This window comes from Lampris incognitus, chromosome 10 (genome assembly GCF_029633865.1).
Source record: "Lampris incognitus isolate fLamInc1 chromosome 10, fLamInc1.hap2, whole genome shotgun sequence".
In the NCBI taxonomy this organism is placed as follows: Eukaryota; Metazoa; Chordata; class Actinopteri; order Lampriformes; family Lampridae; genus Lampris; species Lampris incognitus.
Window position 1 is genome coordinate 22,130,485 of NC_079220.1, and position 68,361 is coordinate 22,198,845.

The window sequence follows — 68,361 nt, forward strand, 5'->3', positions numbered from 1 at the left end:
GGTGTTGTGTGTTTGATTTTTTTTTTCTACATCATGTTTACAGGAGTGTGTCTCACCTCTCCCCCATTCTGATTGCCAACTTACCTGATAACTTCTTCCTCGTTGTCGTTCGAGCTCAGTTCTCTCACAAAAACACACCCATAACACACACACACACACACACACACACACACACACACACACACACACACACCTGTGCAGCAACACTAACCAGTGCAACAGGCTCTGTTTACTGACAGTTTGTTTGGACAGAAAGGGAATAATATCTCAGGAGAGACGAGACGAGTCTGAGAGCTGGGGTAAGTCATATGTGGCTCTCATACTTTACTTTTCAGATGGATGGACGCCTTATTTACTGAAAACACGCTTCCCGCCCCCCCCTTTTTTTCTTTTTTTTTCTTTTCTTTTTTTTTTTGAGGGGGTATTCAACCTTTCCATCCATCCATCTGTACTGTCTGTTTTGGTACACAAGCTGAAGTCCATAAAATGTCTTTAACAAAGTTTAGTTACAGTTTATTTTGTAAAATTTCCTTCACAACTTTTGCGTTTCATCTTTCTTTGTGTTTTAATTTCATTTTTATCCAGAGAGACTTACAAGGTGGGGGGGGGGTGCGTGCGTGCGTTTGTGTGTCATCGTACATGATGTAAGAAGAGCCTGTTTCCCACGGTCCGAGGCATTTAGTCCACTAATAAGTGAGAGTTGGATAGGGCTGCAGTCAGATGATTAGAGAGATTTTCCTGTTGTGTTTATTGGTTCAACCCCTGTGTGCCACGTGCCTTCGTGCATCTCCAGATGTGCTCACACTCATCGATGTCCTCAACCTGCACACATCCAAAGCATAATCTCTATCTGACACGTTTTAACTGGACACTAAGTTACACAAACACGTGTTTTGGGTTCTGTGCCTTGGTGTGCACAGAAGTCGGTGTGTGTGAGTACTTGATAATGCGGAAGGGTTGCGCGTGCAGCTAGCAGAGAGGCGGCTCTGCGGGGTGAAAACACGTCCATGAGGATGGAAATGGGGAAAACGACACAGGCTCGTTTCCACGAAAAATAACGCCAGCTGGGTTCAGTGACAACTGCGCGCGCGCGCGCGTGAGAGAGTTGGGTAGAGACCGCTTGCATTCTGCATGTTTGCATACATGCCAAATAAGGCTCCAGCCTAATTGACCCTGTAGATTGAACAGGTTTGTTGCTCGGAAGAAAACGTAAATGTGTTTACCAACATTTCAAAGGACGACGGATGAAGCGGGTTAAATCTCGAGAAGCAAAATGTTTTGTTTCTCTGAATGTGTTCACGGCGCTTACTCTCCGGTGCGGTTGCCTTGAGCGTTACATGGAATACGCGAAGGTGTACTGGTTGTAGTAAAATGAACCAAAACCTGAATCATACCAGAGCATCGAGATGGTGCTGAGACTGGTCCGACCAGACCAGGCTGCAGGAAAACCACTAACCACTACACCTGGTGTGAAACTGACAGGGCTCGGAGCATTACGGTTAAAGACAGTGGGTATGTTAACTTTGAAGTGACTAATGAATTATAGTGTAATCACACACCGTTTATAGAGATCCTTACACTGCCATGCACCACTACCATTATATTGGGGGGGGGGGCCCTCTGGAGTGAAGGCAGCGGGATGCTCCATAGCTATAAGCGATCCCAAAGTCTCCAGATAACCTAACACATGCATGTCTTTAGACTGTGGTGGGACCAGGCAAAGGGGGGCAAGACATAGAAAATCAAACCCAGGACGCAACACCCCCCCCCCCGCATCCTAGACAGTTGCGGCAAACGTCTACAGACCATCTTTAATCCCTGCATTTGAGGGAACCGAGTACGTGACTGTTTGTCCCGTGGACACAAAGGCAGATGCAGCTCACGACAAAGCGTTATAAGGACTCAAACTTGCAGAAAGCGAGACCTCACTGGATTTCATCATCGCTCTTCAAGCCGTTTACAACCCTGTCGGCCCACCAGCCTGTGTTTTAGCAACGGGCGAACAAATTTAGACTCATTTTCATGTGTAGTCTTAAGGACTCGACCTTTTTCCGGGAAAAACAAATCTGAACGGTGGAAGTTGCCCATGTGAATCATTGCCTTAATTTTAGTCCGGGTCACGTTGCTCCAACTGGTCTGCGCGGGAGCACGCCGTGTTTGTGTGTGGATGCGGTCGGTATGACTGTGTTGGTATTGTGTGTCTGCAGGAGAGCTCAGACGCAGGGGAGGTGAAACCATTCATGGCATGCACATCAACATCCAGTGTTGTCGGCCTCCCAGTCATGCTTGGCTCGGTTACGATCGATCTGCCGCTTTGTTCCTTGTTCCTGAACACACATGCGCACACGCACGCGCGCACACACACACACACACATACTTTACATACCATCCTCCACTGATAAGGTGTTTTTCTGTCTCCTACACGGACTCTGTAAACTGTACAAAAGCCATTGGCTCAGAGTGATCTGACGAGTTCATGACAGGCAGGTGCAAAGCTATTTATAAAAGCTGTCAATATGTCACGTCCATCTATTATTAGACTCGTGTGATCAAGTTTACGCGATATTCTGTCAGCAAATATAAGGTAGTAAGTTGCCCCACAGAGCGCAAGATTTGGGCAAATATTTATTGCAAAGGTTTCATAAGGAAATCCAACTTTTGGTTGTCAGTCCTCCTGAAGAAACAAAGCTGGCTTTTGCTGTCAAACACAGGGCAAGGATTTAGGTGCCTTGCTCAAGGGCAACCTAGCGGTAGTTGTTTAGAGAAGGCATCATTTGTTTCAAAGGTGGCTCGGGGATTCTAACTTACAGCCAGCATATATACAGTCCTCCTGATGTGTGACCTGACTGTAGCAAGTCCCCCCCTTTTTTTCCCCCTCCCCAGTTGCACTTGGCCAATTACCCTGTTTCACCGAGCCGTCCCGGTCGCTGCTCCATCCCTCCCCCCCCCTGCAGATCCGGGGAGGGCGGGAGACTACCACATGCCTCCTCCGGTACATGTAGAGTCGCCAGCCGCTTCTTTTCACCTGACAGTGAGGAGTTTCACCAGGGGGGCGTAGCGCGTGGAAGGATCACGCCATTCATTCCCCCAGTCCCCCCCCCCCGAAAAGGCGCCCCGACCGACGAAGCGCTAGTGTAGCGACCAGGACACATACCCACATCCGGCTTCCCACCCGCAGACACGGCCAATTGTGTCTGTAGGGACACCCGACCAAGCCGGGGGTAACACGGGGATTCGAACCGGCGATCCCCGTGTTGAATGTAGCAAGTTCAGCACAAAGACTAACAGGGAGTGTTTCGGCAGGGAAATTAACGAGATGAATCCTCCACCATGACCGTAGGGTTACTGTTGAACCCTTCATTGATGTAGTCAAGTTGGCCAATGGCCTTAATAGCAGCGTGGTGGTGCTTCTAATTGTGAGCTCTAGGTGTTAATTAAGTCCATCATGGACTGTGTAACGTGCACGGGTTAAGTAGTCACGTTAGCCAGAGCTAACGGGTCGGACCCTTTAGTCGACTGCGCTCAAGTTGTCGCCCGCGGTGCAAGATGCACGGGTTCGCGTCCCGGCTGTGGCGGTTCCCGGACTGCCTTCCTCATTCGCTATATTATACAGGTTAAATGATCCAAAACTATCTTGCCTTTGAGCTTTTAGCATGATCCTTCCACGCGCTACGTCCCCCTGGGGAAACTTCTCACTGTCAGGTAAAAAGAAGCGGCTGGCGACTCCACATGCATCGAGGAGACATATGGTAGTCTCCAGCCCTCACCGGATTGGCAGAGGGGGTGGAGCAGTGACCGGGACAGCTCGGAAGAGTGGGGTAATTGGCTTAGTACAATTGGGGAGAAAATGGGGGGGGGGGGGTCAAAAAAGAAATAAAGGGGCTGGCTGTGTACTTCTGACATCACTTCAGGTGAAGAATGTGGCAACCTTTTTGTAATGATCTGTGCCCTCTGGCTATGTTAACTTATAACATTAATGAAGCAAGGACGACTTCTCTCGTGCTGGGTGTTTATTCACCGACCGGATTCCGACTGACGTTGTTACGTACATCACGTGACTTTGTTGTGGCGCTACGGAAAGCCGTAAGGGACATTAGCAAATCAAATATTACTAGCAAATATTACATCTCCCTTTTTCTGAAAAGTGCTGCTTTCTCTGCAGAGATACAGACCACGTTGAGCACGTTTATAAGCGAATACAATCTTAATAAGAAAGAATATGAAAGTGGAAATCTTATATAACTGGACTGCAACAAAGTAGTGTGAAACATTTCCTTCACTGTCTAAATGTGACACCGTAATAACATTTCATCTTTATTATTTTTTTTCATTACTGGTAACTGCAAACAGCAGGTAGGTACACAAGGTAAGTGAACGCTGTAAATATTTCTTTTCAAAACATAGCAGGTATAGTACAGGTTGGTGTAAAATTCTCTCTTTTTTTTAACATTCATAAGTCAAGGATTTGTCTTGGTTTGATCGTGCGACCTGACCTCGTGGTGTAACCAGGCTGTGTGTCTGGTTGTCGCTGATTGTTCGTGTCTGGAGGTTCAGCATGCTCTTGCTGATGGGCTTGTGTGTTGTTGTTAGCGCTGGTAACAGTCTCCTGTGAAGTGTGTGTGTGTGTAGTGTGAGTGTTCACTCTGCTTTGTCGCAGGTGTTGACGGTTGCGTTGGTAGATCTGACCTTCTTTGGTTTGGATGTGGTAGCTCCTGTCTGTGTTCGCTGGTCTTTCCACAGTTGCAGGTCTCCAGGATCCATCCTCCTGCTGGAAGCGGATTGGTGTGCCTGTGGGCAGGTGGGGCAGAGGTTTGGCTGTTCGGTTGTAGTATGCCTGCTGGCGCTGTTGACATACCTTTCTCCTTTTGTGAACATCCTCCTGACTGGCGATCTGTGGCTGCAGGTGTTTTGCTGTTGATGGGAGAATGGACCGCAGCCTCCGACTCATCAGTAGCTGTGCCGGTGATTTCAGGTTGTCCACCGGTGTGTTGCGATACTCCAGTAAGCTCATGTAGGGGTCTTTGTTCTCAGCTTTGGCTTTGTCCAGGATGCGTTTGGCCGTCTGGACAGTCTTCTCGGAGAGGCCGTTGCTCTGTGGGTAGTGGGGGCTTGTGGTGGTGTGTGAGAAACCCCATGTCTGTGAGAAGTTGCGGAACCCACCAGAGCTGTAGCACGGACCGTTGTCGCTGATGATAGTCTCGGGGATTCCGTGTCGAGCCATTGCTGCTTTCAGCTTCATGATGACGGCAGATGAGGTGCAGCTGTAAAGTCTCTCTAGCTCGAAGAATCTGGAGTAGTAGTCCACAGTGACTATGAAGTCCTGTGAGTTCCATGTGAATAGGTCTGTGCCTATCACTTGCCACGGCCGCTCGGGTATGGCGTGTGACATCATTGGTTCCTTTGCATTTGCGCTGCGCCGTTCTTGGCATATGCTGCAGTCTGCTACCGCATTCTCGATCTGTTTCCCCATGCCAGGCCAGAACAGTAAGTCTCTTGCTCGGCATTTGCTTTTTTCCACGCCAAGGTGGCTGGCATGGATGCGCTGTATCATGTCCTTGCGAAGCTTTTGGGGGACAATGATTCTCTCACCTTTGAACAGGATACCGTCCATTTCTGAGATTTCTGCTCTGTGGTTCCAGTATTCCTGGATGCTGGGCGGGCACTTTTTCTTTGTGTCTGGCCAGCCAGTGAGTGTGGCTCGTCTGAGTGCGGTGAGCTGTGGATCTTGCGCTGTTTCCTGCTTGATTTCTGTGAGTCTTGTGTCGCTCACAGGGATGTTGCTGAGGACTGTGTGCACTTGGGCCTCCATCCCTTCCTGTAGGTCACTGTCGTGGTGTTCTATTGACTTGCGTGACAGTGTGTCGGCCACCGGTATGTCCTTACCGGGGCGGTGGATGATTTTGATGTCGTATTTTTGGAGCACCAGGATCATCCGTTGCAGCCGGGGTGGTGCTGCTGCCAGTGGCTTTTTTAGTATTGCCTCCAGAGGCTTGTGGTCTGACTCCACAATCACTTTTCGTCCGTACATGTACTCGTGGAACCTCTTGCAGCCGAAGACCACAGCGTAGAGCTCCTTCTCTATCTGTGCGTAGTTTTCTTCAGTGCTGTTGAGTGACTTGGACGCATAGGCAATTGGTTTGCCATCTTGGAGCATGACAGCCCCAAGGCCACTTTTGGATGCATCCACTTGGAGTCGCAGCTCTTTCTGCGGGTCGAAATATGAGAGTACTGGATCTGGGTGCTGTGTAATGAGATTCTTCCTCTCTTGGAACGCCTTGTCGTGGACTGCATCCCACACAAACTCACTGTCCTGTTTCAGAAGCTGTCTGAGGGGTGAGTTTATCTGTGAGAGGTGTGGAGCGAATCTGGCGAGGTAGTTGATCATGCCGAGGACTGTCTCCAGCTCTGCTTTGTTCTGTGGGGGTTGCATGTCCTTGACCGCCTTCACCTTGTGTGGGTCTGGTTTGATGCCTTCGTGTGAGAGCATGTGGCCGAAGTAGCGTACCTCGGACACGCATATGTGACACTTGTCGGGGTTGAGCCTCACCCCTCGCTCCCTTGTGCGCTTCAGCATCGCTCTGAGACGCTGGTCATGTTCCTCTTTAGTCTTGCCGAACACTACTATGTCGTCCACTATGGCCGTCACACCGTCCAATCCTTCATATGTTTCATCCACGCGTCTCTGGAACTCGTCTTGAGCGGACACGATTCCGAATGGCAGTCTGAGGAAACGATACCTGCCAAACACTGTGTTAAATGTCGTCAACATTGAGGATTCAGTGCTCAGTTTGATGGCCCAATAGCCTGACCGCGCGTCTAACACGCTAAAGTACTCAGCTCCAGCGAGCTTTGTGGTGGCGTCCTCCAGCGTGGGGAGGGGTTAGTGAGGTCGTTGTATCACTTTGTTAAGAGCTCTGGGGTCTAAACACACTCTAAGTTTGCCTGTCTTTGGCTTCTCAACAATAACGAGTGCGTTCACCCATTCTGTGGGTTCTGTTACCTTACAGATTATGCCGCCTTTCTCCATGCTGTCAAGCTCGTCCCTCAGTTTGCTGCGTAGGGCGATGGGGATTCTGCGTGGCGGGCAGACGACCGGCGTTGCATCTGGTGTGACGCGGAAGGTGCACTCGCCTGGGAACTCTCCTATTCCCTGGAAAACATCTGCATACTCATCCATTATGCTCTGTGATGTGACATTGTTTTCCTCGCTCACAGCCATCACTATTTTTACCAAGTTTAGGTCACGGCATGTTTTCATTGCCATGACTGGTGGGGCGTTTGTGTCAATGACGTAAAAGTCCAGCATCATTGCATTGTCTCTGTACTTACATTTGAGTTTGCATGTGCCTTTCACGCTCAGCGCGCCTCCTCCATATTCAGTGAGTCTGTGTATTGCTGGTTTCAGTGTCACATTTTTGAACAGCGCCTGGAACAGGTTGGTGGGAATAGTATTGGCCTGTGCCCCAGTGTCTAGTTTAAACTTTACCTTCTGTGGAGGTGTGCCAATTCCAACCTCTACGTACGCCTGCTCATTGCTTTTTCCGTTGTTCTCTATTGAGATGCAGTCTATGTACAGCTCTGTCTGTTCTCCCACAGCGGTGCTCTCCACTGTAATGTTGTCGAAGTACAGTTCTTCCTGCTCTCTGTCAGTGGTGTACTCTTCTGGGTTCTCTCCGACGGCATGTACTGTGCCGCGGTAGTACTTTGTCTGTCCCTGGGAGCTAGACTTGCATACTTTAGCAAAATGATTGAGCTTCTTGCATTTAATGCATTGTTTACCCTTAGCTGGGCAAGTGGCTTTAGCGCCGTGTAGCCCTCCACAATAGCTACACGCCCTGGCGGCGGTGCTAACGTTACCCTCCCTTTGTCTGAAGTTAGCGTTAGCTGCTTTGGGTGCGTTCGGTTTGTAAGTCTTTCTGCCTATTGCGTGCACCGTTTCACGTGTGCTGCCCTGGCCCATAAACTTTAGCTGTTGCTTTGCTAGCTCGTGTGAGCGGGCTACATCTATGGCTTTTTCTAGCGTTAGCTCAGCTCCCTGGCTAAGTAGCTTTTCTCTCACTCTGGGTGAGTTGGTGGCAAACACGATGCGGTCCCTGACCATCTCGTCGGCATTTGGGTAGCCACAGTCTTTGACTAGGAGCTTTAGCTCAGTTACAAATTGTTCGAAGGATTCACTCTCTCCCTGCATCTTTTCATGAAATGTATATCTGGCATAAATCGGGTTTGCTTTGGGGGTGATGTACTCAGTGTACTTATCGTAGTACGTTTCTAGCTTCTTGGCCTGTTCTCCGCTGAACGTCCAAGTGTTGTGCACATCGCGCCCTTCTTCCCCTATCCAGAGCAGGAGGTAGCTGCATTTCTCCTCTTCGTTCTTCCCGCGCAGGGGGCCCTTGAACATTAGCTCCGTTGTTTGTCGAAATCGTCTCCATGCTTCAGGTAAGTTCGCCGATTCCCAGTCCATCCGTGGAGCTGGAACGCCGTACGAATCCATATTGGGTATTTAAACTCCGCTACTCTGACACCATGTAATGATCTGTGCCCTCTGGCTATGTTAACTTATAAAATTAATGAAGCAAGGACGACTTCTCTCGTGCTGGGTGTTTATTCACCGACCGGATTCCGACTGACGTTGTTACGTACATCACGTGACTTTGCTGTGGCGCTACGGAAAGCCGTAAGGGACATTAGCAAATCAAATATTACACTTTTGTGAGGCAAAATGACGTTCAACAGTGGTTTTGACATGTAACTAACCTATTTAAGGTTCAAACCGAAGGAGGACTGGGGTGGTCCAAAACCCCCCATGAGAGTTAATGGACTCCCCCCTATTTTATTGCATAAAACCTGCACTTTCTGTCAAAATACACAGCCTGATACTTACCCCCAGTAATGAATGAATGAAGAAATCATGTAAGTAAAGAAGAAGCCACTTTCAATGAAGGTTCAATCAGTTCATCTGAATGCAACGTTTATTGACAGATACGTTTCATCACTCATCTAAGCGACTTCTTCAGTCTAAACTGACTGCAGGTATCTCCACCCATTATAAACAATACAGTGGCATAACGACCGAAACTGAATTGCCCTTCTGGGATAAATAAAGTTGTCTGAATCTGAATAAAGTTGTCTGAAACCAACGATCAGTTTCATAAGCAAATATGAGCGTGACCATTAACTGGAGTTTCAATGGCCATGTGTACTATTCACAGAGGATCTGGGAATGCTTGCAATCAGAGCATTGTAAGATAGTGACAGATGTACTTTTAAACCCCCCCCCCCCCCCCCCCGGTTCAGGGATGGTCGTTCGCTCTTAACATAGATAGATGGCCTATTTGACTCCCCGTTCAAACCAGCGTTCCTCCCTATCAAGGATGTGCACATCCTCATCCCTTTTTTCTCCTTTTTTTTTTATTTCCCCCTTTTTCTCTCCAGTTGTACTTGGCCAGTTACCCCCATTCTTCTTCGCTACTCCACCCCCTCTGCCGACCCGGGGAGGGCTGCAGACTACCACATGCCTCCTCTGATACATATGGAGTCGCCAGCCACTTCTTTTCACCTGACAGTGAAGGGTTTCACCTGGGAGACATAGCACGTGGGAAGATCAAGCTATTCCCCCAGTTCTCCCTCCCCCCAGAACAGGTGCCCCGACCGACCAGAGGAGGCGCTAGTTCAGCGACCAAGACACATACCCACATCCGGCTTCCCACCCGCAGACATGGCCAAAGGTGTCTGTAGGGACACACAACCAAGCCAGAGGTAACACCGAGATCTACCCCGTGTTGGTAGGCAACAGAATAGACTGCTACGCTACCCGGACGCCACATCCTCATCCTTGAAGAGGCCATCTATGTGAAGAGGGAATGACCCTCCCTGAACCGGGGGGGACAAAGAGTACATCTGTCGCCATTGTACAAGGCTGTGATTGCAAACATTCCCAAATCCTCTGTGAATAGTACACATGGCCATAGAAACTCTAGTTAATGGTCACACCCATATTTGCATGTGAAACTGCACAGTGAGATCCTGAGTGTTACTTTAGCTTCCTGAGTGTTAATTTAACTCTGAGAGTGTACAAATGGACCCGAAAGGATCCATTTTTACACTTTCGGGGTTAAATTAGCACTCAGTTTTTAACTGTGTGGTCGTTGGTTTTGGTCGTTATGCAACTGTATTGTTATAAGGGTGGGGATACCTGCAGTCAGTTTAGACTGAAGAGGTCACTTAGTTGAGTGATGAAACCTATCTGTCAGTAAACATTGTATCCAGTTGAAGTGGTTCAACCTTCTTTGATTTTTTTTAGCTGGATTATTGAACATGAGTCAAGACAAGAAGCCACTTTATTTTGTCATTGTACGTTTGTTTGGTTACAATGAATGTGTTCTCTGCATGTAACCCATCCTATTGTATAGGAGCAGTGGGCAGCTGCAGCACCCAGGGACCAACTGCAGTTCTTCTTTCCATTGCCTTGCTCAGGGGCACAGGCAGGAGTATTAACCCTGACCTACATGTCTTTGGACTGTGGGAGGAAACCGGAGCACCCAGAGGAAACCCGCGCATACACGAGGAGAACACGCAAACTCCACACAGACAGGACCTGGGACGGCCTGGGGCTCAAACCCAGGACCTTCTTGCTCTGAGGCAACAGTGGCCCACCGTACTGAATCTGTTGCGTTGATATCGTCACAAATATCTTTCTTATCGTCCATAACCCTCTCCCCTCTCCCAGGGGACTCCTCCAGCACCTCTGACTCGTTTGAACCTAAATTGAGTCAATGGTTGATTTCAAAATCACAGTTTAATCAGTGTCTAATGATTTGAAAGTACAGTATACGAGAATATAATGCATTGTCCATTAACAAATTCTTTCACACACACACACACACACACACACACACACACACACACACACACACACACACACACACACACACACACACACACACGGGAGGCGGCTGAATGTGTCATGGAATGTTGCAGGTCCAGCCACATGGTGCAGAGTGGAAGAACCTGTCACGTCCTGCTGAGACAGGAAGCGTGTTAACACACGCGCGCACGCGCACATGTGATATGATGCAATATGAAACTCGGTGACTCAAAACCTTGGAAACCTGTGCCTATATATCTGTGAGGTTCGGCGAGGCTGGGACACCTTTAAACTAGCTATCAGAAATGGATGGACAGTGCGGATATCTTTAGCTACGTTTAACATCTTAATCCAAAAAAAAAAGTTTGAAATGCCATTTGGCTGTTTCCCCACAAGGATATCTTGTCATTACCCCCCCCCCAATTGTGCAGTGCTTGACCCGTTTCGTTATAACATTTGGATCAGTGTCTGCTGTGTGCAGGTTCCGCCAAGCTCTTCAAACGTTGTTTAAGCTCTAGTTCCCGCCCTCTCGCTTCTCGCGTGGGTGGACCGATCACCTTGATGGGTTTCAGGTGATTTGGCCACGCCCACTCAGTGCCTGACAGCGGAGCAGGTAGTCTCTGCCGATTACGTCATCTGGCCAGAGCCGAGCACACGCCGGAGCCACAGGCGCACAACACGGGAAGACGGTCACAGCTGTCCACAGACCGATCAACCAGACTCTTCTGAACCTCTACGACATGTTTTCACTCAGAGATGACTCAGAGACATGTGTAGAAGTAGAAATAGAGGTAGGATCACTTTATCTGCCGAGTAACTACATTTCACACCTGTGGTCCTCTGCATTTAAGCCGTCCTAAGCATTAGGAGCAGAGAGCAACCATTTCTCCAGGTCTGCAGCCCATATCTTGGTCGAGGGCAATGGCAGGAGTATGTACTTCGCATCCATGTCCTTGGTCTTAGAAACCACATATTAACTATGGATTTGGTGACGGTTTGCTGAAGGAAGCTAAGTTGTTTTTTTTCTCCCTCTGTGACTGGTACATACCACAGTTGTCCTTTGTCATTTAGCAAACCAGAGCTGCAGAATAGCGCAGGATCTCCCCAGCTGATAAAAGAGGTTGTGGATGAGTGGCTATGTACCTTCTGTCGGGGTATCGTTCGCTATCCCCTCATCCGAGTCCGTTAATGTGAAGAAAAGACAGTCGAGACGTTTCTGGAGATAATTCCGCAGTTTATTATTTTGACAGATATCTGGAGACACAAACAGCCAATCCTCCCTATGTGTCTGTCTTTCTTTGTGTGTGAGCTTCTTTATATGCTAAACCTCCCTTGTTCATTCGTCACACATGGCCTTGAGCTTTCTTACCGACTTGTTTTACTTCTCTACAATATCCCTTCCGTCTGCATAACCTCCCCTCTCTGTTTGCTATCCCCCGTTTGGGTAGGGAGGGTTCATCTTGTTTTGACGTGTCGTGCCTGCCTCAAGGGTCTCTCTGTTCCAGACTTCTTACCTCCTCTCGCTGGCCTTGGCTACACAAGCATTCCTATCTACATGTAGCAAGTAATATAATTCACATAATGACATTTAGTTAACCCACCATCGTTTGATATATATGGTTTATGGTTCCAATAATATTTTAAGTATTGCATTTCCCCCTTTTGATCTCCTACCGGAGATCACCAACGTTTAATATCTTCATCTAGGTCCCTTTCCACAGGTGTCGGTACCAGAAGGGGCATCATGGGAGGTGGAAAGTCCCCCTCTCGACGTTCAGTTGCTGTAACTATTAGTCGGTTAATGGGAGAGCTAAAGCATGGTATGAAACAACAGCCACAGGTAACCAAAATTCCCATAAAAACGGCTAGGGATACAAATAATGACATGATCAGTCCCTTATATAGGTCCCTGACCTTATCCCTTATCCCTTATATTCTGCTAGGCCTTCCCCATTTGACAAGCAAACACATTGGTTTCGGAGCCTGGTGTGTGTGTGTGTTTTTTTTTTTAAACTTCCACACAGGCAAAAAAGTCTCATAAACCAGGAAACCACCCCACAGTTTGTGAAAAACAACAAATCTTTCCCTGTGTCCTTATTCTTTCTCTTACTTATTTCTTCCTAAATTTGCAACAACTCTCCGTTTTTACAGGAAAGAAAAAGACGGTCCCAGACTCATACTTTTAATTACGTCTTATTTTGTCCAAATGGTTTTGCTGTACTAAACTAGGACACTTATTTTCTTTCCCTTGTGGTGTTTCTCTATGTGTTTTAAACATTACATGTGAAACACATTCATTGCATGGTATGCCACAATCAATTGTATTTTCTCATACTTTTTAGTAGGGACTTTTCTCCTCCATCTCCCCCTTTTTTCTGGAACAGAATGCCATTTACCACACCTTCTGTTTCAGAAACATCTAAAAAGAATGGCAGGGTGTGATCTTTGCTCCCTTCTAGCTTTGGAACATGTCCCCTATTGGGCGGGGGGAATTTGTCTCTGACTGCAGTATTTATCCCAGCCACTTCCCTAATCAGAGGTACATCATCCGGCTCATATTCTATGTCAGCCTCTTTCTCTATATCCCTCAACTCGGGACCTGACATGCTGCGGGCAGCCACCGCCCTCCAGTCGCCAAGAGCTAACGTTTTTCCTTGTGTTAATTTATCCAATTCATTCAACCATGCTCCCCCTCCCTCCAAAATGGGTGGGAGCTTATCTACTCATGCCTGCACGTCCCCCAGGTTCCAGGGTTTATATCTCTGTCCATGCCCCTTGTGTGACTGCACCAGGGGGCATTGTAACCGGGTACTGGCGCATGTTTGGGGAGGGGATACAATTGCCCCCCGCTTTTTTCCCTTGGAGAGCAACAACTCTACTTCCCTCATTTGTTTAGCCGCTGAGGCCAGCAGCGCCTCCGCCGCTTGGTCGTCCTCCCCCGTGTCTATTATCTCTTCGTCTAAACGGGACCTCTCCGTCCCGGTCCTCCTCCTCTGGGGAGCTGTCCCTCCCCCGGGTTGTCCCAACTCGGTCCTTTGACCGGGCCGCCAATCTGGGGGCGCTTGGCACCAGGGCCGTCTCGATCAGAAATTTTCCATCCGTTACGTTCAGTACCGGATATACGTAAACCTCCCTCCTGCGACCCCGGGACTCCACTGCCCGTGTACCCGCCTCATACGGCGGGGGGCCACTTTTTCCTTTCTTATCTTCCTCCGTTTTTTTCTCCTCTGGTTCTTTCATACAATGGGTGAGCCCTTGCCACATAATAGCATAATTATACCACCTCACCCTATCTTCCTCAGCTTTCCGAATAACCTTATTCCACTTCCGCTGAGACATCAATCCACACGATTGTTTCTTTTTTTTTTCTGCATCCAACCCCATCTCTCTGCTTTTTTTCGCTTGTTTCCACAATATTTTTCCCAAAGGGACAACATCCTCCACTCTCCTTTCCCCTAACATAATAACCTCCTCTATTCTCCCCTGCACCTCAGCTCTTATTCTCACTTTCTCTTTCTTACTCTCATTTTTCCGAGTATTCAACATTATTCTGACCAATACATCTATTTGTTCCCGTAAGGACTTCCACCGGGGCTTCTCTTCGCCCTTTTCACCCGTATTCAATTCCATTTTGAAGAACACGTCTCCCCTTTTTTTCTTCTAGGGACTCCAACCCTTACTGAGCTCTAAGCTCCTTTTCCTTGGGACTCTAACCCTTACCTAACCTTAGTTTTCCTCCTTTGGGGGTCCTCAATTCCCCGGGAAAGTTTTCCCTTCCTTAACCTCACTCCCTCGTCAAGGGGTGAGTGGGTTTGCCACAACCTAGGAACTAACGGGGACTCTAACCCCTTTTTTCTTTATCACTTTTCACAGGGACTCTAACCCCTTTTTTCTTTTCCTCTCTTTTTTTTAATTTTTATTTTTTTTATTATTTTTTTCCCCTTTTTTCTTTTTCTTGGTCTGCCCACTTCCCCTCCTTATGAGCTCATATCATTTTTGGCATTTTGGTCAATATGCAGAGTTCGATAAAACAGGTTCTGCTTACCTTTTTATTGCAGGTCGACCTTGAGCTCTCGGAAAGTCAGCGGGCGGCCGTAATGTCCAATTCTAGATTTTTCTTCACATCCTGGACGAAGCCCCCATAAATTGTCGGGGTATCGTTCACTATCCCCTCATCCGAGTCCGTTAATGTGAAGAAAAGACAGTCGAGACGTTTCTGGAGATAATTCCGCAGTTTATTATTTTGACAGATATCTGGAGACACAAACAGCCAATCCTCCCTATGTGTCTGTCTTTCTTTGTGTGTGAGCTTCTTTATATGCTAAACCTCCCTTGTTCATTCGTCACACATGGCCTTGAGCTTTCTTACCGACTTGTTTTACTTCTCTACAATATCCCTTCCGTCTGCATAACCTCCCCTCTCTGTTTGCTATCCCCCGTTTGGGTAGGGAGGGTTCATCTTGTTTTGACGTGTCGTGCCTGCCTCAAGGGTCTCTCTGTTCCAGACTTCTTACCTCCTCTCGCTGGCCTTGGCTACACAAGCATTCCTATCTACATGTAGCAAGTAATATAATTCACATAATGACATTTAGTTAACCCACCATCGTTTGATATATATGGTTTATGGTTCCAATAATATTTTAAGTATTGCACTTCCTCACTCAACGCAAACCAGCATTACTCTGGTGGCTAGTCATTTCCCAGCCACATTTTTCTGATGTTTGCGTTGAGGGACTTTGAAACAGCCTTGCTGTTAACCGGCTGATTGTGCTTTTGAGTGAACTGAATGTGTTGGGCTGCTTATCTTGATTATATACATACCCCACCCCTTTGTCAGGCTGGAAGGCTGTTTTAACAATGTATTCAATGGCACCTTTTGTGTTAAAGGTTGTATTTTAAAATACAAGGTTGTAGGTGGAATGTGGTCTTGCCTGACGGTTCTTAAGCTACAGAGCTGCCTATAAGGCCCCTAACTCACCAGGCAGTGTTTGAAAATGGTGATATTTCACCAAGCAGCTAGAATTTGAGGATCTGCCTTGTTTGTTCTAATTCAGATTATACATGGCCATTTTGGTGTTAGTGGTCTTTGTGACCCTTAGGTCCTTGGTGCCTGTTAACGGCATGATTTCAGAACTACAGAGGTGTCCCAAACATAATCTTTTTCTCCTTTCCTCCGTGAAGAGCTATTTTTTGGGGGGTGGGGGGTGGTTCTTCCCCCTCTTTTTCTCCCCAATTGTACATGGCCAACTACCCCACTCTTCCGAGCCGTCCCGGTCGCTGCTGCTCCCCCTTTGCCGATCTGGGGCGGGCTGCAGACTACCACATGCCTCCTCCAATGCATGTGGAGTTGCCAGCCGCTTTTTTTCACCTGACAGTGAGGAGTTTCACCAGGGGGACTTAGCACGTGGGAGGATCACGTTATTCCCCCAGTTGCCCCCACCCCCGAACAGGCGTCCCGACCGACCAGAGGAGGCACTAATACAGCAACCAAGACACATACCCACATCCGTTTTCCCACCCGCAGACACGGCCAATTGCGTCTTCAGGGGCGCCCAACCAAGCCGGAGGTAACACATGGATTCGAACCGGCGATCCCCGTGTTGGAAGGCAATGGAATAGACCGCTACGCTACCCGGACGCCCTGAAGAGCTTTATTTTTATACAACAGAAGAAACAAATGGATGATGGATGGAAAAATGCCCGATACACAAATTTATTTGCATGTGGTTAATACAGTAGATACCTTCCAACCTCCAGCCATGCAGCCTACACATCCTCCTGCAAACCCTGCTAGGACATGGAGATAAATCGGCAATGTCATTATAAATTCATCCTCTCGTATAATTTCCTGCATTGGATGTTGACTGGGGACAGCGCGGTCGCCTCACAGCAAGAAGGTCCTTGGTTCGAGCCCCGGGGTAGTCCAACCTTGGGGGTCGTCCTCTGTGTGGAGTTTGCATGTTCTCTCCGTGTCTGCGTGGGTTTCCTCCAGGGGCTCCAGTTTCCTCCCACAGTCCAAAGACATGTAGGTCAGGTGAATCAGCATTACTAAATTGTCCCTAGGTATGAATCTGTGTGTGTTTGTGTGTGTGTGTGTGTGTGTGTGTGTGTGTGTGTGTGGTGTGTGTGTGTCGGCCCTGTGATGAACTGGCAACCTGCCCAGGGTGTCTCTCCGCCTGCCTCCCATTGACTGCTGGGATAGACTCCAGCATCCCCGTGACCCTGAGAGCAGGATAAGTGGTTTGAATAATGGATGGATGTTGACTGGGTTGATACAGAGCATAAGCTATATAGGGGTTGAATGGTGATTGCTAGCGGTGTTGGTGGGGTGGATATTGTCCTCGGGTCAGTAGTCTGATGTTGTGTTCATAATTTAAACAGCTCAATTCCAACACAGACCAAATTATAATTCACCCGACTGCATGTCTAAGAGACCTGAATAAGGAATTTCGCCAACCTGCTTGAGTATGATGTAACTTGAGTATGTCAAAACGACTGACCAGTCTCGCTGTGATTTCTTTCTTTCTTTCTTTCTTTCTTTCTTTCTTTCTTTCTTTCTTTCTTTCTTTCTTTCTTTCTTTCTTTCTTTCTTTCTTTCTTTCTTTCTTTTTATTAAGCCTTTATTTATCCAGGTGGCTCCACTGAGATTAGGAATCTAATATCAGTAAGAGACCTGGCCAAGAGCATTGAGGTGTGTCGAAAACACACCTCAATGTTATATAGTGTACTGCAGAAAAACAAAATACCATCCAAATCGTATAAGAGAGAGAACCATATTCAGTTAATCCTTCATCAAACCGAAAGCATAAAATGCTGAAAACTTATTCCAATCTTGGGGCGGAAAAACAAGTCTGCACAAAAAAATCCTTTCACAACTCGGTCAGAAACCTCCTTTTCCAGGTTTGAATCGTGAAATTTATCAAGTCGTGCACTATCATTTGCTGCTTTTCTACAGCTTCGTCTTTGAGTTTCACATCCGTCTCTTCTAAGCCATCTCGATGGAGGAAGGAGCCGTCGCTGCGGAGCTCTTCTCTGAACAGGAACTGACCTGCTCCATCTGTCTGGACCTGTTCAGCGACCCCGTCTCCACACCCTGTGGACACAACTTTTGTCAGGTAGGGCTCCTCTGATGGAGACCGATAACCAAATATGTGAAGAATTTGTCTTGGCAGTGTACGCCTTTCGCTGTGCTAATAAAGCTTCTCAGATAAAAAGACAGAGAAATAAAGGGACAAAGAGAAATCACATGGTCTGTATCTTGCCGTGGTTTATTTAAAACGCTTTTAACGGTTTTAAAATGCTGCGACGACATCCGAACTGAATGATCGAAGCCAAGCATGTCTGCCCGTCTGGTAAAGTTGTAAGAATGAATATTGCTGTAATGTCAAAATGCACTGCTCACTGGTAATAACCTTGCCTAAAATTTTTTCACAAAATCAGTTTATATCAGGGAGGAAAAGCTGGTAATCTGGGTTTTTTTTTTAAGAAGGTAAAATGATCAGCAGTACTGAAATTTTCCTTGAGCTCTGATCCTTTTAAAGGGTAAGTTAACCCCAAAATCAAAAATACATGTTTTTCCTCTTAGCTGTAGTGCTGTTTATGCATCTACATTATTTTGGTGTGAGTTGCCGAGTTTTGGCGATATCAGCTGTAGAGATGTCTGTCTCCTCCCTAATACAATGGAACTGGATGGCACTCAGCTTGTGCTGCTCAAAACGGCAAAAAAATAAAATAAAATAAAATAAGATAAAATTTTAAAAACTCAACAGCAATGTCTCTTTCCAGAGGATCATGACCCAGTTTCTCAAGCTAATCCACGCACCTCATTGTGAGCAGGTTAATGTAGGTGTAGTTTGGTCTAAGAAAATAGTTCCTCCATGAAACTGCTCACAACAAGGTGTGTGAATTATTATTATTTATTTAATTTTGGGGGGGGGGCGTTTTGAGCAACACAAGCCGAGTGTCATCCAGTTCCATTGTATTAGGGAGAAGACATACATCGCAATGGGTGATATCTCCAAAATTCACACCAAAACGACCTAGACAGATAAATGGCACTACAGGTAAGAGGAAAAACATGTATTTTTGATTTTGGGATGAACAATCCCTTTAAGCCATGAGGTGGCCTCAAACTGACCACAGCAAGTCTCATTTTGGTAGCTACAGACGTGCCGTGATCCATTTTAGGCCACATACGAGTAGAAATTTTAAGTGTTCGACATTGATAAAGTGAAAAGAAAGTCCTTCAACTTATTTCCAGCTTATAGCAGCGTACCACTACAGTACCTATACTAAATCTCCTCTCTTTCCAGGCGTGTATCGGGGGCTACTGGGCCTCCAGCGCGGTGTGCACATGTCCGCTCTGTAAGAGACAGTTCGACGAGCGGCCGCTGCTCAGCATCAACAGAGTCTTCGCCCTCATCGCAAACAAATACAAGCTGTCCCGCTATGGCACAGCGACGGCTGGGACAGGCTTCCCCGGCACGGGTTGGGGAGCCGAGCCGCCAACGGAAACGGGTGCAGTGGGGTTAAGCACCTTCGGGGGTAACACGAACCCATTTCTGAGTGCGGAGCCAGTGGAGGAGATGGTGATGTGCGACGTGTGCACGGGGATCAAACAGCCCGCAGTCAGCTCCTGCCTCACATGCACAGCCTCGTATTGTGAGGCCCACGTCCAGCCACACCACATGACGCCCTTCTACGCCAAACACCGGCTGCTGGACCCCCTTGAGGCACTGAGGGGACGTACTTGTTCGGTACACCGCCGCCTGATGGAGGTGAGGGGATGTGCATGGTCATGTTTTGTTTTCTTCATTATAACTGAAGCAACTAACGGCCCTGCACTGTCGTCCAAATCTACAAAAGACAAGCCCTCCCAGACTAGCCCGTGGGGGAATACCCAACGCCATCTTGTAGTGCATTCAGATTAACATACAGGTTGAGGGCAGTTTATAACAACAGCCCCTTGGTCCCTCATTTGAAGAGGGGAGACTACACAACTGCCCGCATCAGACAGCACCATATCCCAACATGCTTTGCGTTTTCTCTCTTTTTTTTTTTTTTGGGGGTAACATCCTGCAGGCTCCCTCAGCACACAGCCACTTAGGCAGTTGGCATTTTTGTGATGTCACATGGGGGCAAAGTCCAGGAGGGTGAAGGCAAAGTTGACGAAGGAAAAAAACTGAAACACCGACATGGAAAAGAATTGACTCATTGACTGGACTACTCACCATTAACATGTCTGTCTCTACTGGGTACGGAGGGTGGCACAAGAGCAAAAAGTTGAGCGTTGGGCTGTAAAGTTAAAATGTGTTTTGCAGGGGCGTCCAGGTAGGTCTATTCTGTTGTCTACCAACACGGGGCTCGCCAGTTCGAATCACCGTAATACCTTTGGCTTAGTTGGGCGTCCCTGCAGATAAAGTTGGCTGTGTCTGCAGGTGGGAAGCCGGATGTGGGTATGTGTCCTGGTTGCTGCACTAGTGCCTCCTCGTGGGGGGGGGGGGGATAGCCTGATCCTCCCATGCACTACATCCCCCTGGCGAAACACCTCACTGTCGGGTGAAAAGAGGAGGCTGGTGACTCCACATGTATCGGAGGAGGCATGTGGTAGTCTCCAGCCCTCCCTGGATTGGCAGAGGGGGTGGAGCAATGACCTGAATGGTTCGGAAGAATGGGGTAATTGGCTGGATACAAATTGGGGAGGGGGGGGCAGTGTTTTGCAAGACTTTACAAAAATAAACAGCAACAGCAATTACAACTTAAATGAACAAGTTGGTGTTCAGTCCCTGCAGGTGCCCCTCAGATGAATCACTCCATTTTTTTTTATTCTTTCCCAAAAGTGTTGTTTTCCCCCCCCCCAATTTGTTGCTAAATCTTCTAACTCTAGGTGTTGTGTTCATTCCCCAGGTGTACTGTAGGACATGTCAGAGCTGTATTTGTGCCATCTGTGTCCTGGAGGTACATCGCACACATAAGACTGTCTCCGTACAAACCGAGAGACTCAGCAAACAGGTGGGTGGAGCAGCCTCTGTGTGAATGCACCAGTGGTTCTGAATCAGGTCTTCAGGTACCAGCAGTACGGCTGGTTTTCTATCTTGCCACGTAGCAAATTTCCTTCACCTGTTGTTCCAGTTATTCCAGCCTCCAGTCAGGGAGCTTTCCCATCTGGAACAAAACTACTGGTAATAGTGTGATGACTGAAACACTGGCCTCGAACTTGTGTCACCGAATTTCTTCTTTTATTCACAATGAGCAACTTCCGTTCTTGCACTTTTTGTAAATGATAGTATGAAGTAAAAGAAATAGAAGATTTTGGCATGTGAAATCATCTTTGTCGTCTTTCTTTTTTCTTAGTTGTTTTTTTTTTTTGCCCTAGCTTATGAGGAAGTCCAGGTTCCCCTTATACTTTCTTGATCCTTTTTAAAACATACTTCTTGCAACACTCTCATTCACATTTTGTCCTTTTAATACGTTGTAAGTAGAGTGGTAGCAAACACTTTGTAAACTTTTCTCTTGCTGATTTTGTTAGACGTCGAGTTGATCTCCTAGTTGCACAATTAGGCACTTGTATTTCTTAGTTCAGTGCTTTTATTAAACAGTTGAAGTTGAAGCGAAACATATTTGGCCCGGTTTGCTTAAATGGATGACAGTGTAGGTTTAGGCATTCTCACAGCATGCTAGTTTGAATCCTGCTCAGGACCATGGCTTCATGTCTTCCTCTGTCCCTGCACATGATATTTCCTATCCATCCTCACTCGCCTTTCCAATATGAATAAATGCTACTAATGAATAGAAATAAGGACATGGTGACTACAACAGTAGTTACAGTCATGTTTTTTTATGACTGCTTTGTTGTCATGCTTTTACTCATCGTTAACTCAGATACAAGCCGCCAATCTTCAGTGATGGTGGTACATGGTGTATGAAAAAGAAGAGGCTGGCAGGGAGTTTCATAGAAACTGTCCTGTTTTTTTTTTTAAAGAGCTTTTCCCCCTTTTACTCTCCAATTGTTTTTGGCCAATTACCCTATTTCCCGAGTTGTCCTAGTCACTGCTCCAGCCCCTCTGCTGATCTGGGAAGGGCTGCAGACTACCACAGGCCTCCTCCGATATATGTGGCGTCACCAGCCGCTTCTTTTCACCTGGCAGTGAGGAGTTTCGCCAGGGGGACATAGCGCATGGAAGGATCACGCTATTCCCCCCAGTTCCCCCTCCTCCCTGAACAGGCAGCCCAACCGACCAGAGGAGGCACTAGTGCAGCGACCAGGACACATACCCACATCCTGCTTTCCACCTGCAGACACAGCCAATTGTGTCTGTAGGGACGCCTGACCAAGCCAGAGGCAACATGGGGATTCGAACCGGCGAAAAACCGGCCTTTTAACCGAGCATAGAAACCGATTGAAATGTAGAAAAGGCTCTGAAATCATGTATTCTGTTATACTTGCGCATACCCTGCTAGATTTAAGGGGTAAGAAACGTATAACCCATCAAATTGATGATTGTGGTGTGGGGCAAGTTTGCCTTCTTTGAACACTGGGTAGGCCACAACTTCCCCCTCGAAAATACACTCATACGGTCCATCCTGTGTGTCCATCCATTTCTCTGTCCAGAAACTGATGGCGAAGGCAGAGCTGGATATTCTGAATTGCATTGAGGGGAGGAACGTTCGTCTGATGGAGCTGAAAGAAAGGCTGCAGGGCATCAAAGTAAAATCCCTTTTTTCTCCCTTTATTTGAACCTTTATTTATCCAGAGTATGTGTGCTTTTTGACCAACACCCTGTTTCAGAGTCATTCATCTCCATACATTTCTCCCTGGGAGCTACTCAGCACAGCCACATTCTGTGACCGATGAAATACCTTTACATATCAGTTGAAGGAGGCGTGTTTTTTGTTCACCCAACCCAGTTTACTGTTACTGTCATCCTTTCGTTCCAGAGCTATGCAGATAGGGAGCAAGGTGAGCTGGAACATCACCTGGATGAACTGTCTGGGTCACTGGAGAGGATCCGCTCTGAGCTGGTGGGCAAGGTCCAGGACAAACGAGTGGCGGTGTTGACAAAGGGGGAGGGGCTAGTGAGCAGTTTGGAGGCGGAGCTAAACCAGTTGAAAGAGAGAAGGGCCATGCTGGAGGACCAAGCCACAAGCCAAGATCATATCGGCTTCTTGCAGGTGAGGACTGAATACAACACAAACCCAATATTTACCAATGTGCTGTTTCTGTCGGAGATCTCCTGATGTGGCGTTTATGGTGAGCAGCAATGCAAAAACCCAGCTTGGACACCCAAGGTGAAACGTTATGTGTTAACAACTAACTAGTGGTACCTCCCAGCACAAAGCTATCATTACATTGAAAGACATCCGAACCAACTTGACAACATGAGCTTTCTGCATTTTAGGTGGGATCATTTAAGGGCAATATCCTACAGTTACAAAACAACTATGAACACTTGTAGTAATAGAATTTTTGTAAAGCACTTTTCATAGCGGTGTTATAAAGTGAATTTCATGGTGCAACAGATTTAAATAAATACAATATAAACATGAAAACCAAAGGCAACAGTCAATCGATTTCCACAGTCAGGTTGTTGAAGAGTATCATAGCCAAATGGTCAATGGTCTGGGTTTTTTTCTTCAGGATAAGCAAGCGGGCTTGACAAGACATCTAAATACTCATACTTGAGTTGACTTTTCACTCTTTAAAGCGGGATTGGGTAACTTTTTTTGCTTTAACACATGATCAAATTCAATTTGGTTGCCGGGGAGTAATGGGAGAAGGAAATAATCACCGCTCAGATCAGTTCCCAAGAAGTCATTCGCTAGGCATTTTGTATACCACCCTGGCACAAAAACTCCTTGGAAATATAGGAATTTCTTTATGGCACACAAAAGTATAGCAATTTTACTTTACCTCATCCTTGAACATAGCTCCTCTTCTTCCATGATAGTCTTTTTGAACTAAGGCTTGTAAATAAATGCGTTGTGGTGACCCACATCTATATATCGAGAGACATTCACCTAAGAGGACGGTGTACCTTTAAGGGAAGAGGCGAGGGGTCAGATAATGCACTTCCGCTTCCGGTTCACAGTCAGTTCAGTGTCGTTGTCGAACGTATGACATGCAAAGTTGGAGCTAGTAAACTACCTCGACTACGTCTACTCTCACGTCTCCTGTCTCGTTGTTTTCTAACTCCACAGCGTGTATGTTGTTGCTACACTATGAAGAAAAAAACAACGAAAAAAGGCCCTTGGCAGTCTTTGACAGTTGACGTACAGGATGTTTCCAAAACCCTTAACGTTATCTGGTGCTGCTTTAAAGTAAGATTCGGGGGCGTCTGGGTAGCGTGGCAGTCTATTCCATTGCCTACCAACACGAGGATCGCTGGTTCGAATCCCCGCGTTACCTCCGGCTTTGTCAAGTGTCCCTACAGACACAAATGGCTGTGCCTGCGGGTGGGAAGCCAGATGTGGGTATATGGTCAGGGTGCCTATTCAGGGGAGAGGGGGAACTGGGGGGGAATAGTGTGATCCTCCCACGCGCTGTGTCTCCCTGGCTAAAATTCTCACTGTCAGGTGAAAAGAAGCGGGTGACTCCACATGTATCAGAGGAGGCATGTGATAGTCTACAGCGCTCCCTGGATCAGCAGAGGGGGTGGAGCAGTGACCGGGACAGTTCATAAGAGGGGTGATTGGACGGGTACAATTGGGGAGAAAAAGGGAGGAAAAGTTTTTTAAAAAAAAAAGGTTCAATGCTTGAATGTACTGTCCTTGTCTTTGCACTGTTTTGGTCTTTCACTGTTGTCCTAATGTTTTATTTTTTTGTGATGTCTATTTTGTGATACTTTAGTGTTACTCCTACTGTTGCACTTGTGATATTTATAAGTCTTCTGTTTCTATCCAATAGATTTTAACTGTTGCACCATTTGTGCTATTGGAAGCATATTTAGTTTCATTTTTACACCTTTATGTGTATGATGACATTAAGCAGCTATGACATGACTGTGGACCACATCCTTTATGCCTGCCTTACTTCTCTCTCCAGAGGTTTGAGGAGGCCACCGCTCCTCTTTCCACTGACGCCAACCCACAAGAGGAGGTGGATGAGGAATCGGAGCTGACTCTCCATTTCCAACTGGGGCAGGTGAAGAGTGCGCTGGTGGAGGTGAAGGAGAAGATGGATGACATCAAGACGGGGGAAGTTCGGTCCAGAGGCTCTCGGGGCTCCAGTGAGTGCATTTTTGTGACTTCAACATCTTAAACTTTAAATTTGTGGTTTTGCTTCACACAGTACACACATGGCTACTTTTAATATGTGTATTCATGCAATGTAGTGAAGGCAGTGCAGGAGTTGGATGACCTAACTTAGAAACTTCCTTCAATTCAACATGAAAACCCATAACGTCGTGCATTTGATTCAAGAAGTTAGCAGTGATTTTTACTCTTTTATGGGTAAAACATCTTTAAAGCATAACTAAACCCTTGCCCATTTTAGTGAGTTTGCTGACAGCTACAGGTTAAAAACTGTATAGTGATTAAAAACATGGTAGGCTGGTCTTGGTACTCTGTGATGTTACCATAGAAGGATTAACACAACTGCAGATAATAACATTAATGATGGCTCTGAAGGATGCAGGTGTGTTAAAGAACCAACACTGACCGTACTGTTGACAATTATTAATGCTAGCTCTGTCAGTGCTGATAGGTGTGCTGGTACACATAAATCCAACAGATCCATCATTCATATTATTAGCTGTGGCTGTGTTTATGCTGCTATGCCAACATCACAGAGTACCAAGATCAGCCTGCTATGTTTTTAACGTTTACATGGTTTTTAACCTGTGGATGTCAGCAGACTCACTAAAATGGTCTAGGGCAGCCCAAACTTTTCAGACCATGTACCACCATGTACCAAACCAAGTTTTCCAAGTACCACTTCCTACTGCAGATACCAACTATGTAACAATGAAAGCGACACCTTGGGCATCTGGGTGGCGTGGTGGTCTATTTCCACTCATTCTGCTTTAATCATGACAGGCTAATGATGTTAGCTAAAATCAGTTACTGAAGAGTACAAACCCGACTGCGTCATGGTCAAGGTCAGTATTACTAGTCCATGCTATGTCGGCCGTGACGTCACGTCATCCTACGGGGCTATACACAGTCAAAGTTTATTTCTAAAATATTTAAATGATTAACAACTAATTTTGACATCATTGTAATGCAATGTGTGTATATGTAATAACTTGTCTGCAATAAAATGAAAAATGTTGGTTTTAAGTTAAAGACTTGGACCAGTTGGAGATCAATTGTTAGGCCTTTCAGCAGGGCTCTTGCTCACCAGTTGGATCCACTGGTCCAGGGTTAAGTTACTCTTTAAACATGGCTTAAATTTCTGTAACTAAAGAAGTTTCGGTTAAAGGATAGTCCGAGTTTAGGTGACTAAACCAGCTGTAGCTGTAGTTTAGATTAAGCTAAGGCAGCTAAAATAACTCGCCGGCAAGTGTAATGATCAGACAAACTGCCTTGTGGGTTGGAGCATTACATGATGGCTCTTTGTTGCTCACGGATGAGGCAGGCAGCAGCTTGCAGGATGATTTGTTGGGGCGTATTGGTCAGATGGGAATTGGCGATCAGATGCCCTCTTATCGAGAGTACAGCTCTGTGCGTGCATGCGTGTGTGTGTGTGTGTGTGTGTGTGTGTGTGTGTGTGTGTGTGTGTGTGTGTGTGTGTGTGTGTGTGTGTGTGTGTGTGTGTGTGTGTGTGTGTGTGTGTGAGGAATAATGTGTTGTTGTCTGTGCTCTACAGTTTCGTCTGGGGACGGTACACTGTATGAGGGCATGCTCTCTGTGAGGGGAAGCAGCGCCAATCTGAGGAAGAGTCAGTGGTCCCTGAGAGGTGGGTCAAAGTTCAAACAAGGCTCTAAGAAAAGCAAAAACAAGTTAATTTTTTCAAATATAAATTCAATCATTGTTTTAACTCCAGACAAACAAACTGTACCTTAGGCATCCAGGTAACGTAGTGGTCTATTCCGTTGCCTACCAACACAGGGATCGCCGGTTCGAATCCCAGTGTTATCTCCGGCTTGGTCGGACGTCCCTACAGACACAATTGGCCATGTCTGTGGATGGGAAGCCGGATGTGGGTATGTGTCAGTCACTGCTGCACTAACTAGCACGTCCTCTGGTCAGTCAGGGCACCTGTTCTGGGGGGACTGGGGGGAATAGCGTGATCCTCCCATGCGCTACACCCCCCCTGGCGAAACTCCTCACTGTCAGGTGAAAAGAAGCAGCTGGTGACTCCATGTGTATCAGAGGAGGCATGTGGTAGTCTGCAGCCCTCCCCGATCGGCAGAGGGGGTGGAGCAACGACCGGTATGGCTCGGAAGAGTGGGGTAATTGGCCAGATACAATTGGGGAGAATAAAAGCGGGGGCTGTACCTTTTTTTTTTAAGTTTTTAACTGTCAGAGGAAAAGATTGAACAAAAAAGAGTAGCTTTCTAAGTGAGAATCACGAGTTAAACAATCTGCAGCTGATGCACACAGAGGCTGTCCACCCTTCTGCCATTGTTTTGGTTGGACGCCGTCAACGTTGTTTGCTTTTATTACTTGTGAATGAGAAAATCAGCCAATGCTGCGTCGCTTTCAGTTCCCTTTGAGGCTTTCGCTTGTATCCATTTCTCAAACAGATGCACAAAGTTATTGACCTGATGATTAGATGTGCCATGTTTCTTGTTGTCAGCAGAGTGCCCATGTTATCACAATACAGGAAGCCCCCGGATTGCAAACGAGTTCTGTTTTTTAATCTATTCGTAAGTCAAATTTGTATGTAAGACGGAACAGTCACGTACAGTTCACATCTAGCGTCAATTAGTCAAATGTTTGTCTTAATATGTATATAGTATATCCATCCATCCATCCATTATCCAAACCGCTTATCCTGCTGTCAGGGTCGTGGGGATATTTTACCTAAAACATAATAAATATAATAATGCAGTAATAATAATAAATGTAACTACTGTACAGTATTTATAATTGAGCGAATGTGTTTATAGTTTTAATGCTTAAAAGAACATTAAAGAATCATTTCTTGAACTGTTTAGATGGAAAAGAACTCTCCCCTTGTCCTTTATCATTGATCGACCATAACCTAATGCTTTTCCAATGTTTGTTGGCGTTTCACTGCTCTCTGAACGCTTTATTGTTTCAATCGTGACCTGATCGTTTTCCTTTTCTTTGGTGCATCACAATCACTTGCATCAGATTTACGCTATGAAGCCATGATTACGAGGGTAAACACATGACAATTTTAAGTGAAAACACAATGCATACAATGTTTACGCGATCCGACTTAAAATGGCGGCGTCCGGGTGGCGTGGCAGTCTATTCCGTTGCCTACCAACACAGGGATCGCCGGTTTGAATCCCCGTGTTACCTCCGGCTTGGTTGCGCGTCCATTCAGACACAATTGGCCGTGTCTGCGGGTGGGAAGCCGGATGTGGGTATGTGTCCTGGTCACTGCACTAGCGCCTCCTCTGGTCGGTCAGGGCGCCTGTTTGGGGGAGAAATTGGGGGAATAACGTGATCCTCCCAGCGCTACGTCCCCCTGGCGAAACTCCTCACTGTCAGGTGAAAACAAGCGACTGCCGACTCCACATGTATTGGAGGAGATATGTGGTAGTCTACGTTCCTCCCCGGTTCAGCAGAGGGGGTGGAGCAGCGACCAGGACGGCTTGGAAGAGTGGGGTAATTGGCCGGATACCATTGGGGAGAAAAAGAGGGAAAATTAAAAAATTGAAATGAAAAAAAAGGGCTCCGCAAGTGGCGATTAATGGAGTCCAATCCGTATTGCAGACCCCATGTGTCCGATCTGTTTCATATTTGGTACATGGCTTCTATGTGCCACAAAGAATAAGCCTGTCAATTTTAATGAAGATTGGCCATTCACACTAGCAAATATTAGCCACTGAATTTTGATTGGCTGTTTGGCGACCATTTTGGTAATCCAGCCCATCGGCACTTTAGGCAATGTAGCCAAATGGGTCCAAGTATACGTATACCAAATTTCAGATTTTTAGCTCAAGCTGTTTTTGAAATATTGACATGTGTCAAATGTAGTACCCCCTATGGACGAAATTTAACTAAGTTTGGCATGCTTCCAAAGAATGTTGTGATGATTATGCCAGACACGTTTTGTTAAATTTGGACAATCACATCACTAGATATAGGCAATAGAATCAATATGGGCCACACCTTAAATTTTGATTGACATGTTACTTTGGAATGGAATGACATATCAAAATTCTTTCCACAACTTTTTATTAGCATTGTCTGGAGATGACGCATTCCAAACTTCATGTGAATTGGATGAACAGCATCAGACTAGTTCATTTTACTTTCACTTTCGGTTTTTTGAAAATGGCGGGAAAATTTGGCAGGCTGGAATGGGTGCGTTAGATTCAGGAGCTTCCAAGGAAGCGAAAAAGAATTTCTCAAAAAATCCATACAGAGCCTGAGATATGACCCACTGCCCAGACACTTTTAGGGAAGAATTTTGCGGAAACAACAATAATAATAATAATCCTTGGAAAAACAATAGGGTTCCGCAGCTATCGCTGCTTGGACCCCTAAAAAATAAAAATAGTGGCGACGGCGTGGCGTTTTCTCCCTCTGGCCGACTAACTGCCTAAAACGCACAGTTTGAGCGTCGCGCAAAGTAGTCCGTCCCTTCGTTAGTACGAATCATTGTCTGTAACTCGATTTTTAAAAAAAAAGGCTTTACGGAGGTCGGTTTGTAAATACGGGCGTTCGTAACCTGGGTACTACTTGTACTCCACATAGCCATTATGGATTGTACGTTTTTACAAAGTTGCAGCAAGAATGAAACAGCCTTCAAAAATTTCTCTGTTTGGTTCCTTATCCCCATTCAGATCTCAAGAAGATCAAGCCAGACTCAGGTATGTACCTGTTAGTAACTATTTTCATACTTCTGTCTACTATGGCTGTACAGTTAAATGTAATGTTAATGGGGCGGGGGCATGTACCACATATCAAGGCTGAGCACTTACCGCAATGGTCTTGGGTTCGAATCCAGCCCGGGTCTTTTGCTGCATGTCATCCTTTCTCTCTGTCTCCTGCCATTCCTGTCTCTTTCTACTGTCACTGTCAAATACCAAAAAGTTAATATTAAGTGCTGAACTCGCACCCTATTCTCATGTGTAGCTCTACCAGCAGTTCTTAACAAATACTCTGGTGTTGCTTTGTAGGACTAAAGAAGATCAGACCCTACACAGGTGAGTTATTCCTTCTGTTTTTGTTTTTTTTTTCTTTTTTTTGGTGTTGTTGGTGTAACCTGTACATGTAATCTGTAACGGTGAGCTGCCCAGTACAACCAGTCTTATGATAGCAGTTCCATTGGCTTAGCTACTTGAGGTTGTGGTGGTGGTGAGGGTTTGATGCCTTGCTTATTTGACCCCTAAGATAAAAATCACTTTGGACAATGGAGAGCTCCCATGGGTCATTGGAGCTTGTTGCCCAGCCTCCAGACTTGACTTTCTTCATCCAAACGTTGTTCCATTCAGTGTGTGACCATGCTCTCTTGTGTGCAGAGGAGGTGACATTGAACCCAATGACTGCGTACCCCTTCCTTATCCTGTCGGAGGACAGGAAACAGGTGAAGAGAGGCGAGAAGCTCCAGTTCTACAGGAACAGCCAGCACCGCTATGACGTCTGGTCCTGTGTCCTTACAAAAGAGGGATACAACTCCGGACGCCATTACTGGGAGGTGAGAAGAAGGGAGGTCATGGTGTACAGTCAAGATTAAAGGTTGACATTGTGACAGGCTGATGGTTTTGATCAGTTAAAGGTCTAATTGGTACAGACAGAACCGTAACATCATGGGGTCAAATCTGGCATCATGGGGTCAAGTCCTTTATTACTTCCCCTATTCTTTAAGAAATCCTTTCTGTTATTTTCAGTTCCCCCTGTTCCTAACTGCTGAAAAAAAAGCTCCCCCAAAATAATCTTTTAAAAATGAATTGTTTGGTGTATCTAGTCTTGCGTCAGTTCTGAGAACAGCTACAGTTCTGGATGCCATTACTGGCAGGTTAAAGGGGATAAGTTTGAATAGAAGGGGAGAGATTTGGGTCTTGCACTGTCTTTGGCAATGAATGAATAGACGTAGCAGGATATTGTAGTGAAGAAAAAGACTGTGCTTCAGTCTCAACACACAGCTTCAAGCCCCATGACACCAAACACTCCTCTGAAATGTCACGTAAAGCCCTACCATCTGCAGAAGCCCTGTGCTGAAGCTAATGCTGCACACTGACCTCCTCAAGTTAATAATGTTAACACACACACAAAAAAAACAAATCTCCCATTTATAAATCAGCACGGTATCCCAGTTCTAGATCCTATTGCTGACAGTGGAAGGTTAAGTAAGGGATATATTATAGGTAGTGGTAAGTGTTCAGGGGTCAAGAACACTTGGTGGTATATTATTGCCAAAGAAACATGAAATCTATAGGATTACACATGTCTCTCTGTCTCAGGTGAGTGTTGGAGAGAATAAGGACTGGAAGCTGGGTGTGGTTCGTGAGTCAGCACAGCGGAAGGGCCTGTTCGATATGAGTCCTCCAAATGGCTACTACTCCCTCTGGTGGAGTGGAGGCCATTTGCGTGCACTTACTGCCCTGCCCCTCACTAAGGTCAGTTTTTACAGGGTCGTCCAGTTGTATTAGACATCGTGGATGTTCGTCTGTAGTATGTCTCTCTCTCTCTCTCTCTCTCTCTCTCTCTCTCTCTCTCTCTCTCTCTCTCTCTCTCTCTCTCTCTCTCTGTCCATCGTGTCATTTGTGCTGGATAATTTTGGCATTTAAATGGGGAAAAATGACAGTGTAACAGTGAAATGTAAATAATTAGCAATAGTCAGTGTACACACAGTGTACAGTATCTGTACAATGGCCCTGACGTAAAAAAAAAAAAATTCTTTGTAAAATCCGCTGATCTTATTTGATGTGCAGGCCCTTGTTTTTCTAAGGAAATTAAATGTCAACTTTTAACAATCACATTATTAAATACAGCCTTACAGTCAGTGCTTTAGATAATTAATTCTGAACATTTATTGTCTTTCAATATTTTCATGCTTTATTTAACTTTAACTGTTTTAAATTGTCCGTAAATCACCGTTTCCAAAAAGCTCTTTATAAACATCTCTCTGTGTAGTTTAGGACCTTACTGATTGCTACTGAGGTTTGTTTCAATATGGCACTGAAAAAAAAAAAAGAAGAAAAAAGCAAATAAGCAAAACTTCATCTTTCTGGTGTCCAGGTGAAGGTGTCACCACGGTTACGCAGGGTGGGCGTGTTCCTGGACGTGGAGGAGGGTCATGTGTCGTTTTACAATGCCAAGTCAGGCGCCGTGATCTACAGCTTCACGGGATCAGAGTTCACCGAGAGGATGTTCCCCCTGCTGGGCACCGGGGACAAGGAGGTACCCCTGGTCCTGATGAGCACACAGTAACCCAGCCTCTGTGTGTGTATCTGTGTGTCATTAGGAGAGCGTGATCCCACCGCTGAAGAGGAGAGATGAGGGAAATGAAAGCTGTTGAGCGAAAGCTACTCTAGTCTAAGGCGAGAGAGCACCTGACTGTTTTTAATCTCCTTATGTAGATGAGCAATGTTTTCTGACCGCATGAAATAAAAACTAATTGATCAACCTTTCAAAGGCTTTTTTCCCCACTCGCGGGTGTGTGAGGGAGGACACAACACAGTACACCAGTCTGACGGGAGGTGACGAGACGCCACACGTTATTAACTTCTTTTGTGCGGTTAAGCCAGGGAAGGGGGGTGGGAGAACAAGCTATAGGAAGGTAGGGGAGAGGGGGGTGGGGACCAGGTAGTAACACTATGACCTCAAATGTGCACTCCCACAAAACTGCACACTCACTGGAATCTGTACATATATTATAAAAAGGCATTCGAGAGTTGAAGTAGTTCGCCCACATGGGGGTAAAGTAGTATACGTTTTTAAGTTACAATGAATGTACCCAACACCACTGTCTCAGGTCACTATTTTGTAAATATTCACTGTGAAAGATATTAAAATTATTAAGACAACCAAATGGCATTTGTGTCTCAAATTGTCACTGCATTCATGCATCATTTAGTCCGCTTCCTGTTTGAATTAAGCAACAATAAACTGTGGATTATAATCTGTGGTTGTTAGTCAACCCCATTTGGTTTTAGGCAAAATCCTTCCCTAATGTATCAGGGTCACCTTACGCAGCTCTCAGGTCATGGGGCACAACACTGATTGTAAAGATAAGGAGAACGTGTGACTGAGGATCAGTAACTGAATCAGTTTCCTTTACCAAGTTACTTCTTGTTCCTTCATGTCCCTCTGCAGCTTTAAGGTAAAGATGCTATGAACTCCTTTAACAGTGAGCAACTCAAAACCACAAAGAGGGAAACCAATGTGTAATAATCACCAGTTCCATTTATATGTATAGCATGACAACCTTATAATTATGAGGAAATCATTAAAACCAAATGCAATCTCTCTGTGGTCACAAAAAACTTCATCACTCTCCAACATTTTAGTTGAGAAAACACTGGGAGATTTTTTTTCCTGTTTAATAACTCATCTCAACCCTATATCAAGTTTATTTTCTATTTTTAAAGAATTGTGTGACTCTAATGACAGTGAAATTGCTTTTTTTTCTAGTTCTGTCAAGGTCCCACATTTAGATTACTTAGAACAGCGTTGGTTTACACTTTGTGCCTGATAATGGAGAACCTTATTCATCCCTCAGAGAGCTGTAGTTTATCACATTTGAAATCATTGTTTTCACAGATGAATCAATGGAAAATGTTTTTGGTTTTGTTTTGGGTTTTTTTAAACAGAATTGTAGACAGCTGAGAATAGATGAGAGGCTTTTTCAACATCCTGCTATTTGTAAACATCTTCTCATCCAACCTCGTTAATCAGTGTCTTGAAAGACGCCACATCGTTTTTAGTGAAGTTATTGCATTTTTTTTCTCTTTCAGCGTATTTCTAGATGTGGTGTCTACATTATCTTTGTTCAGAATGAACTGGAATACTGTTAGATGTTCACAATTGTAATAATTGAACCAATCACACTAATTTTGTCTATGTGTATTGGATTAGCTTGTCATTCTTTGGGGTTTGTGGATCAGAAGATTGAAATAAACTGAATAAAGAACATTGAGAAAGTGAACTTGCTGAGGTCAAATCACTTCTGAAAAAGTTGAAATTGAACTCAGCCGAGCAGCATTTATATTTTCCAAACCTCCCATATTGTTTCAAGAGCAGAGAAGAGGGCAATAAAAGTGGCGATATCTGAATCATGTGGTCTATAAATTTACTTTGTTTTTTGAACAACAATGAATACAGATTCCACCTCAGTTTAGGCTGAACTTTCCTTTTAATGAAATTAAATTTGCCCATAAAAAATGAATAAAGGACACAAGTTGAGACCCCACCAAGTTTTAGGCAAGGGCAGCACTGAAAATATGTATGCTCTACAGTGGATAAATGTTGATTTAGATTATCATAATAATAAGGTAGACTATGGATATTCAGGTGTAAAGTGGAAAAAGTACATACTTGTTCCTGCTTGGAGCAGCTTTGGAGCTTTTGAGGTGATTAAACCAGTCCTCATTATAGGGCTGCCAACTTAATGTAAATCAAAACCAAATGAGAAAAATGAAGGACTGTCTCTCCTTGTTAGTCCCCCCTTTTATCCTGCCATTCATGACCATTTACATCTCGGCTTTCAACGATGCTTTGCTGCACAATCTTAACCTTATTACCCAAAAGACAGAAGAATCACGACTGCCAAATTAATTTTTCTGACAAAGGATGTTAGCTAAGGGCAGCACGGTGGCGTAGTGGTCAGCGCGGTCACCTCAAAGCAAGAAGGTCCTGGGTTCGGGCCCCGGGGTAGTCCGACCTCGGGGGTCGTCCTGTGTGTGGAGTTTGCATGTTCTCCCCGTGTCTGCATGGGTTTCCTCCGGGTGCTCTGGTTTTCTCCCACAGTCCAGACATGTAGGTCAGGTGAATCGGCTGTACTAAACTGTACTAAAATTGTACAACCATACTAAAACTAGGTGTAAATGTGCATCCCTACAGACACAATTAGCCGTGTCTGCGGGTGAGAAGCCGGATGTGGGTATGTGTCCTGGTCGCTGCACTCGTGCCTTCTCTGGTCGGGTGGGGGGGGGGGACTGGGGGGAATAGCGTGATCCTCTCATGCACTACGTCCCCCTGGCGAAATTCCTCACTGTCAGGTGAAAAGAAGTGGCTGGTGACTCCACATGTATTGGAGGAAGCATGTGGTAGTCTGCAGCCCTCCCCAGATCGGCAGAGGGGGTGGAGCAGCAACTGGTAGTGGGGTAATTGGCCAGGTGCAATTGGGGAGAAAAAGGGGGGGAAATAAAAAAGGGTATCTGAATACATTATAGCTTACACAAGACAATGGGAAATATCATCGAGACATTGTTATACGAAATGGCTTGGCAATTACCAACTAGGGTAAAGCTCAGTTCTGACAAAGGTGAGTGTTGGCGTGGGTTAAGCTGCATTTTGTAACACAACATGGTGGATTCACACAGTAGAGAAGTGAAACTACAAGCTGTAATGGGACATGACGACCAAGTTAGGGTGGGGACAAACCCTGTGACCACAGGAAAGCTGGTTTGCCTTTCCTGTGACTTGCAGTGGAGCCTGACTTCAGCAAAGTCATAACAATATGGATGGGCCTACAGGCCAACATGTTACATTTGGTTCTTCCAATGATCGGGTCATCAGAACATAATTCAACTAGGAATATTTTTAGTGAGCAGAGATGATGATCACTTTATATTTGATTGAACTTTGACTGGGGGGGGGGCTTTTTTTCACGATGCAACACAACGTCAAAACTCAGTTTAGCCATCACTTGCATCCATTTCTACGTGAAGGTTATGGCAATACAAAGACATGATTCAACATTGAGTGCCACTGCTTAATCACAGGCTTGGATTGAGCAAGAGTACACCAATACAAAAACAGTCTTCCTCGTTCTGATTTATATATTTCACAGTACATTACTTGACATTCTCCTATTTTGATGAAGAAAAAAAACATGACTTATTAATATTATGTGAAAAATATATAATATATATAACTATATGATATATAAATAATATGATAAACATATATAAATATAAATATGTTTATATATAAAATATATGAAAAAAATAAAATGTTAAATTGATTTTTGCCAAGAAGACGAGTCAGCAGCTAAGAAGAATGTGGCCTAGATTAAATTTATTCCACCTTAAACATAAAATGACAACATCTGATCTGGATCACATACATGCCATGTAGACAGGAACAGAATAAAGATTCTACCTCTTTGTGGCACATTCTTCTTTTTTTTTTCTCCCATATTGGAGACAAGAAAAAAATATATGATTGAAAGAGTTGTGAGTCAGCTAAATTGGGCTTCAGGTAACCGAGACAAAACATAGGTTTAAAAAACAAAACCACTCCCTATCATCATTCCAGCATAATGAGTGTTAGCTGACTGGGTCATCCGGCTGCAGCAAGACGTTTAAAAACTTCCCTCCCAGATCTCAGCTCCTCCTGGTTATTCAAATATTTGTGTGTGTGTGTGTGTGTGTGTGTGTGTGTGCGCGTGTGTGTGTATTACAATGTTTGCAATGTTTGTTACTACTACTACTTTACATGAAGATGGAGCCCTTTTAAGGGGAAAATGCACAAAATCAAAGATAGTTTTTTCCTTACTCAATTTCCCCTCGGGGATAAATAAAGTATTCTGATTCTGATTATATTGATAGTCTGCCTTATGAAGATCACTGATGGGAGGTCATATAGCTCACCCTCTTATCACTAAATGACTGACTGATGCAAATATTTCAAAAGGGTAAATTTCTCAAATAACTGTTTAGTGCTTTTAGCCTGGAACCCGACTTTAAGGTGTTTTGTGTAATTCTATCTAAATCCTGTCATGTTCAGCTATGCCAGTAACAACAAACCAAAGCAAGCAAGACAAATGAATTCAAATAGAAATACACAGCACGTTTGGCGACATCTGCACTTTCCAGATGTCTCCAGTCGATATCTTCCACTGTGATCGCTGCACAGTTTGCTGAGGACTGAGCACAGGCCAAGTCTTTTGGGGGAGGGATGGGGCATTAAAGACAACCCAGCTAGGGCTCTATAGAGTTTCGGTATGCAGAAATCTGGCCCGTGAGTCATCAGCTTTTTTTTTTTGCCATTAGTCAACAGCCCCCTGCTGATATGGACAAGTCACATTTTGCTTCAGGAAAGCCAAAATATTACACCTAACATTTCTAGCTATTCCATATGAAGACTGCATATCATGCCCTGAGCTGCTGCCTTAGTTTAAATGTGTTCAACTCGATGAGGTAAGATGGGGCTTAAATAGCATATGCTTAGAGGAACCATTCCCTGAAAAACAGAATAAATAACAAAAAGTTATAATCGGTGATCTCGGGGCAACTGCGTGTTCCTTTTTTCAAATAGAAAATTGAACAGTTGAACCCAGAGTCTCCCCACTTGATCTATCACATCATATTTCTATACTTTAAGGCTGCATGATATGAAAAGACTTTTCAAGTTTCTAATTTACAGTTTAGCACAAGGCCCCTTAAGCAAAACATGCTGAAAATGCCTAAAGGCTTTTTTATTCCTCCCGTAAACACAGTGATGGGCAGCTAATCCAGCAAAGGTGGAAAAAGATTTTTATTTACATCTTGCAGGACGGGGTCACACTGATTTATGTTGCTGAAAACTAGGTCCACTGTTCTGTGCACAGACCTGCACCTCAAATCCATCAAGATGAAAGTTATAAGGAGCGGTCATGTTTGCAACATCACATTTGTTAATTGTTTGCCTCACAGAAGTCACAGACGAGCATTCATCAATGTAAGGCGCATTTGCTAGAACACATATTAGACATCGCTCGTCACCAACTGGTTGTTGATTTGTGTTACTTGCTGTCTCTAAGATTACTACTTCATTGGGTTGTGTGTGGGGATATGGATGTCAACATAATTGTCATTCAAGTTAATATTTTATTTAACACAATTCAAATTGCAGTCAATGTGAACAGCTGGGGGTTTCAATATACACAATAGCAATATTTTAAGCCCCTCCCCTCTGTTCCTCACCCCAATGCCCCACCCCCCCAATGAAAATCAAACCCCCCCTCCCCCCTCCCCCCAAGAATCCCCAATAACAAAGCACGTTTCCCCTTCCTATGACAGCCCTGTCCGTGTGACATTACTGATCTTGAATGTCTAGATTGATGTTGGTCTGTCAGTGATTCCCTCCTTTTACACTGCTTGTCTATGGCATGTATGTCTACATATGTGTGTGTGTGTGTGTGTGTGTGTGTGTGTGTGTGTGTGTGTGTGTATATGTGTGTGTACCTGGGATTTTAAGTGCATGCAGCAGTGAGACCTTCCAGACTTGCGTCTGTATGTGTGTGTGTGTGTGTGTGTACTATGTGGTGCATCAAGTTTCAATCTCTCCCATTTAGGAGTGCTCGCCGAATGCCCATAATGCACATACAACACTTGGGAGTCTTAAGTAGAGAAGAGAGAGACATGTCTGCCTGTATGTTTGTGTCTGTGTGTGTCTTTCTGTCTGTTTGCCTGCTTGCCTCTCAGCGGGCGGATCAGTTTCCGTGTCCTCTCTTCCAACAAATTAAAATTGATTAAAAAATAAAAATAAAATCTCATGTAGGTTTCATCATCGTTATCAATGTAGTGGCGTTTACCAACTTATCAACTCCCCCCAGGCAAACATTCACCGGCCACCCACACCTAACTCCTCCCTCTACGACCCTCACCCCACATCTTTATCCTCATCACCCGATTTCATCGATCCACTCAAGTCAGGTGTGTTTACGCGTGTTGTCTGCAGGGCCGGCATATCCAATGGCGTGTAAACTGTAGAATGCGTCTTGGAAGATAGGAGGTGGGGTGGGAGGGGTAGGGAGAGAGACAGGGAGAAGGGAAGGGGATTTCTTCTGCTTCTTCTTTAATTTTTTTTTTTTTTAAAAAGAAAAAAGAAAAGCGTCTTCTGGCGTGCTGCTTTCTGATGCTGCCGCCGAACAGGTCAGGCAGGGGGGAGGGAGGGCATGAGGGAGCGGGGCATGAGGCGGTCAGGGTGGGGTGGGGCAGGACTTAGAGGAATAGGAGGAGGAGTTGGGAAGTTATTTAAGACACCTCTCGAAGTAGGTGGCACCCACGTAGCCCCCCCGCAGCGAGCGCTGGACATTCTGCTCAAATAGCCGCCGGTTTGTCTGCAGGACCTCCGCCGCCTCCTTGTTCAACGGGTCCTCCGGATTAGGTTCCTGGAGGAGAGGAGAGGGGGAGGGAACGATGGCAGGTGACAGGAGAGGAGAGAAGGTAACAGGACAAGAGAGGCATAGAAGACAGAAAAGAGGAACAAAGAGGAGAGGAGAGGACAAGGAATGATAAGGAGTAACAAAGGAAATGTTTTCTGGGGCTCTCCCAGTCATGTGTGAGCTAAAGCTAACCAGGTAACACTCTGGATTAACTTGTATACAAATATGATCACTACTCACTAGAAATAGATACTGTAGGCCATAGATGATGGAGTTTATTGTCAGCACAGGCTTCCAGTCCTCTCTGTGAACCAGATAAACCATACCAAACACTCATCAACCAAGAAAACCACAATTCGATTTAGTTAAATCATGAGGCATATTCTTCTAATAGAGTAAGGTTACACTGGCATTTCAAATGTGTTCTCGTGTTCCTTCATTCATTTAAACTAGTTGCCAAACGTGAATGCTGGAGCAACAATACGCAATCTCGCTTTCTAATAATGACAAACCAGTACTGTGAAGCTGACATGGCTGTTATGCATATACGATATGCTATCAGGAAACCTGGTCAAAGGCAACAAGTATCATACTCTGCATCAACAGGGCTGATACAGAGGGATGATTTGCCCACTTGGCGAGAGAGTGTTTGAGACACATTGATAACATTTTATTAGAAGGATTAACACCTTGAGATGAACCATCTCGTTTTCATGAGGGTCCTTAACATAAATATACAGAAAATCCACCCATCCATTATCCAAACCACTTATCCCGCTCTCAGGGATGCTGGGGCCTATCCCTGCAGTCACTGGGTGGAAGGCAGGGAGACACCCTGGAGACACACACACACACACACACACACACACACACACACACACACACACACGTGCACACCCCTAGGGACAATTTAAGTACTGCCAATTCACCTGACCTACATGTCGTTGGGACTGTAGGAGGAAACCGGAGCACCCGGAGGAAACCATCGCAGACGCGGGGAGAACATGCAAACTCCACACAGAGGACAACCCAGGACGACTTCCAAGGTTGGACTACCCCGGGGCTCGAACCCAGGACCTTCTTGCTGTGAGGTGACCATGCTAACCACTGCGCCACCCTTTATACACTATATGTACAAAAGTATTGGGACACCTGGCCATTACACTTACAGGAGCTTTTATGACATCCCATCCCATCCCATCCATGGGCATTAATATGGAGATGGTCCCCCTTTGCAGCTATAACAGCTTCCACTCTTCTGGGAAGGCTTTCCACAAGAATTTGGAGTGTGTCTGTGGGAATTTTTGCCCATTCATCCAGAAGAGCATTTGTGAGGTCAGGCACTGATGTTGGACGAGAAGACCTGGCTCGCAATCTCCACTCTTGTCCATCCCAAAGGTGATCTATGGGGTTGAGATCAGGGCTCTGTGCGGGCAGGTCAAGTTCTTCTACATCAAACTCACCCAACCATGTCTTAATGGACCTTGCTTTGTGCACTGGGGCACAGTCATGCTGGAACAGAAAAGGGCCGTCCCCAAACTCTTCCCACAAAGTTGGATGGAAGCATGTAATTGTCCAAAATGTCTTGGTATGCTGAAGCATTAAGATTCCCCTTCACTGGAACTAAGAGGCCTAGCCCAACCCCTGAAAAACAACCCCATACCATTATCCCTCCTCCACCAAACTTTACAGTTGGCACAATGCAGTCAGGCAGATAACATTCTCCTGGCATCTGCCAAGCCCAGACTGGTCCTTCAGCAATAAGCAATATCTATATTTTATGTCTATTGCCATAAGCATATGGCATGAAACAGGCTTATACTGTCTCATAAAGAATTTACTTGACTCACTAAATTATATATATATATATATATATATATATATCAATACAGATGCAGGAAAAAGTTTTAATACATAGCAGTACAAGCCTGTTTCATGCGTCGCGCACTCATCAGCTGCTAATGCATTAGCAGCTATAATATATATATAAAGTACTAGCAGAGTACCACATATAAAACTTTGTTGAAAGAAATACTAAATGGTAGGGAAAGTGCTCAACAACTAAGGAGCAAAATAATCCAGTAAGTCAAGTAAATTCTTTATGAGACAGTACAAGCCTGTTTCATGCCATAAGCAACCATCAGCTGTCAATAAAGCTATATATATATATATATATATATATATACACACACACACACACTCAAATACACATACAATATATATTCTGATATAAATACCACAATGAGTGTGTACCTTAGGATATTTAGGCAGACATTTCCTTCCAGGTCAATGTTGGGGTGGTAAACCATCGTCTCACACTTTACCTTGGGTGGGTCATGTGGGTATCCCTGTCCTACCTGCAAAATACACACATACACACACAAACACACACACACACACACACACACACGCACATGCACACGCACACACAAGAGTTCTGTCATCAACCAAAAATATTACTATATTGTAACTGTTTTAGTCTTGTGTACCAATTCATAAATTCCGTTGGACCAGATTACAAAGTGAAAAGAAAAAGTGAAAGAGAGAATTAGCTTGAAAGACCAACATAGAAAAACAGTGACTGTTTCCAATCTATTGTGTTCGGATTATGAGGTTTCAAAAAGTTAATCTAGTTTAAAATGCCATAATAATAAAGTGGGGGGACAAATTCTATATGTTGATAAAGAGTTATGGAATAAAGAGCAATGGAAATATGATTTTATAATTTTCTTAATGGAAATAATTCTCCTCAACGAAGAAGACTACTTAATCCTTTAGAGCCTGCCAAAAGAAACACACCCAATTTGGATCTGAACGTTTGTGCCCAAAATCTACCTCATACTTAGATGCAAACGTGACTAGAGATGGGTAAAGATCAAGAGAGAGTGAAAGAAACAGGCAGAAAAGAGTGAAAGGTAAGGAGACAGTAAGACATGCAGTGAGTTCAGATGGAGAGAAGCAGTGAAAGAGGGGAGGCAGCGTCACATATCAAACATTCATCCCGAGAGAGCTCACCTTAAAACTGAAGACAAACTTGCCACCTTTGTAGAAGCCCTGAGAGAAAAATACAGCAGTGTTTTATTCCTCAGTCATGAATGCCTGCAATCAGGCCTCACACTGACATTTCCTCCCATGAAGCAGATGTACTGTGCATGGTTTTACTTGGCTCGTTTACTGAACAAAAACTTCTTTATCATATGTAGTCACTTTTTTTTGAAATTTTCACCCCTTTTTTCTCCCCAATTGTACCCAGCCAATTACCCCACTTTTCCAAGCCATCACGGTTGCTGCTCCACAACCTCTGCCGATCAGATACCCATCGTAGGCGCTTTCAACAGTGGACAGAGGTCATCATGGGTACTCTGACTGGTCTGTGGCTATGCAGCCCCATATACCCAGGGGGCAAAGGGGTTTTACAGTGATGGAATGCTGTAAAAGGTTGTGCACCAGAAACTATATCTAGGACCTTCTAGGATCATAACCTGGGTGGACAACCTGGTCAACTAGCTACTGGAAAGCTACAGGCAGTAAAAATTGCAAATTGTCGCCACAGTTTCCGCACCACCCTTTAATTGAAGGTATTCTGTGTTGTAGGTCAAACCAACCACCATTGTGATTGCCATCTGCTCTCCTCCCAACAAAGGCACCCACCATCAGTTCTTCATGTACCTCTGGGGCTGTTTCTGGCAGTTTCTTCATCTCTGCCAAATACAGAGGCAAAGACTGCTGCCCATATTTGTAGTGGCCTGCTGCAGTGAGGTAGGGTAGCATTCGTGCTGATTCACAGAGATGTCCTACCCAATCACCTTCCCACTGGTAATAGAGAAACCTGTGGAGAATGTCTGACATCTCCAGGAAGACTGACTAGAAAACTGTTGTTGGTTGCTCATTCAGTGATTCCTGGAAAAGCAACCTCTGCTCTTGTAGGACTGATAACTGTGGATGTGTCATCTGGATGATCTCTCACTTCTGAGTGGCAGTGGTGTCTTTCTCAAACATCTTCAAGACATTTTCTACCTGTGACTGCCAGTGTTCTGTTTTCTGTCTGCTGCCGATGCCTCAAATGCTTCCCAGTACAGGTGCCACATGGCCTCACTGAGGATTCTGAGGGCATGTATGGTTTGGTAGTAGTCAGCCTTCTTACCAAACATCTTTTTGGCGGTCCCTTCCTGACACAGACCAGCTGCAACAAGAAGATCCTCTGCACCTGCATCCCTGATGATCTTGCAAACAGCCTTCATGTAGTTGTGAGCTTGGTGAAAGCCCCCCAGCAGCAAGACTACACTGAAGAACTCATCTCTGTGCTTGTCTCTGATGGCAACTGCGAGTTCACATGTAGCCTGATCTCCAGTGATAACGGTATATTTGTCTCCCAGTGCACGCGATGTCTTGGCCAGCCATTTCATCACTTCTTTCGGGACAGTAGGATCAGTTGGAGATGCTGGGATGAGAGGAAGATAGCCAATGATGCTGGTCTGTCTATGTGAGTGGAGGTCTGCACAGAAGACAGAAAAGCCAGACAATCCTGCTTCTGCATCTGGAGCAGCATCCAACAACTGTAAAGTTGTAACCATTCTTGCTAGGTGCCACAGAAGCAACAGGTCTTCAACCGTACCATCTGAGGAAGTCACCAGACTCTCTAGCTTCTCAATGTGCTTAAGTGACCTGGACCTAAGCCTGTCTTAAGCTGAGGTGTGACACATAGGAGCGGGTGGGTCAGCAACATCAGAGAGTCTTTCTTCTGTCAGAAAAGTATAGAGTATTATATGAACTGTTGCACAGATATTAAATCAGAAAGAGAATGATGGAATCTGATCCCGCCAGCTTAATTGGCGCTACTTCACAATAGGGGTTGCATTGTTTGGATCCACCCTGTAGCTTTCCAGTAGCTAGTTGACCAGGTTGTCCACCCAGGTTGTGATCTTTGAAGGTCCTAGATATCATTTCTGGGTACCAACCTTTTACAACATTCCATGTCTGATTTCCAAAAAAGGGGGGTTTGCCCCCTGGGCAATACACAGCAAGCTGCAATGCAGTGTTCTGACACCTGCCTATCATAGCCAGCATTAACTTTTTCAGCAATTTGAGCTGCAGTAGCTCTTCTGCGGGATCAAACCAGACGGACTAGCCTTCGCTCCACACAGGCCTCAATGAGCCTTTGGCACCCATGACCCTGTCACTGGTTGTCCTTCCTTGGACCACTTTTGGTAGGTATTGACCACTGTATACCAAGAACACTTCACAAGACTTGTGAGAGTTGAAGCTGTTCTGTACGGAGGAATGGGCTACAATTCCTCCAAGCCAATGTGCACACAGAATAGAAATCCTACAGAAGTACCAATGAGCTGTTCTACGTCACACAAGACGTAAAGACGCAAGCGCGTCTGCCATTGTTGTTTACCTGGAGCGGCCGGTGATCGCGCGCTGTCAGTAGTTCAATGGCGCCACGACGAAGATTGTCTCGTTTCAATCAATTGATTCAAATGTGTTCATTTATCATAAATGCAAAGCTTCAGAGCGTTAATCCGGCTTAATCGATAATAAAGAGTATTAAATAGCACGCATTATTAGTGGTGAAATAAGCACCGTTTGTCCCGAAACATCAGCACAGAAGCGATCTCAATAGAATCTTACCATTTCTTCTTAGCCCCTTTGTTTACAAATATTATTATGGGCAAACTGTAGAAATATCACTGAAATCGAGAGAATATTTGTACTGTGATGGAATAAAAAGAGGCAAAATTCCCTGCCTGAACGCCATCAGACCTCAGAGTGAGACTTGAACTGAACTGTTGACATTGAACTGAATTGAAAAGAAAGGGACACCCTGTAAAGTGTAAGATTGCATTTATTAAGGTTAAATTGTTAATGTTACTGACTGTATATTGATGTTTTGAGTTGAATGGCGAATTTGAATGGTTTTTCCTGCAAGGTTTAATCTCAAAGGGTCAACTTACCTGAAAAAGGGATTTTAGAGTGTAGATTTACCTGATTCACCTGAAACTAAAAAGAGTTAACTCAAAGGATAAATTAACTGAAAAAAATAGGTCTAGCTTGATGCAGTAGACTGTTATCCTAGGAAAAATAGAGACCGGTCTCATCTTAATTGGAAAATATAAAATAGATAATTGACTAAACTAATCAGAAACCTGAACCTGAACAACCTAATAGGATTTAAGAAGGGATTCAAACCAGGGATTTAAGTATATCTAAATGAATGAATGTGTGACATATAGCTGTGAATAGTTTTCATGTTCAAGTGAATTTACACTATTTTGTCATTAAATTGACAACTTTTTCATTTTGTTACCCCAGTCCCTGGTCTGCTATTTTGTTGCTCAACCACTCCTTAAGAGCCTAGATCTGGTCCAGTGTGAGATAGTGACACAAGTGTTACATAAATTTCAAGAGAATATTTTGTACTGTGATGCGATAAAAAAAAGTAATGAAAAAAATCATGTACCACTTGTGGACTTGGAGAAGGCTTACAACCATGTACCCCGGGGCACTCTGTGGGGGGTACTGCGGGAGTATGGGGTTCCAGGGCAGTTGCTACAAGCCATCCAGTCCTTGTATAACCAAAGTGAGAGCTGTGTCCGCATTTTTGGCACAAAGTCAAACACGTTTTCGGTGGGTGTTGGACTCCGCCAAGGTTGTCCCTTGTCTCCGATTCTGTTTGTGATATTCATGGACAGGATCTCAAGGCGCAGCCAAGGTGAGGAGTGTGTCTATTTTGGGAACCTCAGAATTGCATCTCTGCTCTTTGCAGATGATGTGGTTTTGTTGGCTTCATCAGAACGCAACCTCCGGCGTGCACTGGGGCAGTTTGCAGCTGAGTGTGAAATGGCCGGGATGAGAGTCAGCACCTCCAAGTCTGAAGCCATGGTTCTCTACTGGAAAATGGTGGATTGCTCCCTCCAGGTTGGGGATGAGTTGCTGCCCCAGGTGAAGGAGTTCAAGTATCTTGGGGTCTTGTTCACAAGTTAGGGTAGGATGGAGGGGGAGATTGACTGACAGATTGGTGCAGCATCAGCAGTAATGCGGACGTTGTAGTGTGTTTGTTTGTGTTGAGCGCCAGCAAAGACTGCGTTGTATTGATCAGTGCGTCAAGGAGAGAAATGTGGAAGGATTTTTCAAAAAGGATGGAAATGGCAGTGGTGAATACATATTTCAAGAAGAGGGAGGAACACAGGGTGCCATACAAGAGTGGAGGAAAGTGCACACAGGTGGACTACATAGAAGGCGCGATCTGAAAGGGATTGGAGACTGCAAGGTGGTGACAGGGGAGAACGCAGCGAGGCAGATTCAGATGGTGGTCTGTAGGATGACTTTGGAGACCAAGATGAAGTAGAGAGTGAAGGCAGAGTCAAAGATCAAATGGTGGAAGTTGAAGATGGAAGACTGTTGAATGGAGTTCAGGGAGGAGTTAAGAAAGGTACTGGGTGGTAGTGAAGAGTTGCCGGATGGCTGGGCAAGCACTGCAGAAATAGTGAGGGAGAGAGCTAGGAAGGTACATGGTGTGTCATCAGGACAGAGGAAGGAAGACAAGGAGACTTGGTGGTGGAATGAGGAAGTACAGAAAAGTATGCGGAGGAAGACATGGGCAAAGAAGAAGTGGGGTAGCCAGAGAGATGAAGAAAGTAGACAGGCAAAGAAGTGGGATAGCCAGAGAGATGAAGAAAGTAGACAGGAGTACAAGGACATGCAGCATAAAGTCAAGAGAGAGGTGGCAAAGGCAAAGGAAAAGGCGTATGGTGAGTTGTATGCGAGGTTAGAAACTAAGGAAGGAAAAAAGGACTTGTACCGATTGGCTAGACAGAGGGACCGAGCTGGGAAGTATGTGCAGCAGGTTAGGGTGATCAAGGACAGAGATGGAAATGTGCTGACAAGCGAGGAGAGTGTGCTGAGAAGGTGGAAGGAGTACTTTAAGCGGCTGATGAATGAAGAAAATGAGAGACGGAGAGAACGTTGGATGATGTGGGAACAGTGACTCAGTAAGTGTGGTGGATTAGCAAGGAGGAAGTGAGGGCAACTATGAAGAGGATTAAGAGTGGAATGGCAGGTGGTCCTGATGATATACCTGTGGAGGCATGGAGATGTTTAGGAGAGATGGCAGTGGAGTTTCTAACTAGATTGTTTAACACAATCTTGGAAATTGAGATGATGCCTTAGGAGTGGAGAAGAAGCATACTGATACCGATTTTCAAGAATAAGGGCGATGTGCAGAACTGTACAGAGGTATAAAGTTGATCAGCCACAGCATGACGGTATGGGAAAGAATAATAGAAGTTAGGTTAAGAGGGGAGGTAACGATTTGCGAGCAACAGTATGGTTTCATGCCATGAAAGATCAGTACAGATGCCATGTTTGCTTTGAGAATGTTGATTGAGAAGTATAGAGAAGGTCAGAAGGAGTTACATTGTGTCTTTGTGGATTTAGAGAAAGCATATGACAGGGTGCCAAGAGAGGAGGTGTGGTATTGTATGAGGAAGTCAGGAGTTGCAGAGAAGTATGAGGAGTGGTGCAGGATATGTATGAGGGAAGTGTGACAGTGGTGTGTAGTGCGGTTGGAATGACAGATGGGTTCAGAGTGGAGGTGGGATTACATCTGAGCCCTTTCCTATTTGCAACGGTGATGGACAGGTTGACGGACAAGATCAGGCAGGAGTCTCCGTGGACTATGATGTTTGCGAATGACATTGTGATCTGTAGCAAGAGTAGGGTGCCGGTGGAGGAGAGACTGGAGAGGTGGAGGTATGCACTGGAGAGAAGAGGAATGAAAGTCAGAAGAACCAAGACGAAATACATATGCGTGAATGAGAGGGAGGACAGTGGAAGGGTGAGGATGCAAGGAGTAGAGGTAACTAAGGCATATGATACTTAGGGTCAACTGTCCAAACTAACAGGGAATGCAGAAGAGAGGCAAAGAAGAGAGTGCAGGCAGGGTGGAGTGGGTGGAAAAGAGTGTCAGGAGTGATTTGTGACAGAAGGGTACCTGCAAGAGTTTAAGGGAAGGTTTACAAGATGGTGGTGAGACCAGCTATGGTGTATGGTTTGGAGAGAGTGGCACTGACGAAAAGACAGGAGGCAAAGCTGGAGGAGGCAGAGTTGAAGATGCTAAGCTTTTCATTAGGAGTGATGAAGAAGGACAGGATTAGGAACAAGTATATTAGAGGGACAGCTCAGGTTGGACAGTTTGAAGACAAAGCAAGAGAGGCAAGACTGAGATGGCTTGGACATGTGTGGAGGAGAGATGCTGGGTATATTGGGAGAAGGATGCTGAATATGGAGCTGCCAGGGAAGAGGAAAAGAAGAAGGCCAAAGAGGAGGTTTAATGGATGTGGTGAGAAAGGACATGCAAGTGGCTGGTGTGACAGAGGAAGATGCAGAAGACAGGAAGAAATGGAAATGGGTGATCCACTGTGGCAAACCCTAACAGGAGCAGCCGAAAATAGTTGTAGTAGATACACCGTTTTTTTATACATGCCTACTGCTGTGATGAAGTAGAGAAAGGTCATGCACTGTAACAGTCCAGCATGAAACAGAATAGGGGCAAACCAAACTGCTCTCCAAACGCCTGGACAACATGGAGAGCGTACAGCCGAATTTCCATAATCAATCATTCAGTCAGTACACTCAGTACAGAATTAGTCATAGAAAATTCCTGAGGAGGCTGAGGAGCACCCGTCTATCCCCCAAGATTATCACCAACTTCTACCACTGCACCATAGAGAACATCCTGACCAGCTACGTCTCAGTATGGTACAAAAACTGCACATCAGTAGACCAGGAAGCTCTGCAGTGGGTCATCAAGGTGGTCCAGTGTATCACTGGTACCCAGCTCCCAGCCATAAAAGAAATTTATCACAAACACTGCCTTGAAAGGGGTCTCAGCATTAGCAGAGATCCCACCCACCCCAACCATGGACTATCCTCCCCCCTGCACTCTGGGAGACACTACAGGAGCCTCAGAGCCTGCACTACCAGGCTCAAAAACAGCTTCGTTCCCCAAGCTGTTACCCACCTGAACCTGGCTACCCACTGAATATCTGTCAATCTATTTATACTCATGCTCTTTTTTTTTACTTATCTTTAGCTTTTATCTCCACACATTTGGAAAAGGTGCGTGGAAACAGGGAGTAACTGAATGGCAGACAGTTATACTGATACTGTACTCCCTGGAATGAAAACTGCAGGAATTTCCTGAATTTTGGGATGATGGGGACATGAAAATATGCATCTTTCAGGTCTATGGAAGTGAACCAGTCACCCTGGTGAACATCGTCCAGCATCTATTTGATCGTCAGCATGCGAAACAGTCTGTTTGTTATCGATCTGTTGAACAGAGACAGATCGAGAATGAGCCTCATTCCCCACGTCTTTTTCGGGACCATGAAACGGTGAGAGTAAAAACCTTGATTTTATCACTCTGGGGAACTCTGGAAATTATGTCTTTCATCAGGAGCTCTTGCAGCTCCAATTGGAGAGGGAGGCAATGACCCTGAGATGACAGGGTTGTCTCCAGTATCCCGCTGAACTGTGGCGGGGTTGAGGTGAACTGTAGAGTGTAACCTCTGCTGATTAGCCCTCTCATCCTACCATTCATTGTACATACGCCCCACCACTCAGAGGAGCACTCTGAGAGTAGGCATTGTGCATGAGTCTGTTGCGTTGCAGTTGCCATGTGAGCAAGCCAAGCTAGAGTCCTCGCCGCTGTTGCATGAACCAGAGAGCTCTCCAGTGCAACCTATGGGGGGCTCATATTGAAAGGGCTGGTTGGAACAATCCAGACGCAGTATCATGCACAGGCTCACCGCCAGCAGTCGCTGGGGGGAGGGTTGCTGAGCAGGGGCTGCGGTGTCTTTTGTTGTTCAGGAGGGGAGGCTCATGAACGTGATGCTGTTGGCGCGCTCACACTCACATCCCAAAGGGGATAGGAGAAACCACTGCTTATAGGCAAAAGCTTATGAGCGCTGTCAAAACAAGATGGATAGTTGTACTCATGGGCACATTTCATTTAAAAAAACCCTCTTGATTGAGAAATGGAGATGTGCTGCATGGTAGATGTGAGTCCAGGCAGACTGCTAACTGAAAGGTTAAGGGCTGCTGGTTCACAAGGTGTGAGGGAAGTGTGTTCAACAGCTACTGCCGAATTGGAAGATTCAGGGGCAAACTGATTTAGACAGGATAACAGCTCTTTTTGCGACAATGTTTGTGTTTTATTCAAAAACAACAGAACAATCATCAATTTTTTTTGTGAGGGGGGGATTTTATTGTATGAAGTGCCTTGTGTTAAATTTGTTTGTATGAATAGTGCTATACAAATAAAGTCTGATTGATTGAAATATGTTAACTTTAAAACATATACCCTCCCCACCCACCCACCACACCCATCATTTTCTCTTGCTCTGCTTCCGGGGAGGATCCTGGGGAGTGTTGGTCCAAGCACAGGCCACCCATCTGGACTTTTGAGGAAGTGGCAGCTGCGGTGGAGGCAGGGTAAGAACGGTAACACAGGACGAAGCTACGGTAGCTGCCATGGCTACAGTAGCTGCCATGGGTCATCTCAGCTGCTGGCAGGACACCCGAAGATCATGGCGGTTCCGCCATATAATGGAGGAGTGTAGAGGTTGTGTAGTCGGATGAGCCCAGGCAACATGCTATCTGATGGTCTGCGCTTCCTCCAAAGTGGGATTCATGGTATCCACCATGTTCTGAAACCCCGGTCTGAAAAGTCTGTCCGGACTGGTGGGAGCCTCAGTCAGTTACTTCTTTGACGCCCCTGGGAAGGGGGATCACTGCAGCCATATGCCGCTTTTCCACCAGCGGAACTACCCGAACCTTTTAGGGGGCCGGCAGCTTTGCTTGTGTTTCCACTAGAGGAACTACCCTTGACCGGAACTCTTACTGGGACTTTTATAGGAACGTCTGTAGTCCCTGCTCTGGGGTAGGTACTTCTGAGTGGCCCTGAAAACCTGCTGGGCGGGGCTTGATGCTGATTGGTTGAACGTCGGAAGCAACCAGCCTACAACTTTGGTGTTCAACAAGCGCCATTTTCATAAGCCAGCAACCAACCTGTGTGGTAGCAAGCGCAACAATTTCAATCAAGCTAAATGGAGAAATCAGTCGAAAAATGGACAGTGAATGGACAATGGCTTTGTTGGCTTACTACGCCACCAACGAGGTTCACATGAGCCCGGTGGTTCCTACATCGCTATGCAAACATGACACTCGAGAGGGTTGACTACGGAGTAGTTCCACTTGTAGTTCGCGCCAGCCTGGGAGTTTGTGTAATTCTTCCTATGGAAAATCACCCATAGATTTCAATAGATCATGGTCTGCCACACCAAAATTCTGGCCTACAAGACCACAACGGAAGCGCACAGCATCAAAATGGTGCTGGCAGCCTAACTGAGCTCCGCCGCTTTCTCCAGGGGCAGCTCAGGCATCTGAACAGCCAACTTAGTCAGTGAAATGTCCAACAAGGAGATGTTGTTCGCCACTACTTGGAATGCACACTAGTGAGCCCAATCCGCCAAGCGGGCCATCAGCTGGTCCCGCGAGGAGGGCAGTACCAGCCTCCAACCGATGACCAAGCTGGCCTGTTTCTTAGCCCCAAAAAAGAACATCAGTTTGGGCTCCAAGACAGGAACAGGAGGAAAACCATACTCCGAAAAGTTCTCCACCTGTGATAGGCAAGAAGGTGGAGATGGGGGCCCACAGGTCCCTGGGGTCCGCCACCACCCTTTCCTGATACTTCTTAATGGTTGTAACATGATGCTAGAGGGTCCCGTCTAGTTTCCCGCACTTGAGGGAAAACCCTGCCCATGTCGTTTGGGGGCGCAGTCTCCTGCTCCGGTGGCACGATAAGGCCCTTGTAGGCTCTTGTCTCTTAATAATGCCCAGGAGCTCACGAACAAGGCCTCCTATTGCCGGCAGGGTGGTGGAGGCAGAGAAGGAGACCCCAGAGTCCAGTGGGTGTTCATCCAGCGAACTCCAGCTCATTCACCTGAAGGAGGCAAGTCGGGGGCAAACCACATGGTGATCCATGAGTGGAGAGGGCAGAGCTGTCTGACTCCGGCTCATCCATGGGATCCAGCAGGTCCAAGGCTTTGTCCAAGGAAAAGTTGTCTTACAATGGCCACACATCTTTGACTGCAACAGCGAAGGCACCCTCCCTCCGCCGTTTCTGTGTTCGAAGAAGACGTGTGCAGTAAGGGAATCTGGCTTGCAGGGTGAGTGCCAGGCTGGAATGCACTGGACCCAGGTAGCCCTCACAGCAGCCGTGCAGGTCGAAACCCATAATGTATTGTTTTACAAGCAGGATACAGTTGGATACCGCCGTCAAATTCTTAATTGAAGACATCTTTTTTCTTGTAAAGTATTCTCCAATGCTTGTAACAGTAGCTGAAGAAAAATGGGAGCTGATCATATGGCCTCGATTCAATATATAGTTGAGTGCTGGCCATAAGTGGGGCCCACAATTAAGTGGGCGTGGACTTCATTTTTTTCAGTGCTGTGCAAGGACGCAAGGGATAAACCTGCTAGTAGTAGCCTAAGAGGGTGAAGCCTATATGAAATAGAACATATCCCTGTGGTTTGGCGGTTTACCGCCGATACCCCCCCCCCAAAAAAAATGTATAGCCATTACCACATAAGAGAAGTGTGTTCACTATAAGCACCTGCAATTAAAATCTAACTCCAACTGTATTCTTCTGTCTTTTATGTCTGTGTATTGTGTGTGCACATATTCAACTGAACTGTAGATATCACTAATAGTCAAGCCTAGAAATAACTAATAATAATCGGACACACACAAAAGAAATTCCCATATGTTAAATGGACTGTCCCTCCCCGTCACTCGTGAAGCTGAAGTGACGAGCAACTGAAAAGTTCTTTCTCCAGAAGTCCTTGAACATAGGATGGAAGACAGTCAGTGACAATAACTAAACAATGATTATTGTGTTTATATTTATAATCGTGTTTATATTCATATCACACACCATATGCACTCCGGTAACTTTCACCAGCAAACAAAATGCAACACAATAAATAAATAAATAAATAAATAAGTAAGTAAGTAAGTAAGTAAGTAAGTTAGTAAGTAGGTATGAAAATTTGCAGTGATGAGCTCAACCCCGCGGTAGGCATCACATGACCGGGGTACTGCAGTCATGCGGTTATCGTCACAACCCTAAGTAGAACTGACTGAATTGACAGCTGTGTCATTTTCTTTAATACAATAAATGTAACAGTGCCCCCAAGAGATGAAGAATGTATCCTCACCTATTTTCTCACATAGGAAACCCCAAGTAATAAGTTAAGTATTTCCCCAAAGTTAGCCACTGTTTACCCCGGAGCCTGGTAAAGACAATGGCTCTCATGTGACTGGGGCTGGAGACTAGAAGGGAAAATAACATTGTCTTTGAGAACATTGTCTTTCAGAATCCATCACCTGCAGGCGTATCTACACTTATATCCAAATTTACACAGCTAACTCCAATTGGGTAGTTATTTTCTGGTAATACTTAGCTCTTTGTGCAAAAAAACCATCGCTATACAACCAGCCAGTTAGCTAGGTAGTTAAACATCTATGTGTTGTCATTCCATGCTTTTCGACCTGACACACCAACAATCTTGATTGAAATACATAACAAAGCATCAGGAAGATGGAGACCATGGTGATCAATTTTTACTCCAATTGGAAAGTAGGTTGAGTAGGAACCGATGTTTTGTATCTGTTTCTCATGAGACTCACAGAAAGCACTCTAATGACTGGTTCAATTGAAGTGTTGCACTTACACATCATAGCACATTTGCATAAAGTTGAACATTTCTCTAACTTCCCTTTTACAATTCCTGAGGGTGCAAACTTAGTTGCAGTACAGTTATATATGATAAAACAGTGCAGTCTGAGGGAAAAAAAGTGAAAACTTCATTAAGCAGGAATGTAACTCCTTTATTTGTGTTGCCGCGCGTGCGCACACACACACACACACACACACACACACACACACACACACACACACACACACACACACACACACACACACCTCGTCTGGTGAGATGATGAGTCTGAAGTTGAGCAGGTCATCATCGTCAGGGAAGTTAATCTCACACGTCTTTGGCAGGTTCAACTCATTGATGTCTAAGAGACAGACAAAGACAGAAATGATAGGGAGACAAGAAGAAGAAGAAAGGGAGAGAGACAGAAGATGAGGGACAGAAGTGAAAGAGACAACAGAATTAGGAGCGAGACAAACAGAACCAAAGAGAGAAATGGAGACAACAGAAAAGAGGACACAAGTAAAAAGGAGCGAGAGAGACAGAGAGAGAGAGAGAGAGAGAGAGAGAGAGAGAGAGAGAGAGAGAGAGAGACACACACACAAATGTTAAGGTGAATGAGGAGCATAGCAAAAAATGGTCCAGAGGTCAGCTCCCTTTCCATTGGGCATACATACAATCCTACAGCTAGGGAACTGTGCGCCGTACAGGTAACAAAGTGTGTGCCGTACAAAGTCTTTCACTCAAGTTCATGAAACCCGCATACCTTGAAGAACCCGGTACAAACATATTCTGACTCTTTCATAACTCATTTCTGGAAGTTCTTCTAATAAGACTACCTCAAGTCTTTACCGATTTTCTTCAGAGCTAAAAGAACTTCCCCACCCATGGACCCCTTACAGCAGCACACTCCACCAATATTTTTTTTACCTAGGATGTCAAGGGAAAATACATGAAAGACTCTTGAATACTACTGTGCATAATCATCCAATAACAGAAGGCCCAACGCTGCTGTATGTACTTATATTTAAACCAGATTCATGAGCAGCGAAGCTACTACTCGTTTAAGATGCCCCTCCCCCACTTCTTCTCCCCAATTGTATCTGGCCAATTACCCCACTCTTCCGAGCCATCCCAGTCACTGCTCCACCCCCTCTGCCGATCCGGGGGAGGGCTGCAGACTACCACATGCTTCCTCCAATACATGTGGAGTCACCAGCCGCTTCTTTTCACCTGACAGTGAGGATGTAGCGCATGGGAGGATCACACTATTCCCCCCAGTTCACCCTCTGCCCTGGACAGGCGCCTCAACCGACCAGAGGAGGTGCTAGTCCAGCGATCAGGACACATACCCACATCCGGCTTCCCAACTGCAGACACGGCCAATTACATCTGTAGGGACGCCGACCAAGCTGGAGGTAACACCGGGATTTGAACCGACGATCCCCGTGTTGGTAGGGAACGGAATAGACCACTATGCTACCCAGACGCCCTCGTTTAAGATGTTTTAATGATTGTTTAGTACTCATGTACGAAATCACTTTGATTTCTGAACAAAAAAAAAAAAATCTTAGAAGATGAATCTTTGGTCGGTTCCTACAGCTGAACAATGATTGACTAGATTAAAGCTCTGATGCCGACAAAGGTGGAAAGAGTAGCCCACAGCAAAATGCCAGTCAAGTCAATGGAGTTATTTTGCATAAATTACCTGCTGGCTGCAAGTAAACGGCCTTACCGCATTGAAAGTACAAGAGCTAACGTAAAAATTCGCTGGTACAAAATACTTAAATTGTATCTTAACATTTTTTTACTTTTGTTTTATGAATTGTTGGTTCCACTGCAAAAAAAAAATTGTACTTTCCACACACACACACACACAATACACTTCTTTGAACTGAGTACTAAGAACATTTTTGTTTGCAAAACAGCTCACTCCTTTAAAACATGCTGAACACATTGGTTATTTTATGTCAGTAGCTAGTCTGTGGTCAAAATGTCATACATTTTTGGATGTGTTCAACATTTCATTGGACAGCTCAGGTAAGAACTTAATAAATCATCATGATTACTCATTTTTAATTTTACTTTTTTAATTTAATTTTATAAATACATAAATAAAAATGAATACAAATCAAATGAATAAATAAAATAAATTAAATTAGTCATTCATTTATTCATCTTCAGCCGCTTCTCCGGGGCCGGGTCGCGGTGGCAGCAAGCTAAGTAGGGCACTCCAGACATCCCTCTCCCCAGCAACGCCCTCCAGCTCCTCCTGGGGGATCCCAAGGCGTTCCCAGGCCAGACTGGACATGTAGTCCCTCAAGCGAGTTCTGGGTCTACACTGGGGTCTCCTCCCAGTTGGCCGTGCCTGGTAAACCTCCAAAGGAAGGTGCCCAGGAGGCATCCTAATCAGACGCCCGAACCACCTCAACTGGCTCCTTTTGATGTGAAGGAGCAGTGGCTCTACTCTGAGCTCTCTCCGGATGTCTGAGCTCCTCACCCTATGTCTAAGGCTGAGCCCAGATACCCTACAGAGCAAACTCATTTCAGCCACTTGTATCTGCAATCTCACTCTTTTGGTCACTACCCAAAGCTCATGACCATAGGTGAGGGTTGGAACGAAGACTGACTGGTAAATTGAGAGCATTACTACTGATGCTGCACTAGTCCACCTGTCAATCTCCCACTCCATCCTACCCTCTCATCAACAAGACCCGAGATACTTGGACTCCTTCACTTGAGGCAACAACTCATTCTCAACCCGAAGGGAGCAATCCACCATTTTCCAGTAGAGAACCATGGTCTCAGACTTGGAGGTGCTGACTCTCCTCCCGGCCATTTCACACTCAGCTGCAAACCGCCCCAGTGCACGCTGGAGGTCGCGTTCTGATGAAGCCAACAAAACCACATCATCTGCAAAGAGCAGAGATGCAATTCTGAGGTTCCCAAAATGGACACACTCCTCACCTTGTTTGCACCTTGAGATCCTGTCCATGAATATCACAAACAGAATCAGAGACAAGGAACAACCTTGGCGGAGTCTGATACCCACCGAAAATGTGTTTGACTTTGTGCCAAGAATGCGGACACGGCTCTCACTTTGGTTATACAAGGACCAGATGGCTTGTAGCAACTGCCCCGGCACCCCATACTCCCGCAGTACCCCCCACAGAGTGCCCCGGGGTACACGGTCGTAAGCCTTCTCCAAGTCCACAAACACATGTAGACTGGCTAGTCAAATGCCTATGCCCCCCTCAGCACTTCCGCAAGGGTAAAAAGTTGGTCCGTTGTTCCACAGCCAGGACGGAATCCATATTGTTCCTCCTGGATCCGAGGATTGACACTAGGTCGGAGCCTCCTTTCCAGCACCCAAGAGTAGACTTTCCCAAGGAGGCTGAGCAATGTGATGCCCCATAATTGGCGCACACCCTCCGGTCCCACTTTTTTTAAAAAATTAAATTAAATTAAACATCCCTGTGACCCTGACAGCAGGATAAGCGGTTTGGATAATGGATAGTTGGATTAAACATTTATTTAAAACTTTTAAATTTTATGAATTAAAATTTAAAATGTTTTAACATTTAAAACATTAATTAAACATTTAATAAATAAAAATTTTATCTTTAAATGTTTTTCATTTTCATTTGATTATAAAATCAAAGTATGTTTCAGATAGCCCTAAGATGGTCCTTTCTCTGACTGTACTGTAGGCAAGATATAGCAGACCACTTAGCACCTGTCATCTTTATCTTTGGTGAATGGACCAAATGCAAGCTGCTGGACCAGTGCCACGCAGTGCTTTCAGTCCAATTAATTGAAGAATTTACACTTTGTATAGCTCAGGATGCAAAAGTTAATTTGAGGTGTCTCTCAGCACTTTAATTTCTGAAATTGTGGATCCCATTTACACTTGGTATTATCCTGCAACCTGGATGTATTATCTGGATGATGAACAACCCAATGTTACCCTTTGAATTTTTAGATGTTCTTGCTATCTCAGTTGTGCCTGCTTTGTCATCACAAAGTAGTCGGTCCGCGGTGGTGTAGCAGTCTAAGCATAGGCTTTGTGTCCATGCAGTTGCTCATTGGGGACCGGGGTTCGCGCATCGGTCTCGTCAGATCCAACTATGGCCGGACTCGATGAAGCAGCAATAATTGGCAACGCTGTCTTCAGGAGGAGGGCGGAGTCAGCTTGGGTTCATCACATGAATGCGTCTGTGTGTGTGTCGGAAAATGCAGCGATTCGGCCTGGATTCGCCTTGTCACGGAAGTGGCGAGGCGTCTCCTTCGAGACTGCCGGCCGGAGAGATGCAGTTGGCGAACGCATGCAGTACGAGGGTAGGTGTTTGAACTAAAATAGGGATCGATTGGCCACTAAATTGGAAGAAAAAGGGAAAAATCAGAAATAAATTTTAGAAAAAATGTACAAAGTGAACAAGTGGATGAGCAAGTGGGTCTTTTGTCATCGAAAATGGTCTAATAAAATATGTATCATCACACATTTTCAGTGAAGGGGTCATTTTAGCAACTCTGCGGCATCTGAAGCACGTTTTACTGCAATCATTTTTGCAGCTGTTATTGATGTAAATACACTGACTCGTTTACTGTGACTGGAGTGGGATATACCAAAGTTGGAAAAGTCTGAGTCAATGGCAACCTTCAGAATGAGCTGCGATAAGTTTAACTATTGGTGGGGCGTTAAGGTGGCATGGCGGTCTATTCTGTTGCCTACCAACATGAGGATCGCCAGTTCGAATCCCCATGTTACCTCCGGCTTGGTCAGGTACCCCTACAGACACAATCAGCCGTGTCTGTGGGTGGGAAGCCAGATGTGGGTGTGTCCTGGTCACTGCACTAGCTCCTCCTCTGGTTGGTTGGGGCGCCTGCTCCGCGGGGAGGGAGAACTGGGGGGGAATAGCATGATCCTGCCATGCGCTATGTCCGCCTGGCGAAACTCCTCACTGTCAGGTGACTCCAAATGTATCGGAGGAAGCATGTGGTAGTCTGCAGCCCTCCCCGGATCGGCAGAGGGGGTGGAGCAGTGACCGGGATGCCTCGGAAGAGTGGGGTAATTGACTGGATACAATTGGGGAGAAAAAAGGGGGAAAAAAATCCCCCCCAAAAACTTTTTTTTCCCACAGCAGTCAACCTTCCAGAGAGGTTATACGACCAACATTGCCAGAAGGAAAGATCAAATGTATAGACCACAAGTCACTGCAATTCCAGTGTTTACATACATCATTCATGCTTCAAAGATTTCTAATAAATTGCAAAAGACAGCAGTTAGAAAAGGACTGTTCAAACACCAGCATGGCAGAGAAAGGATGCAGGTGTACTGTCCATTAACAAGTGTTGCTTGTTGATGCACAGTGAAGAGGGGGAACCAGATAGAAAAGTATATGCAATATTATTCGTTGTGCTAAGGGCATCTGAAAATCTACAGTATTATAACTCCTTATTGTTTAATAATCTATTTGGCAACAAATCAAATTAATTGTTATTGGCTTTATATAGTTTAAAAATTAAATGGGCAATACTATGCACATTTAGCATGCTTTCTGTGGGCAATTTTCTTTGTGATCTTCTACTTTTCTTGTTAAACAGCAACATCATTATAAAGTGACATTGATTCCATGCTGACGCATAGCAAGTGATGTTCGATTTCTCCAGGACATGCCAGAAAGTACTTAGAAATTCTCCTTGGAACTTGTTGAACTTTCTGAGATGTTCAAGTGAGGTCAAGGAAAAGTGACCATGAAAGGAGAAAGGATTGCATTCCTTTATGTATTTGGATTCACCCTACCATGGGAGGTAGTCTGGCAGATCTGATCATGCTCCAGTCACAATGCGTACTGCGTGTATTTAAACCTTACGTTAATATGCATTTTATTCTTATCCAGACAGCTGATCCAGGTACAGCTTACATTAACATACCAAGTGTAAATTGGGTAATACAGTGATTTTTCATTTTTCTTTTTGCATCCTTTTTGGCTGCATGTCTCAATGTAACAGTAGCATCTAATTAGCTGTTCATAATTCACCATACATATATATATATACACACACACACACACACACACACACACACACACACACACACACACACACACACACACACACACACACACACACACACACACACACATACTATATATATATAGCGTTTTTTTTCCGAAACAATCAATGGTGTTGTTATAAGTGCTCAACTAATGAGGAGCGGAATATCAATACTGACACAGGAAAAAAAGTTTAATACATTGCAGTACCGGCCTTTTTCCTGCGTCGAACACTCATCAGCTGCTAATGCAGTGCAACAAAGAATCATACAGTTTACGTTGCCCAGCATCACACCCCTAATTTCGGTTGGACAGCAACCAATCAGATGAAGAAACATTTAAACTATAACAACCAATGGGATAGGTATTTATGATGCACATCTTAAATACCTACCCCATTGGTTGTTATACCTATCCCATTGGTTGACAGACCAACGTATGTCTCTATTTTGCCGTTGTCATTTCTCATCACCGTAGCTTGGTAGATAACACCCTTCATCTAGCATTTTCTTTCAAGGGGGCATGAGTCATTCACACGGCAGTTGCAGCTGGGGGAGTCCGGCTGTGATGAAAGTGTCATTGATATGTTCACGATTCTTGTGTTGTGGGATGATATTATTTGTTGAATGTTAGGCATGCAGCTGTAACTAATTTTGATGGTGTTCCTATTGAATATCTTCCTCAGTTGATGGTCCGGGGTGAAGCACTTATCCAAAAGTTCAAAAAGTTGCTTGGCCACAGTACAACTGCAACTGCCGTGACTCATGCCCCCTCAAAAGAAAATGCCAGACGAAGGGAGTTATCTACCAAGCTACGGTGACGAGAAATGACAACGGCAAAATAGAGAAATATGTCGGTCCAACAGTAGGAACATTCAAAAAGAGGTTTATTGCACACGTGTAGCTTTAGAAACAACCGTTTAAAGAATGTAACATCTTTAAGCCGTTACATTTGGTCATTGGCGGACAGAAACATTAATTATTCAACCACCTGGAAAATCCTCTCAAAGAACAAAGCATATTCAACCAGTAGTAAAATGTGCAATCTATGTCTAACTGAAAAATATTTTATCATTTGCAAACCAGAAATGTCCACAATGAATAACAGGAATGAACTGGCCACCAGTTGCAGACATAGACATATGCACCTATTTTGTAATTATAAATAAATTATGCCAATAGACAAATACCCCCCCCCATCCGCATTGGACCGTTAGCGGTCACGTGTTTTTTGAATTTAGAATGTCGCACCTCCGTCAGCGATCACGTGTTTTTGAAAATTTTGTATGTTACACCTCTCACTTCCCCACTGGACATTGTGCAAGTGATGTGCATTGTGCATGACAAGGCAGTAAATGGTATGTCCTTTCCTTGAGTAGTTTATTGACAGCTGATGATTGCTTATGGCATGAAACAGGCTTGTACTGTCTCATAAATAATTTACTTGACTCACTGGATTTTATACATATATATATATATATATATATATATATATATATATATATATATATATATATATATATATATAGATCGATGTAGGAAAAAAAACTTTGATACATTGCAGTACAAGCCTGTTTCGTGCATCGCACACTCATCAGCTGTCAAGGTAGCTAAACAACAAAGAAAAAACACAGCCAATAAATACTAAGTTGCCCCACGCCACGCCCCTAGTTACGGTGCACAGCAACCAATGGGAGGATAGAAAACATTTGAAAAATAACATCAGAAACATTATAACCAATGTGGGAAGGACTGGGGCTCGTTTTGAAAAAGCAAGGACTTAAAGGGCCAGGGCACTGTTGAAAAAGCATACATTTAGAATATAAGAAAATAACACCTAATGGGGTACTTTACATATATCATCTAGTGGAGTGGGTCAGGAATATAGTTAAAAAAGCAGACAGTTAAAATATAAAAATATAATATCGAATATAAAGGTCATCGCATGTCTCTCATCTCTCATCTTTAGCCGCTTTTACGGGGTCGGGTCGTGGTGGCAGCAAGCTAAGTAGGGCACTCCAGACGTCCCTCTCCCCAGCAACGCCCTCCAGCTACTCCTGAGGGATCCCAAGGTGTTCCCAGGCCAGATTGGACATGTAGTCCCTCCAGCTCATTCTAGGTCTACCCCAGGGTCTCCTCCCAGTTGGCCGTAACGGTAAACCTCCAAGGGAAGGTGCACAGGAGGCATCCTAATCAGATGCCCGAACCATCTCAACTGGCTCCTTTCAATGCAAAGGAGCAGCGGCTCTACTCCAAGCCCCAACCGGATGACATATCAGGCTTGCACATAATGAAATATTTCCCTGCTAAGCATAGGTTACATCTTTTGCTGTTGATTGAATATGTGTTGTTCTTTGTGAGGCTTTTCCATGAGATAGAGAAACTAATATTCTTGTCGACCAATGACCAAATGTGGCTACGTAAGGCCATTGCACTTCTTGAATGCTCATTCCTGAAGCTACTCATATGGGAGTTAATCCTAATTTTAAAAGGGCCCTCTGTTAATCCAATGTAAGTGTCCACTTTGCAGTTGTCTTCTCTTGTCACTGATGCCTGGTAGATGACTCCCACTGTCTGACATTTTCCTTCAAGAGGGCACAATGCCTTAGCATGGCAGCTGCAGTTGGTGGTGTTTGGCTGCGTTGAGGGGGTCTGTGTCTTGGTCATGATGCTTGTATTATGGGTTGATATAACTTGCTGAACATTTGGCATGCAGCTGTAGCTAATTTTAATAATAAATTTGTAATTTTAATTAATTTTTAACAATTAATTTTATAATTTAAATGACACAATTAACAGCAAAAGATGTAACCTATGCTTAGCAGAGAAATATTTTATTATTTGCAAGCTTGACATGTCTACCTTGAACAGTAGAAATTAAATGACCACCAGCTGCAGACACAGAAAAAAATATCTGCTTTGCAATACAAATAAGCCATTGTCTTTATTACCCCCCCCCTATTAGATGATGATATACATGTGATGACTTTTATTAGATGTTATATTTTTATATTTTAACTGTCTGCTTTTTCAACTGTGCTCCTGACCCACTCCACTAGATGATAAACATAAAGTACCCCATTGGATGTTAATTCATTCATTCATCTTCAGCTGCTTCTCCGGGATAGGGTCGTGGTGGCAGCAAGCTAAGTAGGGCACGCCAGACACCCCTCTCCCCAGCAACACCCTCCAGCTCATCCTGGGGGATCCCAAGGTATTCCCAAACCCTCCAGAGAGTTCTGGGTCTACCCTGGGGTCTCCTCCCAGTTGGCCGTGCCCGGTAAACCTCCAAAGGAAAGCGCCCAGGGGGCATCCTAATCAGATGCCCGAACCACCTCAATTGGCTCCTTTCGACTCGAAGGAGCAGCGGCTCTATGCCGAGCTCCCTCCGGATGTCCGAGCTCCTCACTCTATCTCTAGAGCTGAGCCCAGACACCCTACGGAGGAAACTCATTTCAGCCACTTGTATCCGCAATCTCACGCTTTTGGTCACTACCCAAAGCTCATGACCATAGGTGAGGGTTGGAATGAAGACTGAAGGTAAATTGAGAGCTTTGCCTTCCGGCTCAGCTCCCTCTTCACCACAACGGTCCGGTACTACGTCCGCATTACTGCTGATGCTGCACCAATCCGCCTGTCAATCTCCCGTTCCATCCTACCCTCACTCATGAACAAGACCCCGAGATAGTTAAACTTCTTCACTTGAGGTAACAACTCATCCCCAACCCGGAGGGAGCAATCCACCCTTTTCCGTTAGAGAACCATTTTGTTATATTTTAAATGTATGCCTTTTCAACAGCGCCCCAGCCCTTTAAGTCCTTGCTTTTTCAAAACGAGCCCCAGTCCTTCCCCTATTGGTTGTAATGTTTCTGATGTTATTTTTCAAATGTTTTCTATTCTCCCGTTGGTTGCTGTGCACTGTAACTAGGGGCATGGCACGGGGCAATGTAGTATTTATTGGCTTTGTTTTTTTTCTTTGTTGTTTCACCCCCGTGGCAGCTGATGAGTGTGTGACGCACGAAACAGGCTTGTACTGCAATGTATTAACATTTTTTTTTCTACATCTATTTTAATAATACACTCCTCATTTGTTGAGCACTCTTACCAACCCCATTGATGGTTTCCGGAAATATATTACTTTTTTTTTTTTGCGCAACACAACACCAGTATCATGTAACTATATCTTCAGTTGTGGCTGGTTAGTGTGACTGCATGACAGCTATCTTGACATTGACCAACAGTCATTTGAAGTTCCTATTTTGATCTGTGATCTGTTGGTTGGTAGTTAGGTGGTATAGAAATTAAAGTTGTCTGGTAAATTGTATGATTTACAAAACAATGTTGTTTGTAGACAATACCTATTTTAAAAACATAAAACAGAGGATTACAGATTTGACAAACAGAATTATTAATTGCGTTCAATGCATCTTAACACTTTAAGTCAGTATGTTCTGTCTAGTATCCTGAAGAGTCAGTGAGGACTGTGAGACATGAAATATGGAATGGTAAGTTCTGCAGGCTGTGGGATAGGTGATGACTTGCTGCAGTCTTAAGGACTGTGGGATAGGTGATGACTTCAAACCAACTGGGCTCTATCTTCACACATATTCAGATGTTGATCAAATTTGATAGTTGAATTATTTTCAAAACATAACCTTTCTTGAGAAAGAAAGAAAACCAAAGACCGCTCAGCCATTCACCAGTGGTGAAGCATTGGATGTGTCTGGTTATGTTTGTTTCTTCTACCAACTGTGGTTCTCAAGTCCTGTCCTCTTTCTAGTCTGCCAGGTTGTTAGTTACATGCAGCTATTGCACTACATCTCAAACACAATCTAAAACAGGAATACCTGGTCGAATTGTCAACCAGCAGTTTACTATTCAGCCAACTGCCATTTTTCCCTACCCCAGCCCTTGGGAGTTGCTGCTTTAAACAACTTTTCTTGAGAAGTTATTTATCTGTGTAAATTAGTTGTTAAAATAAAAGACAATAGCATATGAATTTTGGAACACACCAAACATGGTGGCTGGTAGGTTAAAAAAAATGTCTTTCCCCTTCCATAAATAAGATCATTAAAATACTTCTGATCAGCGACATTAAAAAAAATCCAATTTGATTGGCGACTTGTCTAATGTCTGCTAAACCTCTGAATGGGTTGCTGGAAGAAAAACACATTCAAACATTCATCTTCTTTTCTTTCTTTTTTTTTCAATTTTCCTCCTGTTTCTCCCCAATTGTATCTGGACAATTACCCCGCTCTTTTTGAGCTGTCCCGGTCGCTACTCCACCCCCTTTGCCGATCCGGGGGGCGCCCCGACCGACCAGAGGAGGCGCTAGTGCAGCGACCAGGACAAATACCCTCATGCGACTTCCCGCCCTGCAGACACGGCCAATTGTGTCTGTATGGACACCCAACCAAGCTGGAAGTAACACGGGGATTCGACCCGGTGCCGTGTTGGTAGGCAACGGAATAGACTGCTACGTTACCCGGATGCCTAAGCAGTCATCTTCATTGACAGCCAAATAAGTTTGCATACCTGGTGAGGTAACAAAGAAACAAAAAAAGTAACAAAAAATAATAATACTGAAATGGTTAGCTATCTTATTTGCATGCAAGTTTTGGAGTCATGAAGTGCTGGGTATATTTTTGTACAAAGTGTAAAACATAAGAACTAGCAATCAAAAATTGGTAACATCTACTTAAAGCTGACATTCAGTGACAGCTTGTCAACGTGCAAGAACTACTGCTGTCTGCTGATGTCATACCCACTCTCTTTTCATTACACAAAGAGATGATACCAGGGCTCTTCATCCTACCCTTGGGTACAATTGCACCTAGATGAATAGATTTATGATACCCATTGACAGCTGGTGTGGAGAGGGACAGTTTTCAGAAATGAATGATGAGCCCCCTAGAAATGTCATGAGCCTAAACCCAATTTATAATTTGTGAAAGGAGACATATCTGCTCTTGTCCACCACTTTTTGGCCTAACACGCCAGTCAGGCTTTTTCCATGGGTAGTCTCCCGAAATACCCCAAATAAATATCTGTCCCCAAGTGGAGGACGTAACTTGCTATGTGGACAAGAAATATTCATTGTGGTGGAACCTGCTGGTCCAACCACACAACCATGTCATCTACACAGCGGCAAACGAATGCCTTTCGATGTAAAACCTGCCACTCCTCGGGATTAGGTGGACTGCCTTGTGAAAGTATCATCATGGTTATGATATTTTCAACTGAGACTTTGTTGACCAAAAAAAAAAAATGTGTATGAGACACATTGCTGGCAAACACATTCAAGGGATCTGTGAGTACCCTCTCAGGTCATAAAAGTGCAAATATGAAAGCTGGAATTACTGCTAAACCCAATGGATTTAGGGGTTCAGAAACAACTTAATGTTTATAACTTTATGAATTGTTGCTCTGTGTACTATGTGATGCAAGTAGATAATATAACCGGTTGAGATACCAGGCGTTCAAGCTGTGATCCGACTTTTCATACAAAGCCATTGTTGTAACAACAATTGGTGACTGAAATAGTCATTTACTGACACTTGAATGTTCTTACGATTATCTAACCTGCTCTCTTCTAATTATGACTTGGCTAGAAGGAGATCAGAGATTTGTGAGTAAGCTCACATCGAAAAGTCTGTATACTGTTTAACTTAAACTAACTAGTTGGCAATGTATAGTTTTGTTCATTTGATTGCACTGTCAAATGTAAGCTAGATAGCTACCCGTACATTTGCCAGTAATGTGTTTTTGATCATATCCGCCATCAACGGTGTCGTTAGGCGTCGACAACTGTAGGTTAACTGGCGATGTAGAAAACGGTCTGAATTGGGTTACATTCAAACTGGCTAGTTGCGATGTTTGTTTGTTTTCAGATATAGCACCAGCTAACTACTGATAGCTAGGTAGCAGCATTCCAAGCAAAACTTAGCTTATTGGCTAGCTTCAATCTCTAGCGACAACGGCTCGCGGTGATTGCGTTTATTTAACAAATCTACAAGTCGGTACGTCAACACAGAGCAGATGTCAGGCGGTTTATGTTATGGTGTGATTCAGAGATTACTGGCCAACGGGACGGGTGGATGCCACTAACTTACCAGCGTCGACTAGCTTACCTTTCTGTATTCGAAGCTGGGCCGCGCTCGCTTTTTTACCCCCGGCTCCTGTTCTGTTTCCTCCGGCAGATTCCTCGTCTTTCTTCTGTTGTTTCAACGAAAACAGCTTAATCATCTTCAGATATGTATATATCCCTTCCGTATTTGTAGCCTAGTTTTTTCGCCCTTAAATTTTGGAGAGCGGGATCACCCTGCAGCACCGTGATGTGTTGGAGCCGGTGCGTCTCTACTAACTACAATATGGGAAGACTGCTGTAGCTGTCGAGCTTAGCCTAGCCGGTTAGCTAGCAGCGAGAGGCCAGGCAGTATCGTGAGAGGAGAAGGGAGTAAACGCTTCTCAAGACTTTTGCCTCGTGCGACACAAGCTTATGGGTTTGTTGTATTTGAGTTTACCTTTTAAATTGGGTTTGGTCAACTTTATTCATCTCCAGACGAGGACATTTAGGTGCTGAAGCAGCAGAAAAAAATTAAAAGATAATAAAATAATTAGGCGCAGGAGAATCAAAACAAGCATGGACGTACTTAAACAGTATCATAAAAGTGCAGCAGTCATAGAATAGTATTAATAATACAATAAATAATAATCAATATTGCTGTAATGGAGTAATACATTAATAAGTCAAGTTAACTAAAATAATAAAAGTAGTAGTGTAGCAGTACAAATTATGCGGCTCCAGAATTGGGGTGGCGGGATCAGGCACTGTTGTTGTATAGTAGTCTGATGGCCCAGACGTTGATCATTAGCACAGAAGGGTAACTTTTTTGAGCCACTGAGGAAAAAGTGGAGCCATCGGCCCCTTTATCTATTTCACTTTTCTGTATGAGGAATAAACTGTTCACAGTGGATGGCTGGTAGAGTTGTAAGGGTTGGCAGCCACCGCCTTACCAAATAATGTCGAACAGTAATTTAATAAACTATGTCCTAATCTCTGCCACTTGGTTGAGTCGAGGTATTTAAAAAAAACATTTTTTTTTTGTTTTGCTCTGACCTTTCACTGACGTGGACTGGAACAGATTATCTCCGGAAAAAAAAATACATTTCACAATCTACTCTGCAGTGTGTGTGTGATGATTTGGGGTTTCTCAGCTGGGCTTGTATATTTAGCTGACAGTAAAGGGGCAGCTCCCT

General features: G+C 44.8%; 2 protein-coding genes across 2 annotated transcripts; one reads left to right on the forward strand and one right to left on the reverse strand.

The window, feature by feature from the left end:
• Positions 1-12,608: 12,608 nt before the first annotated feature.
• LOC130119770 (E3 ubiquitin-protein ligase TRIM58-like) lies at positions 12,609-32,676 on the forward strand. The gene is made up of 13 exons (XM_056288372.1): positions 12,609-12,684; positions 17,855-17,979; positions 19,177-19,641; positions 20,771-20,875; positions 22,476-22,571; positions 22,802-23,035; positions 24,906-25,089; positions 26,670-26,759; positions 29,791-29,817; positions 30,127-30,153; positions 30,469-30,644; positions 31,411-31,566; positions 32,189-32,676. Exons 1-13 carry the CDS (start codon positions 12,609-12,611, stop codon positions 32,378-32,380), a joined length of 1,953 nt encoding a protein of 650 aa, XP_056144347.1. The 3' UTR covers positions 32,381-32,676.
• A 5,461-nt stretch (positions 32,677-38,137) lies between these two features.
• Positions 38,138-67,508, reverse strand: ube2m (ubiquitin conjugating enzyme E2 M). The gene is made up of 6 exons (XM_056288194.1): positions 67,233-67,508; positions 54,317-54,411; positions 42,279-42,317; positions 41,517-41,620; positions 39,504-39,567; positions 38,138-39,269 (listed from the first exon to the last, which is right to left on the reverse strand). The coding sequence occupies exons 1-6, from the start codon at positions 67,345-67,347 to the stop codon at positions 39,129-39,131; spliced, it is 558 nt and encodes a 185-aa protein (XP_056144169.1). The 5' UTR covers positions 67,348-67,508; the 3' UTR covers positions 38,138-39,128.
• Between the last annotated feature and the right edge of the window lie 853 nt (positions 67,509-68,361).

Coding starts and splice junctions, on each gene's coding strand:
- ube2m (XM_056288194.1), bottom strand. CDS start 67,347: ATGATTAAGCTGTTTTCGTTGAAACAACAGAAGAAAGACGAGGAATCT. Junction 54,412..67,232: donor CCAGCTTCGAATACAGAAAG/GTAAGCTAGTCG, acceptor TCTGTCTCTTAG/ACATCAATGAGTTGAACCTG. Junction 39,270..39,503: donor GCCTACAGTATCTATTTCTA/GTGAGTAGTGAT, acceptor CCTCTCCTCCAG/GAACCTAATCCGGAGGACCC.
- LOC130119770 (XM_056288372.1), top strand. CDS start 12,609: ATGGGAGGTGGAAAGTCCCCCTCTCGACGTTCAGTTGCTGTAACTATT. Junction 22,572..22,801: donor AAAGGCTGCAGGGCATCAAA/GTAAAATCCCTT, acceptor CTTTCGTTCCAG/AGCTATGCAGATAGGGAGCA. Junction 29,818..30,126: donor GAAGATCAAGCCAGACTCAG/GTATGTACCTGT, acceptor GTTGCTTTGTAG/GACTAAAGAAGATCAGACCC.